The sequence below is a fragment of the Arachis stenosperma genome, chromosome 8 (assembly GCF_014773155.1).
Source record: "Arachis stenosperma cultivar V10309 chromosome 8, arast.V10309.gnm1.PFL2, whole genome shotgun sequence".
NCBI lineage: Eukaryota > Viridiplantae > Streptophyta > Magnoliopsida > Fabales > Fabaceae > Arachis > Arachis stenosperma.
Window position 1 is genome coordinate 21420520 of NC_080384.1, and position 72089 is coordinate 21492608.

General features: G+C 35.0%; 6 protein-coding genes across 18 annotated transcripts in view; 3 read left to right on the forward strand and 3 right to left on the reverse strand.

Annotated features, from left to right (window-relative positions):
• Window positions 1-504, reverse strand: part of LOC130943770 (protein NPGR1-like) — a 4050-nt gene extending 3546 nt beyond the window's left edge. The window contains exons 1-2 of one of the 3 annotated variants that reach the window (XM_057871785.1): window positions 462-504; window positions 1-28 (exon numbers count right to left, since the gene is read on the reverse strand). The exon at window positions 1-28 is cut by the window's left edge and continues 306 nt beyond it. The gene's annotated coding sequence lies outside the window, so the exon portion shown is untranslated. Of the gene's footprint in view, window positions 344-461 lie in introns of those variants that run through there. The other 2 variants (XM_057871786.1, XM_057871784.1) reach the window with 2 other exon arrangements.
• A 12694-nt stretch (window positions 505-13198) lies between these two features.
• Window positions 13199-15833, forward strand: LOC130943348 (WD repeat-containing protein ATCSA-1-like). Of its 2 annotated transcripts, none has more exons than XM_057871190.1 (8): window positions 13199-13555; window positions 13625-14045; window positions 14166-14344; window positions 14429-14651; window positions 14813-14967; window positions 15057-15146; window positions 15406-15477; window positions 15583-15833. In XM_057871190.1, exons 1-8 carry the CDS (start codon window positions 13400-13402, stop codon window positions 15622-15624), a joined length of 1338 nt encoding a protein of 445 aa, XP_057727173.1. In that variant the 5' UTR covers window positions 13199-13399; the 3' UTR covers window positions 15625-15833. The 2 variants fall into 2 exon arrangements, with proteins under 2 accessions (XP_057727173.1, XP_057727172.1); XM_057871189.1 differs by having other exon boundaries at window positions 13202-13555; window positions 14429-14672.
• Window positions 15834-18090: 2257 nt separating this feature from the next.
• Window positions 18091-19935, forward strand: LOC130945581 (increased DNA methylation 1-like). Its single transcript, XM_057874291.1, has one exon. The coding sequence runs from the start codon at window positions 18091-18093 to the stop codon at window positions 19933-19935; it is 1845 nt and encodes a 614-aa protein (XP_057730274.1).
• A 4297-nt stretch (window positions 19936-24232) lies between these two features.
• LOC130943284 (pentatricopeptide repeat-containing protein At5g57250, mitochondrial-like) lies at window positions 24233-31493 on the reverse strand. Of its 9 annotated transcripts, none has more exons than XM_057871085.1 (5): window positions 28088-31493; window positions 27700-27840; window positions 27214-27302; window positions 26640-26712; window positions 24233-26077 (listed from the first exon to the last, which is right to left on the reverse strand). In XM_057871085.1, exon 1 carries the CDS (start codon window positions 31406-31408, stop codon window positions 28184-28186), a length of 3225 nt encoding a protein of 1074 aa, XP_057727068.1. In that variant the 5' UTR covers window positions 31409-31493; the 3' UTR covers window positions 24233-26077; window positions 26640-26712; window positions 27214-27302; window positions 27700-27840; window positions 28088-28183. The 9 variants fall into 9 exon arrangements, with proteins under 9 accessions (XP_057727068.1, XP_057727064.1, XP_057727065.1 ...); XM_057871081.1 differs by having other exon boundaries at window positions 24233-26181; XM_057871082.1 differs by lacking the exon at window positions 26640-26712.
• LOC130945583 (aspartic proteinase nepenthesin-2-like) lies at window positions 24990-26038 on the forward strand. The gene is made up of 2 exons (XM_057874292.1): window positions 24990-25696; window positions 25783-26038. Exons 1-2 carry the CDS (start codon window positions 24990-24992, stop codon window positions 26036-26038), a joined length of 963 nt encoding a protein of 320 aa, XP_057730275.1.
• An 18238-nt stretch (window positions 31494-49731) lies between the features above and the next one.
• LOC130946958 (uncharacterized) lies at window positions 49732-53403 on the reverse strand. 2 transcript variants are annotated; one of them, XM_057875866.1, is made up of 13 exons: window positions 52981-53403; window positions 52689-52857; window positions 52512-52592; window positions 52183-52277; window positions 52000-52115; window positions 51795-51905; window positions 51474-51583; window positions 51020-51314; window positions 50834-50911; window positions 50687-50737; window positions 50473-50559; window positions 50268-50345; window positions 49732-50134 (listed from the first exon to the last, which is right to left on the reverse strand). In XM_057875866.1, the coding sequence occupies exons 1-13, from the start codon at window positions 52988-52990 to the stop codon at window positions 50084-50086; spliced, it is 1332 nt and encodes a 443-aa protein (XP_057731849.1). In that variant the 5' UTR covers window positions 52991-53403; the 3' UTR covers window positions 49732-50083. The 2 variants fall into 2 exon arrangements, with proteins under 2 accessions (XP_057731849.1, XP_057731850.1); XM_057875867.1 differs by having other exon boundaries at window positions 52009-52115; window positions 52981-53402.
• Between the last annotated feature and the right edge of the window lie 18686 nt (window positions 53404-72089).

Below are 72089 nucleotides of genomic sequence, written 5' to 3' on the forward strand. Positions count from 1 at the left end.
CACGCACACCTTTAATTGAGAAACACGTCTGTGCAAGCCAAAAACCAATCATCTAAATTCTGAAACTCACAAAAACAACTCAACAGTGAACACTCATTATTACATAAACAATGCCACAACCTTGTCTCGTGAAACAGTCAATAATAATATACACAAACAACAATGAGGGTTCGAGAGTAGGTTGGACTAGTAAGCATAGCACATCACAGCATTTTAATCAATACAACGGAAACGATCAAAAGCAAGGTTAGTTGTGGGTAGATAGATGAAAAGGGGAGAGAGAGAGAGACAGAAATGAGAACATGACAGGTGCCTGAAAAACAACGAGAGAGGTCAGAGTACGAAGAAAAAAAAAACAAAAAAAAAGGTGAAGAAGAGAAAAAGGGTTATGATGTGCAGAAGAACACGGACGAGGTGTGAAAAGGGCGAGACAAACAATGAGAACAAAACTTTGGACTTACCAGAGAGAAAGAGAGAGAGAGAGCCCATATCCCAAAGAGCTGAACTTTAGCGGTATTCGACGCCATGAAAGCTACCTTTCTCTTAAAAAAATTAAGAGAAATACAGTGAGTAATAAATCTCAGAGTAGTCTTGTAAGATTTTTGAGATCAAATAATTTTTTGCAAACAAAAATTAAAATATAAGAACAAGAGAAAATAGAATAAATGAATTATAAAAAGAGAAAATCATTAATGTATAGTGTAATATGCAAAATAAAAAAATATGAACAAAAATAAAGAACAAAACATGAAAAAGAAGAAAATATTACCTTTATATTGTAAAATAACGATAATGATATAATTCTATATCAAATTCTTAAATAGTCTCTAAATTTTTAACTTTAGAACACGCACCATAAATCATAAATATAAAAAATTAATAATTTATGTATAACGAAAAATTAGAATGATACTTTTTATGTACAACAGAATGAAATAATATATTACAAATTAAACAACTCAAAAAATGATAATAGAAAAAATAGAGCTCTAAAATTAAGAGATATTTCAGCTTTTTATATATGATATTTTAGAATGTATGGTGCAAATTAACATTGTATAAAATCCATTCAAATATATTATTATTTAATTTAATGATTAAGTATATTAATTAGTAATAAATAATTAGTCGTGTCACTTTTTTTCTTTTAATGAGAGAGGGGGTTCAAAAATTTCAAACAGAACAAAATAACAATTAGACAAATCTTCTAAAAAAAGGAACATTAATTACATCAGTTATAAAAATGTGTGTAATCTGAGATGAAATTAATGTTAGTAATCTTCTAAAAAAAGGAACATTATATTACTAATCTCAGCAGAGGCCGAATCAAATCCAGTAATTTTGATATTATTGAAACATAATAAAGTATATGAATGTACATTTTAATTAGGGTCACAAATATTTATGTGGATTATTTGGTTATCAGCGACAATATTAGTAAATAAGCATATATAACTATATTATCGCATATAATAGGAAATTATGGTAATCAATAGTTTCACGTAGTTATTTTAATAACAAAGTGTTATGTTCTCATCAAATATTAGTTAATATATATTTGTGTATAATACATATATACTTTAATTTATTTTAAATGTATATTTTATATTTTAATGTTTGTATTTTATATAAATAATTAATTTTTTATATACATGTAATATTTACATTAAATTATTTTTCATATGGTACAATTGGCAATAATTTGAATTATTAGTATGATAGTTTTTAAAATTAAATAATTGTCAGAATTTATTGTTGTAATTAATTATTCCTAATTAGTTAAGTTACATCAAATAGGAAGCATAATATAATGATCAGTAAATAAATGATAAATAAGGCAAATAAATAATTAATGCAGTTGCCTTAAGTAAACTAATTTTTATATTATGTACAATTAATAATTAATTAAAAGTACATATATAATTGTTGTTGACAATGGAAAGCATATATAAATGTTTCATTGAATATAGAATAGAATATTATTAAATTAAAAGGAATAATAAATTTTTAGTTACTTTTTGTTAAAAAGATAATTCAAATCTCATCACTGCATATAATTAAATAATTCAATTCTTAAAAACAATATTATTAAATTCTCATTATTTTTCATTATTCTTCATTGATTTAATTTTTTTTTAATTCTTATGATTTAAATTATTTTTTTATCATTTAATAATCTAATTATTTTCTCGCCTTGTATTATCATTTCTTTTACTAAGAGGTAAACACTAAATCAGTATCTGATTTTTGTTATTGACAAAATAGTTTCTAAAAAATTTTAAAATTTGAAAAAAATTACCCAATCATAAAAAGATGATGTTCCAGTAAATGGAAAATCCTAATGTGGCCGTTGAAAAAGAAATCCGATGATAGCAGAGAACTCTGATGACATTTCCGACGACTTTCGTTCGCTGCTTCTTCTTCTTCTTCTTCAAAACGCCATTGCATTCCGTTTGGCCATGACAGTTGAAAAAGAAGACCGCCATGGCACGCCGCGTTCTTCGTGTTCGCCGCTTCTTTTTCTTCTTCAACATGCCGCTGCGTCCCCTTCCACCATCGTAGTACCGCGCCGCGTTCTCATATTTACCGCTTCTTCTTCAACACAGCGTTGTGTCCCTTCTGTGTTCCCTCCACCACGGCAGCACCTCGCCGCTGCGTTTCCTTCCGCCATGGCAAAGAAGAAGAAGCGTCTCCTCCGCTATGGCGGTATCTCGCCGCTGCGTTTTCTTCCACCATGGCAAAGAAGAACACTAGAAACGTTACTGGAGTTCTCTGCCATCATCGGAGCTCTCTTCTGACGGCCACATCAACATTATCCGTTTACTGTGACGTCATTCTTTTTACAGTTGGGTGATTTTACAAATTTTAAAATCTTTTAGGAGCTATATTATCAATAACAAAAGTCAAATACTATTTTATCAACGCCAAAATTTTTCCGATTTTATATTTACCTTTTTTTATTAATCATTGTAATATTGTATTAAGTCTAAAAAAAATTGACTATAATTGATTAGAATTAACGTTAGGGATGATGGGATATGTTATTAGTAAAGAAAACAAATAAAAAATTTATTTAGCAAAATGTTATTATTAGCAAAGAATAATGTAAAATACAAAATTACATATAAAATAAAGTGAAACACTGATTTAACCTTATTTGCCATTTTATTATCATTTAAATCTTAGCTAATTTTTTCTACATTTATCGGAAACATCTCTCTTTTCTGTTTTAATAATTTGATGGAAATATGATATAAGATACAAACCAATAAAAAATATATAAAATATACATAACTTATTCCTTAAAGTAAAAAGTGAATAACAGCAAAAAAAAATTAACATAAAGTAATTATCTATTAATCTATTAAAATATAGAAGTTGGATAGTCCAAATAACAGTATTTCCTCCAAAAAATTATTATAACAATCTCAAATAAAACAACATCTAGCATCCAAATTATAATAATCTAAAATATAAAAAACTATTAGTTTAAAATAAAAGTTAAAGTATAATATTAATACTAAGCATTGAGTGGAAAATTTTCACTTATCGTCATTTGTTTGATCAAATTTAAGGGTTTGACTTTTTAATTTTCTCACTTCTCTCTCTAATATTATTTTCATTTTCAAGCATCCCAAACAATTTCAAATCTTACCACACACAAAGAAAACTAGAAAGGGAAGCTGAAGCTAAGAGGAATGAGTGAGTCCAGAAGTAACAGCAAGAATTTGTGTAAGGCACTAAAATATCATAAAAGTATCTTTCAATAGAATAACATAACATAATTAAGAGAGAGACTCATTGAAAGTTTGGAAGAAAGAAGAGATAGATATTTTAATTTAAAGCACATATTAGGATTACTATTAAATTTATGTATATATGAATTAGAATAAATTAATAATTTTATATTTATTGATATTTAATAATTTTTATGAGGCAGATACTTATATTTTTATTTTTGTCTCTATTTACTTACAAGGATGGGTCTCTATTTTTGTAAAAATTTCACAGGTCTTCATTTAACCCAAAATCGCAAATAATTTTGTGAATATCTATTTCAGTGGATTTTTTCATCATTTTTATTGCTAGTATTTGTTGGTTTATAACGTAGAACTAACTCAATTATTTACAAAATTTTAAGATAATGATATTTTATGTTATATTATTTTTATAAAGTGATATGTATCTTTGTTATAATAATATTAATTGAACAATAAAAACTTATATGGTTGAAAATAGTCATATTTATAAATATCCAAAATGAGATAGCATATTTATAAATATCAATAATAAAAATAGTTTCACTAATATAAATGAATAATACAATAATTATATGAAAAAATAAATAATTACATAATTGCATAAGTTTTTAGATCCTATATGGTTGAATTTAATAGACAAATTTAAAAATATCTATACGATAATATCTTAATATTTTATCATACTATAAATTATACTATATCTTTAAGTCAACTCCTTAAATACATTATAATATCCTTAAAGATACACCAAATAAATAAATGCCATATGAGTCACAATATACGCTTCAAATTCTCATGGCATTTCAAATAAAAAAAAATATCAATACGGAGAAATAAATGAATACAACTAAAATAAAGAATATAAAAGAGACACACAAAAATAATAAAAAATATTATTCGTACATTAAAATTAGGTACTAAAATTAGTCACCAATGTATTTGTGTATAAATACATATGTGGTTGAATTTATTTTTAATGTATATATATATTTTAACATATATTTTATACTGATAACTGATTTTAGTGTACATGTAACATAGTTGAAAAATAATAATAAAGAACATCAATAAAAACATTAACACATAAATCACATGCACGCGCAATATATATATCAATCGTAAATCACAAAGTAAAAGACAAAATATATAAGTTAAAGTACACATGATAAAAAAAATATTATAAAATAAAATTAATAGTAAAATTATTTAAAAATATAGTAGAAATGACACATTTTTTATTAATCAAAAGTTAAAAGAAATATGTGCATAATAATAAACAATTAAAATAGATAAAAATCTTTAATATATATATATATATATATATATATATATATATATATATATAATAAAGTGTATAAAAAGTAGAGATAACAAAATAAATTACAAAAACTGTGTTCTAATCTCTAAAACACAAGAATGAGAGAAAAAATAAATATAAAAAAATATTTTGATCTTATATAAATAGATAATATTTTAAAAATTAAATTAATTCATGTATTTTGTTGTCATATTTATTATTTGATAGATAGATTTGTTTAAAATTTTAATTTTAATGTACGGTCAGTATAAAGTAATTTTACACGTACATCCAATTATATAACAGTACATCTGTAAAAATAATTATTTTTTATCTTGATCATATATAAATAGTTAAGGAAATTATATGGTACAGATTTAAATCTGTACAGATTTAAAGATTTGACTATGTGGCAAAATCTAAACCACACATCCTAAAGCTACACTTTTCGTTCAAAACCGTAACTCTTCACAAAAAAAAAGCGTCATCTAATGGAAAAAAGTAAATTAGAAGATTTAAGAGAAGAAATAATTAAGTTATCAAAATTAATAGATCAAAAATTAATGATTTTAACTAATGTTAACTGTAATGACACCGAATTCTTAAAATCAATACAAAATGATTTTTCTCAAAATCTTTATTTTACTATAAGTTTTATTGAAGGACTTCAAAAACCTGAAAAAACTTATTTTTCACACGGAATTTCTAAAAAATGTTACCATGGAAATGATTCTCCTCATCTTTATCATACCTTCAACCCACAATTAAATTCCATAGTAGATATGCTCGAAGAAATATTAGTATGTATAAAATTTCAAAGAGATAAGGAAAAAGAGAATCCCAAAGAAGAAAAACTTCAAAATATAATCAACATAACAGATCTAAAAGTAAAACCACCATTGAAATTATGAATATTGAAGAAAAATTAGAAGAAGTTACAATGTTTTTTAAACAATTAAAAATGGCTCAAGAAAATAATATTATGGAACATGGTTTTCAAATAGAAGAAGAGTTAGTTAATTCTGAAAATATAGAAAATGAAGAACACATTCTAGATTATTCAAGTGACGAAGAACCAGCAATTTCAATACAAGTAAAAAATGAAGCTGGAACATCTAAGGATAATCAATCTCAATTTAAATGGGAAACAGGTTTTGATAATTATGCTTTTAAAAAGGGGTTTATAAATAAAGATTCAAGATATACAAAAATACCATCAAAATACGTTCCTAAAATTCAGGAAATGGAAGGAGAAAGAATGCTCGATTTAGACTGCAAAAAGAACGAAAAAGAAATTTTCGAAAACTGGTTAAATTCCTTCTTATTAGAAGCCTTTACTAATCCAAAACTTAGTGAATTGTCTGGAAGAGACATTTGGAATTACATAGGGTTTCATACTAAAGGAACTATAAGAGATTATATGACATCAATAGAAAACCAAATAATAGAAGAATTAGAAACAAAAACAACAGCTTATGATAAGATATATATAATGATAATTCTATATAAAGAATTTTTTGGAAAAATATTATAGATCATAGACAAGAAGTCTATAATAAAGAATATCAAGAAGCAAAAAACCATTTAGCTAATATTCAGATATATGATTTATGTAATGTGGAATCTTATATATGTGAATATAGAATACATTATTACAAATTAAAAGAAGAAGATAAAAATCATTATCTTAGTATGTACATAACAAAACTTCCATATCCTGCTAATGAATTTATAATGGGAAGATTTATAAGAGAAATAAATAGAGGAATAATTGAAAATAATTTTGGTGGAGCAACCTCTACAATAAGAGAGGAAATAAAAGAACGTTGTATGCAAGAAGCAACTCAAAAAAGATTTGCAAATATAATTAGAATTTGCTGTCAGGATAATGAAGAGATACCTCAAAAATATGGTCTTAATAAAAATTTTCAAAGAAAAAGAAAATATCAATTTAGAAAAAGAAAATACTATCCAAACTGGAGAAAAAAGAGATATTTTAGAAAAGAAAATAACAATAAAAACAAAAGACAAAGAAATAGCTATTGCCCGAATAAAAAAGAAAATTGTAAATGTTGGTATTGCCAAGAAGAAGGACACTACGCAAATGAATGCCCGAAAAAGAAGGATAAAAAGGATCTTACTAAACAAATAGAAATTGCTAAGTCTTGTTTCATGGAACCATTAGAAGAATCTGATGATAACTTAGACTATATTTTTGAATATGTCTCAGAAACAGACTCAGAGACTGAGTAATAATGCTACATTTATTACTATAAAAATAACAGAAAAGTTTATAAATGCTTTCATAGATTCTGGGGCAACACAATGCTTTGCTAGTTCAAATATAAAACTTGATTGGAAAAAATTAAAGAAACCATTAAGAGTTAGAATAGCTGACAAATCAATACATAAAATTGACCAAAAAGCAGAGATGGTTGAAATTTTTATTCAAAATTATAGGTTCATTGTTCCATCTATATATATGTTAGATTCTGGAATGGATTTTATCATAGGAAATAACTTTTTAAAGCTATATCATCCATTCATTCAAGAATTAACATATATAGTTTTAAAAGCCCCACACGATTCTTCAATAAATCAAAAATCAAAACGTATAAAAATACCAACTACTACTATAGACAAGATTCTAAAATTTAAAATATTTTCTATCTTAGAGACATGTTATTTAAATTTATACTTTCAGATAAATATTCCGAAAAATAATCTTGAAATAAAGATAGAAGAACTTTTGGATAAAATTTGTGCTGAAAATCCTTTAGATGTTAAAAATACAAATAACGAATTAATAAGCATTAAATTAAAAGATCCTACAAAAGAGATAAATGTCCCAAATAGAATTCCTTATTCCGCAAGAGATAGAGAAGAGTTCTCATTAGAATGTAGAGATCTTTTGGAAAAAAGAATTATAAGATTAAGTAAAAGTCCTCATGCGGCTCCAGCCTTTTATGTCGAAAACAATAATGAAATTAAAAGGGGAAAACGAAGAATGGTTATTAACTATAAGAAGATGAACGAAGCAACCATTGGTGATGCTCATAAACTTCCAAGAAAAGATTCTATTTTAGAAAAAATCAAAGGAGCAACTTGGTTTTCATCTCTTGATGCAAAATCAGGATATTGGCAACTTCGTTTAGACGAAGAAACAAAGAAATTAACTGCTTTTACTTGCCCAACAAAAGAATCAACAAGTGTGTTGCTCTATGAATGGAATGTATTACCATTCGGATTAAAACAAGCCCCAGGTATTTATCAAAGATTTATGGAAGAAAATCTAAAAGAATTAAATGAATTTGTTTTAGTGTACATTGATGATATACTAATTTTTACAAAACAGGATAAAGAAGATCATCTTCAAAAATTATTAATAGTTTTAGAAAGATGTAAAGAAAAAGGATTAGTTCTTAGCAAAAAGAAAGCAAGAATAGCAAAACAAGAAATAGAGTTTCTTGGATTAATTCTATCTACTCAAGGTAAGCTAAAACTTCAACCAAATGTTCTAGAAAAGGTAAATTTATTTCCTAATAAAATAGAAGATAGAAAACAATTACAAAGATTTTTAGGATGTATAAATTATATTTCCGATCAAGGATTTTTAAAGAATATAACAGAATACACTAAAAGTTTATTTCCAAAAATAAGTACTAAAAAAGAATGAAAATGGGTTGAAAACGATAGTATGCAAATTCAAAGAATTAAAGAACTTTGTGGAAAACTTCCAGAACTTTATATTCCAGAAGAAAATGACTACTTAATAATAGAAACAGATGCTTCAGACATAACCTGGTCAGGATGTCTAAAAGCTAAGAAAGCTATAAAAAGTTTGGAACAAGAAAAAGAATCACTAGATTCTAAATATTCCCCAAAGGAATTACTTTGCAGGTATATTTCAGGGACTTTTACTCCAACAGAACAGAGATATACCACTCATGAAAAGGGAACTCTAGCAGCAATTAAATCTCTTAAGAAATGGAAAATTGATTTACTACCCAAAGAATTTACATTAAGGACAGATTCAAGTTACCTAACAGGTTTCATACGATATAATTTAAAAGTTGATTATAATCATGGACGATTGGTAAGATGGCAATTATTTTTGTTACAATATCCAATAAAAATTGAATATATCAAGGGTGACAAAAATATTATTGCAGATACATTAACAAGAGAATGGAGTTCGTCTACAACGCATTAGATCAAGAAATTCAGAAATACGAAAAAGAACTTGAAAAATGCAAGCATTGTCAGCAAATAAGGACACAGATCCAATCCCTAAAGAAGGCCATCGAAGCAATAAAATCAACACAACAACCAAAACCATCAGAGTTCAGCCAGCTAAGCGTGGTGGACAAATCAGGTGAAGAAAAAATTCCAGAAAATAAAACAATTGCCGAAATTATCAAAAAATCCACCCAAGATAAAAAATATTATGTAATTTATAATGACCCCATGAAAGAAGTATATGATGCCTGGGAAAAAGCAGCACCATTTACACATCAATCAAGGATAATTCATAAAGGAGGGTTTTTAACACTGGAAGAAGCAAAGGAATCTTTCAGGGAATATGAAGCTCTTCATCCAGAGCAAACCCTAAAAAGAGCAGATAAAGCTCCAATTCAAACCCAGAGAACAGGAATAATAAGAAACATTTCTACAAGGGCTGAAATCAAGGAAAAGAAAAGGGTCTGTAGATCAAATCTCAGAGAAACCCTTAACATAGTCCTGAATTGGACTGAAGAAAAAAGGGCAATCTTGGGATATTATCCTATTGCCAAAGAACAGCTAACAAAGCTGGTTATATTTCCAGATGCTTCCCCATCTGACACCTATCAATTTTTCCAGTATGGATTAATTGATACAATTTTAATTTTTAATGATCTGAAAATTATTAGTGAGTTTCCTGCAGGATTCATTGATGCAGTAAAGAGATTTAAAAATATGATTGACAACGTAAATCCAAGGGATATATCCCTAAAATTTACGAATAGTCAACCTATTTTTAATGAAGAAGAAGAATGCTTGGTTCCAGCACATCAAGTAATCTTCATGTCCGTCTTCCCAGGAAATTTTCAACCAATTGATCAAGTTCAAGATTTAACAATCTACAGTCATGAAGGAAGACTAGCCAGCACACTAGCAAGGGTCTTCGAAAGAACTCAAAAGATAACAAGGAAATCTCACACAAGAATCAATTATAAAAGCAGAAATACTTTGCTTGTGTCCAGTAAAAGAAATGAAATTGAAGAAAGAGAGATGAGACTCTTAGTGGAATTTGAATCAGCATTCTACAACTTATCTGGACTCTTAGAAAAGCTCCCCGAAGGGATAAAGAGGAATCTCTGCTATCTGATAAAAGACAGAGAAGACCACAAGTGCCAGCTATGTGTCTCAGAAGAAAGCAATAATAAAACGGAATCAACCCACATGATAAAGGAAGAAGACAATGCATCTGAAGGTCACATGATGAAAGAGGAGGACAGCACATCTGAAGCATCTCTCAACATTATTGCATAGTGACGTAAGCGCTTAGGTCATAGAGCACCAACAATGTAGCTGGTGCAAGATAATAAACAATGACGTAAGCAATAACGTCATAAGAAGGGTAAGGATGGGAATTGTCCATCAGACCCAACCATTATAAATAGGTTGCTTAGGCAATTGTAAAAGGCATCAAACCATAGAAAGCAGGAGGCTAAGAGTACTCGTATGCTAGGAGAGCAAGGAGGAAGCTGCCGATGCGATTCTATAGTTTGAAGAAGAATTCCCTTAGGAAAAACCAATTCTAAACTCCCCTCTGGAGTTAGTATCTACAATCTCCCCTCTGGAGATAAAAACATCTTATGTAAATATTCTAAATAAAGGAAGTTTTTCTCCATAAAGGTACGCCTTTATCCTAATCTCATAGTTATGAATTATTTAGAAAGTTTAGAATTAACGGAAGAATCTGATTATTATAGATTATCTGCCTTATTAGATAATGAAAAATAGGCTGTTCTAAAAATAGAATTAAATCTCAAATCAAATGAAAATTTTAATAAACAAAATATTTTAAAAGAAGTTTTTAATAGAAAAAATATAATATACTATGGAAAAATTCAACTTGAAGTCCCTATAAAGATAAAATCTGCCAATGGAGAACTTGAAATAGCTTTGATAAATAATGAAGAATTGAGTAAACAGATTGAGAAAATTAAGGATTAACAAAAAAGATCTAAAATTGGATGGATTCATATTAGTACTATACAAGTCTTAATCAAATCTACATATATGAAAGGAATTAATTCACCAATAAGCTTAGCAATCTGTGACAAAAGAATTACTGATGACCCAATAGATCAAATAATTGGAATTGTTCATGGAAACTTGGCAAACGTAAATGTTAAATTCAATGCCCATCTTGGATATGCTATACCTTTATCAACTGAAAATCTTGGAAGATCTATAAGTTTGGCTTATAAATTTCACAGAAAAAATCTAATGGAACAAGACGATGAACCATTTTCAATTACATATGCAATAAATTATGCTTTAACAAATAGCCATCATAGTATAATATTTAAAAATAGAGAAAGAATTTATGTGGATGAATTATTTCAGAAAATTGTAAAGACAGAAATACCAAAATATAAAGCTATTGAAAACCCAGTTCTTTTACTAAAAGAACCATCAGGAAAATTAGTCTCATCAAATTTTCAAATAAGAGAATCCAAAATTAATAGCCCGTTAAGTTTATCTAAGTTAAAGATCAAAGAAGAAAATTCTGAAATAAAAGAATTAACAAAAAAGGTCGAAAAATTAAATGAAACCCTAAACACTAAGTTATGACAATAAATAAAGAAAAAATATATGTAACCTATCAAGATAAGAAACAAGAGCTCTTTGAAAGAAAAAATCGGTTGAATTATTTACAGTTTTCTGAAATAAATCAAAGAGCATTTAAAGCTCTAAAAATAATCTATGACAAATTAAAAGGAGAAGTTGAAGAGTTAGAAAAATTGATAGAATCTCTAGAAAATAGTGATGAATCGATGATAGAATTTGCAGAAATTCTAAGATAAATAATGAAGTATACAAAGATTGAAAAACCAGAAAACAAAATAAAAAGAAAAAGGGCGAAAAAATTAAAAAGTAAAATAAAGGAGTATAAAAGGGAATTAAATAATCTTCAGTTCGAAATTAATGACCTTATAATAAAAAGGATAGAAATAAAAACAAATATAAACAAGTTGGAGTTAAACTTAAAAAATCTATAAATGCCTAGAACACCATATTATGACCTAAAAGAATTAAAGCTGTTGAAAGAAAAAATGGAGAATGAAGTTGAAAAATTAAAAAGATATTTAGAAACAACAGAAAGTGTAGAAATAAAAGAAGTTTTTGAGGATTTGAAAAATTATATTAAAGAAAAAGACAAACAGATAAAAGATTTTATATACAATAATCCATGCAAAAAGGAATATTATAAACTAAAACAAGATTGAAAAACTATAAAAATGAAATCAGAATTAGTAATAGTAGAAATGGTCAATACTTTTGATTATAAAATTGCAAATTATAAAGTACCACCAACCAAATCTATACAAATTATAAATTTATTCGAAGCAAAATATGAAAAGTTAATAGAAATTTTGAAAAAGAAATTACATTTTAAAAATTGGTATCAGAGCCAAGTTAACGATTAAGGGTAACACTTTCTCTTTAAGCAACACTTTTAGTGACACGCTTTTAAATCAATAAAAAATAAAAATCTATAAATCTGTACAAAAGTACATCTGTACAGTAGATAGACCCAAATAGTTATCTAAAGAATAAATATAATTGTAGGGCTCTATAATTTATACGTTGAGTGCATCAAAATTAAACCCATCTTTTAATTTCAAAAAGAAAAAGATGTAAAGGGTAAACTATTTAAACTTTACCAGTGTTTTTTTGGTGTTGAAACTTTAGTAGAGTTAAACTATAGGAACAAATGTCACCAAAAAGAACTACAGGAACAAAGCCGCATGCTTTGGTTTTTTCTTCTTAACAAAGAAAGCACGTAATGTTGGGCCATATTTAGGAGCGATGAGCCCAATAATATGGTAGAATGTGGAAATGGGATAAGGAGAGTGATAAGTGATAAGTAAGCTGGACATTTTAACGTTTGAGGACAGAAGAGGATTCCGGAAGACAGAAACGGAGGCACAAAAGTGGGAAAGTGAAGAAGCAGTAGCAGCAACAGAAAGTGGAAGAGAGGGCAAGGGGGAAGAGAGAGAGAGAGAGAGAGAGAGAGAGAGAGAGAGAGAGAGAGGGGGAGGGTTATGCGTTCAAAGATGCTTAGGAAATGCATACGTGGAAGCAGATCAGAGACAGGGAATTTGGTAATTTGCGCCCACATCGTTTCTCCAATCGGATCAAGTCCCGCCGCGTCTCCGACCTCGAATTGTCAAACCACAAAGACTTTCTCTCTCCTCACAAGGGCGCCCTGAACTCCCTTCAGGTTTGTCACTATCATCCTCTGCTTCGCGCCTCTTTTTCTAATCCTGCATCTCTTTGACCGTGAAATCAGGTTGATTTGACAGAGGGAAGATACTTGCTATCCGCTGCCGCAGATGCCTCCGTCGCCGTCTTCGACGTGCAGCGCCCCACCGAGTACGAAGCCGGTGGCCTCATATCCAAGCACCGGTGTCTTTTTCTCGTGGACAAGCAGCACCAGCTGGCGCACAAGTATGCTGTTTCCTCCGCCGTCTGGTACCCTGTGGACACTGGATTGTTCATCACTGGCTCCTTCGATCACCACATCAATGTCTGGGACACGAACACCACTCAGGTTGTGGTGAATTTCAAGATGCCTGGCAAGGTTTATCGGACTGCCATGTCCCCCTTGGCCACCTCTCACATGCTCGTCGCCGCCGCCACCGAGGATGTCCAAGTCCGCCTCTGTGATGTTGCTTCTGGTGCTTTTGCTCACACCTTGTCCGGCCACCGTGGTATGCATCTCAATCCCAATCATACTTTGTAATTCACATGTCATATGATTTTTACCTACAAACCGCACTGGCTTTTTTGTTTTTCTTATGGTAAATATTAACATATAAGTTTCCTTCAAGATGGAGTAATGAGTGTTGAATGGTCTACTTCAAGTGAATGGGTGTTGATGACTGGAGGATGCGATGGTGCGATACGTTTTTGGGATATTAGACGTGCTGGCTGTTTCCTTGTTTTAGATCAATCTCGGACTCAGCTTGGAAGACGCCCATCCGTACTTAAACGCTCTATCACACACAAGGTTGTTCTATTCCATAACTGCTAATAGCAAGTCTCAATGATTTTTTGTTAATACTTAATAATCCCAAAGCCTTATTTCTAACAGGAGTCGAGTTTTAAGTCTTCCTCGGCTGGCCAAACAACAAGTGCAAAAGTTCGCGTTTCACAAAAGAAGGTTCCTAATGGGAATGGGAGCAGACAGGTTGTGATTGGTAGAGTTCCATCCAAGGGATCAATAAAGCAGAGATTACATCCAGGAATGCTGTCCACTCAGGATCGCGCAACAGCTCATTATGGTGCTGTGACAGGGTTAAAAGTAACAGATGATGGCATGTATCTACTAAGCTCAGGTCTTTTCATTAGTTATTGTATTCCATAATTATAAGAAATCCCTATGCATTGCAATAATGGTTTCGTATGGGACTTTATGTTAAACTTGTCTTTTCTTATTCTTCAAAATTTTGTTTATTCCTATGCTGTTGGAACACAGGGTCTGATTCAAGACTAAGGTTGTGGGATATTGAATCTGGCTGTGACACGCTAGTGAACTTTGAAACCGTACGCCTGCAAACAAATAAACCAATTCAATTAGCCACCTCTCAGGATTCAACCCGCGTTTTTGTTCCATGCATGAGAACTGTGAAGGTGCACTATTCCTTCGTTTTATTATATACTATATTTTAACCATTTACAAATAGAATGTGGTTTACTGATCTCTTGTTTGTGCTATTCAGGCATTTGACATGTGGTCTGGGAGCACGTCTGCAACATTTCGTGGCCACTATGAATGCGTGAACTCTTGCTGGTTTAATGAACAAGATCAGGTATGTTGATGAGGTGGTTGTCCATTCTCTGTCGTTGAATATGATCCATATAAAAATTATACTAGTTATTCAGGAAATATCCAACCTTTGAAACCGGAATGACACAAGTTATAGATCTCAAGCTACTTGCACTTATAAGCAACTGCCAAAATGCATTATACTGTCTCAAAATCTATGTCATTGTACTTTATATGAATTATAATACTTTTGTCATAGTACCAAGCTCTATGTACTTTCTAACAGTTTTTGGTTGTGGCAGGAATTATACACTGGTGGGAATGATAGACAAATTCTTGTGTGGTCACCTGCTAGGTTAATTTCAGATGAAATGGTAAGCACTCTGTACCGTTCTTGTTTAAGATTATCATACATGTATGCCAGATCAAAGCATCTTTCGTTATGTCATGGTTTAACAACACCTTGTGTTGAACTGCAGGAAGAAGGAATTGCTGAAGATCAGGACAGCTGGAGTAACTGAGTTTTGACTCGATATATGTTCCATCCTTCCGGAGTTCTTCGTCTATGCATGTGTTTGATACTAGATGTTTGTATGATTCGTAAATAAAGGCTTGTTCTGGTATTGAAGCTCATCTGAATCACTGCATTACAAGATGGCAAAATTGTATATTAGTAACCGCTTCTTGTGTATCGATATTCTATTTCTGTTTATTTTCTTTTAGATTTTAAGTAATTAGTTCGGAACTGATACCTTTCTCTCTTTTTTTTTTTTTTTTACTTAAATAAGTTAAACAAAAAAAGAAAAACAAAAAACTGCTTAAATAAAGGGATAGTTTTGTTTAAAACTACTTTTAAACTTCTTCCAAGAAAAATGAAGCTTCATTTGATGAAGTTGTCGCTATCTTTGCCATGATTTTTTTCACTGTGTTTGCATCTCTCATAATTAAGTGAAGGTTAACACATCAATTTCAAATTTAAGTTTGTATATTTATGTGTGAAAACTTCAATCTGCAATCTCTTAAATGAGTATAAGAAGACTATGCTATTTAAGCAATAATTGATTGGCAACTAATTTTTCATGATTAACAAAAAAAATATTTGAATTCTTCAACGATAAAATATTTGAATTCTTTTCCGAATAACAGATTTTTAAAATCTTTCAAATTGCACAATAAAAATAAATAAATAAATGTGATATAAAAAAATTAAAATATTAGACTTATTTTAATAAATACTTATATATATAGTTTATCTATTTTATAATTTAGTTAAAAATAATTTTGGTTTATAAAATATTAAAATTAATAAAATAGTATGAAACATTTGTTATTTGTATTATTTATTATTTCATAGTTAAATTTTATATAAAGAGGATAATGTGTTTGTAGTAAGTTTTGAACTAGGATTTAAGAGTTTGAAAATTTTGCAACAAAAATAAAATCTAATTGAACAATTTGTACCAAATAAAATAAGTGGTCACACTTTTAATTCTACAAAATATCTGGGGGGCATGCCCCCAATTGTTTCCATGAAGTTTTGGATATTTAAATTTGTAAGTCATTATCATCGTCTTCAAAGAATACATAGATCTCTAAACAATATATAAAAAGTAAAAACACACAAAACACAAATAACAACCATGGCTTCTTTAATATTGTCGGCGCCAATGGCAACTATTATCTCAAAAAATACATACGTACGAATAAGCCATATTTAACAAAGATTTTTTAATTATAAATTAAAAAAAAATTACTATTTCCCAGAAAAAATAAGACTTATTTCAGTGTAAATACAAACAAATATATATTTAAAAAATTAAATTTAAAAAATTAGATTTGAAAAAATAATAATTTTTTTAAATTTTATTTCAGTAAAAAAATTCCCTCTCTTTCTTTCTTTTTCTCTAAGAAAAATAAAATAAAATCATCAGTTGAATCTTTTAAAAATCCATACCATTAAGAACCAATAAACAATTTAAATTTAGAAATAATGTATATATTTTGGGTGAATATATACTCTAAAACATTGACAATAAATGTATATTTTAGTTATTGGTATATTAAAAATCACAATCAATGAGGATTTTATTAACAAGTATTTAAGAGTATTATTTAAAAGTGTAGAAAGTATAAGTTAAAAAAAATGTAGTTTCTCAAATTCTAAATTCTAAATGTGTTTATCTAGTATTTCTAAAAAAAAATTGAAGAGTGTAATACATTCAATAAATTTTTTTTGGTGGATATTCTCATGATAATATCTTTACATAAAAATAATATGATAGATCATTAGATGAATTGATATATTTAACTAAATTATATTTAATTAACTATCAAAGAGTTCACAATGTCATCGTTATATAAAGATATCATCATGTGAATATTCCCCTTTCTTTTATACCTACACATTTTCATTCATAAAAATTTTAAATACTAACTTTAGGACCTTCGTAATAAAAAATTTTAAAAAATCATTAGAATTACCCTATTCATGCTTGATTAGTTTCTTTATATATATAAAAAAATTAATTGGAATAATATGTAACTATAGATGCATCAAATAAAATTATTGAATTAGAAAGATTTGGTAGAATGGAAAAAAATATATCAAGCTTTAATTTCTAGTAGTCTTCATAAATAAAATCTAAATCTTGAAGATTGGCTGATATTTTCAACTCATTTAAATGATTGATTTCTTTAGAGAATATATATGAAAGTAATTTTCCATGATTAACCAAAAAAAAAATATTTGAATTCCTCAACCGATAAAATTTGAAATCTTTTCGGAATAACAGATTTTTAAAATCTTTCAAATTGCACAATAAAAACAAATAAAGAAATAAATGTGAAAATAAAGAAAAGAGTCAAAACAAAACACTATTCAAAATTAGGATTTAGAAAATTTGTTTAAAAAAGTCACCCCCAATTAAGAAGATTCTTGCTCTCTGTCAGTTACTCCGCCATGCTGATGAATTGAGAAGCTTGGAAGAATGTCACTGACTGGTAAACCCCCTCCTGAGATCAGAATTGAAGGAGAGAATTGCCCTCGTGCGGTGGTGGAATGGTACCAATGTTCAGCGTCAAAGGATCAAAGACACGATTTTGACCTGAGCTTGAAGGCGAAGAAACACCTCGTTTCGTTGGGTTGGATCTTTTCTTATTGCGACAAGAAAACTCGCTGGGAACTTCGTTACAAATCCCCTTCTGGTAAGACCTACATTTCTCTCAGAACTGCATGCAAAGCCTGCATTGAAGAGAATAACAAAGATTCTTCATCTTCTTCCAATGGATCACACCAATCTCAATCCCAATCTCTACCTATTGCATCACCGTCTTCTGCTCAACAACCTACGAGTTCCAAGGTAACCGGTGGTAGGCCTCGGAGACGCAAGAAACCGAGTGACGATGAAGATTGGACTCTTACGTCTCATCAATTATCCAATTTAGTAAGTTCTCGTTCTAGTTCTCGTGGCGGTGGTCGTCGTGATTCTGGTGAAAGTCCTAATGCTGCAAGAAAAGTAACGAGGGAACGGAGTTCTTCTGATAATCCTAATTTGCCGGCGTTTCGGAATCCAAGAACGATTCTTTCTTGGCTGATTGACAACAATGTGGTGGCGCAGGAGGCGTGGGTTTTCTGCTGTGGAGGGAAAGATAATGAATTGGTGAAGAGAGGGAAGCTGTTTCGTTCTGGTATTGGCTGCCATTGTTGTGATTCTTTGCTTACACTCTCTCAATTCGAGGTTCATGCCGGTTGCAAAGGTCAACCTCCCTCTGCTAGTATCTTCTTGGAACATGATACAAGGTCTTTGTTGGATTGCCAGAACCAAGCATTGATGATGATCAAGGCTAACAACAATGGGGATAATGATCATCATCATGAAAATGATTCCATTTGTTCAATTTGTCTCAAGGGGGGTTTCATTCTTCTCTGTGATCGCTGTCCGGCGTCATTCCACGCTGAATGTATTGGCCTTGATCATGTTCCCCCTGGTGATTGGTTCTGCCCTTCATGTTCTTGCAGAATTTGCAACCGTCCCAAATGCAGAGAAGATTCTTCTAGACAGGAAACTCATTTGGCTAACAATTTTATAGCTTGTTATCAGTGTCGACGCAGATTCCACATTGGATGTTTAGCAGCTTCTAGAGACTTTGCTTTTCTGGAAATGGAAACCGATTGTAATGAGCTTTGGTTTTGCAATAAAGCTTGTGAGAAGATATTTTTGACACTGAATAGCATGTTGGGAAAACCAATTCTTGTGGGTGATGGTAATCTAACTTGGACACTGTTGACGAGCCTCAAGAATAGCAATAATGACAATGATGACGATGGATACATTACTGAAATGGAGAGCAAGCTAAATGTCGCACTTGGAGTAATTCATGAGTGTTTTGAGCCCATCATAGATCCTGTGTTTGGAAGAGATATTGCTGCAGATATTATGTTCAGCAGATATTCATGGCTGCCACGTATGAACTTTACAGGGTTCTACACTGTCATTCTAGAGAGGAATGATGAGGTGATCTCTGTTGCAAACACAAGGATTTATGGCCAAAAGGTTGCAGAAGTGCCGCTTGTCGCCACGAGGAACCAGTATCGAAATCAGGGAATGTGTCGAATTCTGATGGATCAGCTTGAGAAGCTGTTGGTTAAGTTGGGTGTTGAGAGGTTGCTATTGCCTGCTGCTCCTAATTTAATAAAATTTTGGACAAACTCATTTGGATTTGCAAAAATGACACACTCAGATCAGTATTACTATGTAGGTTATCCTCTTGCAAATTTTCCGGACACAACATTGTGCCACAAATCATTGAAGCAACCTTTGATGCTGTGTTGAGGCCTAAAACGATTGCATGGAGTTGGAAGTAGTGAACATGGTATATGTTTAGTTCTGCTTGCTGCATTACTGAGATGTGTCTGTTATGCAATGTAAGTTAAAACAGTTTGTCACATACTTGCTGAAGGGTGTAGCAATGTTATGTTAATTGCCAACTTTTTATATCTGATTTGCAGTGTGTTTTGTCAAATCCATTTGCTATTATATATGATGTTTTTGCTTATTAGTAACAAGTTACAACCTTAGGTTGATCGCATATTTGGGGTCTCGTTTTATCTTCTTTTTTCCTTTACTATATCTAACACCGTTAAGGGTTCATATAACGTTGTTGTATAAAATTCTTTGGATTGACAATTACCGAACGTTTTTTTTAATATTGGGCTTTAGTATGTGAATTCCAAAAAAATGGCCCAACACACGTGTATTCCGTACTGTCAGTTTGGCAGTGCCGAATGTCTAGGGGCTCAACACGTGGCATGCTCATATTCCCCCACCCGTGTGACTCCCTTCCCTTTCCCTTTCACTTCTCATTTTTTTCCTTCTTGAGATCAGCATTACTTTATAGTTTTGGAAACATTTCAAGTGAGTCGCACAAATTATTTTAAGAGTTGATTTTAATTAATATATATTATATATATTTTTTATAATTTAGATCAACAATTAAAATAACTAGAGCATCGATATTTTCGGTGCACTTAAAATATTTCCTATAGTTTTTAACTTTTTATCTCCCATTTTCACACTTCTTCAAAGCACCAAACCGGCAAACCCCACACCCCCCTCAGCATTACCTTCCAGGCTTCCACAGTCACGAGCTCATCACAAAGTTCACTCTGAAAAAGAATACAACTAGTATTTTACAATACAAGTAAGTAATTTAGTTAATATTATTATTAGTTAATTATTCAAATAATTTTGTATGCTGAAAGTATATAATTTATTGATATTGTTTTCTAGTTGATCAGTCTTAAATTCTTAATTAGAGCAGTTGCTAGTTGTTAGTAACAATTGTTTATTAGTCTTGTTAGTTAGTGTTAGTGTTAATGTTAGTTGATTAGTATTAATTAATGAATTAACATGTAATTAATTATTTTAAATCCTATTTCAAAATAGAATTATTATTATTAGCTGTTGGTATAGTGGGTTCTATATATTTTTTAGTAGTTTAACTATTTTTAAATATTTATTAAAAAATCAGAAATAAAATTGTTAGCATATTTTGTTAGTAATTTTAGTTTTACTTTAATTATTTAAAAAAAAAACAGATTTATTATTTTCAGTAATTCTAGTTTTATTTAATTAATTTAATTATTTATTTAAAAAACAGGTTTAATTATTAATTGTTCGAATATAGTTTTAGTAATTTTAGTTTTATTTAAAAAATGTATTGAGAAAACAAAATTAGTATTGATTATGGTTAGTATACGATTTTAGTAACTGTTAGTATATTTTTTTAGTTATTAATCTTTGCGATAAATATTTATCAAAAAAATTATTATTAATTGTTAGAATTTTTTTGCAGTAAAAAAAAAAAAACAAAAAAAGGAAGTCGTAACATCACACGTCCCGAAAACTACATCATACAGTATCTTGACAATCTTTTGTATGTAAATAATTTAGTAATTACCAATTAAGTAATTATGTTAGTTATTCAAAGGAGGGATTAATTTTTTAATTGTTAATTTTGTTTATTTAAATTTAGTATTAATTTTGTAATTATTGTTAATCATATAATCATATTTATGATTATTATTGTTGATGTTGTTGTTGTTAGTCTTAATTATTGGCTGTTATCATTATTTATTTTTCTTTTTTTAGGCTTCTAAAAATTAAAAACTTACACACGAGATGCTTAAATTAAATTCAATTCTATGATGTTAGGGGGAAGAACAGTTAAAAAAAAAAAAGTGATTTTACTATATATCTAGACAATAAATGCAATAGTTGAAAGGTGGCGTTCTGAGAAGCACACTTTCAATCTTTCACACGTTAAGTGTAGATTACATTAAAGGATGCCGTGATGATCCTAGGACTCCAGTTTCATAGCCAACCGGTGATTGGATCACCTGGTAGTAATACAAGTGGGCTAAAACACAAGTGTCTAATGCAATTTAGCACTGCGCCTGGACCGAATGACCATAAAGGGAGTGACATCAACTTGACATGGTTCCGCAGTCTAAAGTGGTGCTTACTTTAGACTGATTGGATTAGTAAGAAAATGTACATAAAATGTCACCTAATGTTATTATTTGAAACGGTATTATTATGTAAAATATCTAGACTCATCGTACACTGAAAATTTTTGTCATTGTTTCGATAGTTTTCTGATATTAAAAAATTTAATTGAAATTCCGTATATCTTGCATGTATATACAGATCATTGTGTCGAACATCATAATATGATTATAAAGACATAAATGGTCTTTTAGTGCTGCTCTGTGTAAGCATGGGTATAAATATCATCAATAGAACCTCTACTGTTAGATATTAGTTTTATGCTTGCATACAGAAAAATTTTTAATATGATGTAGTTTTTAATTATTTTTTTAATTACCTTTTGAAATTATAATTAAGGATTAGGTGAAATGATTATAAATCGAACGAAGTTCAATTCAGACATTGGACAACCCCTCATGTGAGGGGAAGGTTGGATGATCTTCTCCCGAATGGAGTATGTGTTTTGTCATTTGTGTTTTTTATGATACTGAATTCAGTTAATTACTATTTATAACATTGTACTTTGATATATTTTTGCAGTTTTTATGGGATGCATATAACTCACACTCCTTCCACAGTATATGATTCTTTACTAATTCTTTTAATTTGTGTATATTCTATTTTATTGTATAAATATTCTTGAATAATTATTTCATATATGTTTTTAAATAATTTTTGAACATGGATTATAGTTTTTGTATAAACATTTTTCAATAATTATTAAAAATATAAATATATATAATTAATAAAAAAGACCATGTTATTATAATATAATAGTATAATTATAAATAGACTAACTAAAATAAGAGTGTTATGCATTGAATAAAACAAATACTTATATTGTTATTATGTCATAATTAGAATACATTAATGGAATAATAGTAAGATAAATATTTTTTTGGTGACTATAGTAAGATAAATATTGAAGAAGCCATGTATATGCTCGTTTATCAACAAATATGTATGGCTATATTAATAAAAAAAATATAAAGAAAATTTAACAAATTTATAATATAAAAGAAACAAAGTAAGATAATAAGAGAACATAGTTAAATACGTACGAATTAAAAAAATGGAGCTCCTGATTACATAGTATCATTTAAAAGAGCAAAATAATAGTAGAATGATAAAAACAAATTAAAATATATAAAGGAAAAATAAGTACCAAAAAAATAATATTGAGAATTTAAAAAAATATATATATAAAATATAATAATAATGCAATAATTTATAAAAAATAAAATAACGCAATAGTTAGCTTCCTATTAGCGGTAATAAATAAAGTAGTAGATTATAGATTTTAATTTTTTGTTTTTACTTTTGTAAATATATATATAATCCATTTGGAAATAAAAAAAATGATTAACTTGACAGGTTAAAATAGAATTATGGTTTGTCAAATTTTTTTTAAAAAAAGTATAGTACTCCTTAATGAAAAGTATTTAAAAGATGAGTTGTACTTTACAATCTTGATCTTAAATAATTGTCCATTTATGATTAAAATTGTTTTATTTTAAATAAATTTAAGTGAGCTTAAAATTTTGTTATTATTAATTTTGAAAAAAAAAGAATTTATTTTATTAACGTTGAAAATCAACCCCAATATATTTGTATATATTTATATGTATATTACATATATTTTCAATAAAGTAATCAATCATGCACCAAAATAACCGAATTTTCATAACACAAAAACATCAATCATTAATCAACTAATTTATTTTTGTGCCTTCATTTATATTTGATTATAAATGTGAGGATAATAAAAAATCAGATTATCGGACAATAAATATTTTGTATCCATATAAGATAATTAAATGTTCTATATTTTATAGGTTATCAGTTAAAAAGGGAAAAATAGTTAATATTGTCTAATTCTTTTAAATAGTCAATTATTTAAGACTAATTAAATTTTATAAATGCAAAATATTTATAGCCTGTAGAAAGTGTAATTATTTACAATCTTCGTTTTAAATCCCATACCCCCCCCCCCCAAAAAAACAAAAAAAAAATGCCACCTTTTAATTTATTTGTCATATATCAACTGCTCTAAACAAATGTGTACATTTTGTTTCAGATACAATCCACTCCATGCATATTCAAGTTAAATCCACATTTATTTAGACTGCAATAATCAAATGTCAATTGAAGTCACTATATACAAATATTTCCCTTCTTAAAAATATCATCAAACCATAACACATGCTCCTTGTTCTCCAGAATTGTTTAGCAGAGGATGTATTAAACAAAATGTCACAACAATCATGCATTTGCACAGCACTTTTGAAACCTCTCTTAGTTTACAAACCTGCCATCAATTTTCTTTTGTTCAAATCATACCTGCAATGCAACCATTTCAATTGATAATAGAGAAATGACTTCAAGCTTATTTTATGTCTATACATATACATATTAGACAAAATCCTTGTTTACTATATATATTAACATGTCTTAGAAAGTTGTATCTACAACTTGCCAAAAGCCATTTCAATTAACTGAAGGTGGAATGACACTTGTACATGAAACTTCGATTCTTTTGTTACTAACCTTCTCAACCTGGTGTTTCTCAATATCTATCAGCACCAATTCTTCAACAACCACATCCTTGGCTAAATTACCAAATGCTAAAGCCTAAAAGATTGGTCACCAAACTCATTCATCAAAGATCTGTTCACCATCCACACTACAACCAAAGTGAAACAGCCAAAGAAAGGATCGAACTCGACATCCAAAATTCCATTGCACGTGTCATGTATTTGCATGCGAGGATTGAAGGAACTATGGCCGCCAGCGACCATAGGACTCAACTTTCTCCCTCCTCGTCTGGTAGAACGATAATGGCAAATATCTCAGTAGGCCAACCTTCCACCCCACAGCTAGTTGTGATGGACACTGCCAGCGAAATCTTCTGGATTATGTGCAACCCTTGCACGAATTGTGATCAACATTTAGGTCAACTTTTTGGCCCTTCAAAGTCTTCCACCTACATCCAATTATGCAGGACACCTTGCGGCTTTCGAGGCTGCAATTGCCACCCCTTGGATAGGTCACCGTTCATTATCACTTACGCAGACAATTCGTCTGCATCAGGAACCCTTGGCTATGAAACGCTAGTCTTTGAGACATCTGACGAAGGTTCCATTCAAATACCAAACATAGAATTCGGGTGTGGCCGCGACATTGTGTACAATAATGATCCAGGGTATAATGGAATACTAGGACTAAACAATGCACCTATGTCTTTGGCATCACAAATAGGCCATAAATTCTCTTACTGCATAGGAAGCCTAGCTGACAAAAGTAGTAATTACAACCAACTGATCCTAGGCGAAGGAGCAGATCTTGAAGGCTATCCAACCCATTTTCAAGCTCTTCGTGGCATGTATTACATCACCATGGAAGGCATAAGTGTAGGAGAAAGGAGGCTTGACATTCCTCCTGCAACTTTTGAGATGAAAGAGAATGACGCGGGTGGTGTCATCATTGACACAGGGTCTACGCTCACCTACCTACCTGATGATGTGCAAATTTACTATACAAGGAAGTTAGGAATATCCTCGGCGGGTCCTTTAGGAAAGTTATAATCGAAACTTATCCCTGGCTATATTGCTATTTGGGGGTTGTGAGTAGAGATTTAGTTGGATTTCCAGTGGTTACCTTCCATTTTGCTCAAGGTGCAGATTTGGCTTTGGACACTGGAAGCTTCTTTGAACAGCTCACAGACAGCGTATTCTGCATGGCTATAGGTCCAGTCAGTGCGACTGGCGTCGACAACCGATCTTCTGTTATCGGCTTATTGGCTCAGCAGGGTTACAATGTTGGATATGACCTTGTTAACCAGATTGTTTACTTTCAAAGAATTCATTGTCAACTGCTTAGTGGCTGATGGAAGTCTATGCATTCCAAAACGAAGCAACCAAATTTCCTGTTAAGCATTGAATGAGAGCTCAGAACCAAATACTTCTACACTGATGTCAACAGCAACTGAGTAAGGCCATGCTATTTCTCAAAAGTGCATCGTAAAATTAACTGTTGAAAAATACAATGGGAATTAGAACAATTGATTACTAAGCAACTATTGGCATCACAAAGAACAAAGGGTTACATGCTGTGCGTGTGCATGTGGCCATGTGAAAAGTAACAAGGACTTATACTTACAGGCTTACAGCAACAAAAACACGGTTAAAGAAAAACTGCCATGTCCCTAAAAGTATATTGCATACATTCTTTCTGAAATCAATTGAATAAAAGATAATATGGTAGTGAAGACTCAGAAAACTAAAGAACCAAATCACATACTTCTGATATCAACATGTTAACACAAAATAAAAAGTGCAAACCATAATCTGTTTCACCAAAAGCTCAAACTCACAATGTGACAACATATTATAACAACCCGAGTATAAACTAGTAACTGTGGCAACATAATGTGGAATGCTGTGCACTGGGCTCCCTTTCCCTTAGATTTATGATCTGAGGCAACATACCTGTTTGACAAAGTAATAAAAGAAATTCTCTATGGCCTCACGTGCTTCACACTGACCCAATCGGAAGCTAAATCTTGCATATAAAATAGAGGGTTTCAACTTCGGAACAAGGGGAATTCCCTCCAATCAAAGAATGGGCTAAAAATGGAACCAAAATTAAGAAGGGTATAAAAGTCTTTTCAAACATTTAGATACCAAATTATTTCCAATCAAATACATAGGAAAATGACAAGATCTGGGGGAAAAAATAAAGTAATACCCAATATGATCTGATCTATATATGAAATCACTTCATTCTTTTCTCTAAATACCCAAAAAAGAAAAAGAGATCTGATTTAACTCATTTAAGAATGAAATCATTTCTGGTTCTTTGTCATTCAAAACTCCTCCATGAAGGGCAAAAGGCATTAGGAGTAAGGTAGATTTCATTTGTTTGAAGTCAACCATTCTCTGGTTAAAAAGGAAGTTCAGGCAGGGAGGGAAGAAGTGTAAGGAAATGAAAGAACAAACTGAAAATACAACTCAATCCACTTTAAAATACTAAAAAAACATTGTCTCCAGAAAAAGTACTTACATTTGATCTCCACAAATGCAGAGCATGACTTTTTTAATCTCAAGCTTAAAGCAGCAATTAGCATGTAATCAAGTGCCTGCTCCTATTATCTGTTGTCATAAGAAAACATTAAGCATTCTTAAGTGCAAATCCTTTACTACATAAACATATGGTGCCTGAGAAACAAGTTATCGAAAGACATGAATGCATCCATGTCATACTGATAATGACAACACTTCCTAATCCACAAAAATGCTACAAAAGTTCATTAAGAACCCAAAAGAATTTGCCTCTTGTTTTTGTATAGAAGTACTATCTTAGCCCACCAATATGTATATGCATTGCCTAATATTAATTAAAAACCAATAGAATAAAAATTAAATTTCATCATCCTCCTGGCCTACGTATCTAAAACTAAAAAAGAAAAGTTCAATTGTAATAGTGAAGCTCTTAATTACGTGCAAAGGTTTATAACTCAAGTTAAATCAAAGTTGAGCATGTATTTACCATTTATATATCTTACAGGTCAGATACGGATCCCTTGCACTCCAATTGGCACCCTATTGTCCTTTTCAGACTGCTTGTGCGGTCAAAGAAACTGGAATGACAGAGGGCTAGGACATCATTTTCTTGTTTATCTGGTTGATGCTGCAATGAAAATTTGATAACTTTATACTGTAGCGAGGACTATAAAGCTAATCCGAGATAATCAAATAAAAAAGGGGAATTGTGAACATAACAGTTGAGCAATGCAAGCTTAAGTTGTCTAAGAAGTTATGAACTTATAAAAAGGTCAAATCAATCTATCATATGCTAATGTTCTGTAATACTTTGACCTGAAACGAATGTGATTATAAATATATACTGAAAACTTAATTATGAGGAAAATATATACCTGCAGATGTCAACTGTGTGATCTCTCCTGGCATTAAAAATAGAGAATTTCCCACATTGAAAGAATTCATTTTCTCTCTTCTTTCTTATGTTCAGCTCATCGCCTTAGGTGGGAAAGCATTCCCTTAGCTACTTGATTAGCTTTCTGTAGCTCCCCTTTGGCACAATGTGTGGCAATCATGGAATAATAGAAGTCAAAGTTGAGTGGCCGGGACCTTGTCACATGACTATCATTATTTATTGTAAGATCACTTTCAACGCTAGCATCACAAGATCCGAAATCCAAACCAATTCTACAAGAGGAGGATAGAGACCTTGAAGATTGTAAACCAGCGTTTAGCTCAGAAATGTTCCTCTGTGCGTGAGCTCCTTGATTATATGTAGATAACCTTAGAACAGGATAAAGTGTGCTTGCAATTTCATTAAGAACTGTAAGGGCTTCTTGAATACTTCCTTGCTCACACAAAATGGCAAGAAAGCCACCTATTGACTCATTATCAACCTCATTGTTAACTATGTTAATTATCTCTTCAATATTCTTCGATTTGAGCATTTCTCTCAAGACGCTCCTAGCTTCTTCCATCCGTCCCTTTGAACATAAGCCTCTTATCAAGTACAAGAACCCAAAAAAATCAGGTGATACATCCTTCCTCTTGAACTCATAATAGAATTGAAGTGCTCCTTCCATGTTGCCCTTTTGGCAATGGCAATTTATGACAGCACTAACCGTCAAGCTGTCAGGCTCAATATATTTTGTCTCCATATCGTTTAGAAGCTCCAGCGCATTCTCTAATTGACCAAACTTTGAAATACCCTCAAGTAGTGAATTGTAAACTTGTGTTTTTGGTTGAAAGCCCTTCAGGACCATTTTACTGAAAACATGCTCAGCATCTACCAGATATCCCTCCCTACTCAGTGCATAAATTAATGTGGCATAAGTTATTTCAGAGGGTATCAAATTAAGTTTCTCCAATGAATCAAATAGCCGAAATGCTTCAATAAGACGTCCCTCATGGCACAATCCATTTATTATAGAATTATATACAACTATGTCTAAAGTGATCCCTTTCTTTTCAACGAAGGCACAAAGATCCAATGCTTTATTGAGATATCCTCCCTTGCATAAGGCATCAATCAGATTGGCATAATCAGCATACATGACTTGTAAACTATCTTGAGTCTTTACCACAAGCTTATATGCATCTAAAGCTCTACCTTCCTTTATCAGAATCCTGAGGATGGAGACCGGAAGGGTGATTGTTTTTTCCATAAATTGAAGGGCACTATGAATATCTTTTAAACATAGGTAGCATGCTAGTATCCTTCGCATCATTGGATCAACTAGGCCATATTCTTTTAGAAAGATATTCAATAGGGGCAGCATGTGCTCCCTATCTCTGTTACTAAGATAGCTTCTCAAAATAGAATAATAAGAGTTTCTTGTAACATATAAACCTGTCTTTCTCATCATCAAGCACAAGCGATATGCATCCTCAAGAAATCCTCTTCTGCACAATAAAAAGATCGCATCATTACATACTGACTCATATAAGTCTTGGCCCAATCCTTCCATTGTGTAAACTAAATCTAAAACCTCTTTTGCACCCTTTTCAGTGAGAATTGTCCTCATTAACATCCTAAATGTATATCTACTTAACTCCAGTCCTTTATCATTGAGTTCAACTAATGCCTCAATGGCCATTTCTACCATACCCTTCTTGCAGAGGCCATGAATAATACTAGTGTAGCATACAGGTGAAGAGAATGATGTTTTTCTGAAGTCGTCAAACACCACAAGTGCCTCGTCAATTCTACCTACCTTGCAATACTGATCAATCATTGTGCAATAAGTAACAGAATTCGGAACCAGGCCCATTTCTGGCATTCCTTTGTAAAGAGCATAAACATCTTCAAAAGCCCCCATCATAAACAATGCTTTGATCAGCACATTGCACATTATGATATCCATGGCGATTCCAGCTTCTTCTAGTCGCCGCTTTGTCTGCAAAATCCCCGGAGTGTTCTCTTCTTCGGTATAACCGTGCAACAACGTGCTGTACGTAATCACATCGGCAGCCACATCTTTCGATAACTCATCTGCCTCAGATGTCCTCCCGAACTTGCACAAACCATTTATTATGGTATTATACGTAACAACACTAGGACTAACCCCTCTTTTCTCCATTTCAACAAATAGCTTAAAGACACTACCAAAATCTCCAATCCGACAATACCCATCAATCAAAACTGCATACACAAACTCATCCAACTCAATTCCCAACTCACCTATCCTCTCGAAAACACCACGTGCTTCCTCAACTTTACCCTTCTTACAATAAGCAGATATTATTGCAGTGTAAGTGACCTTATTGGGCCCCTTCCCTTCCTTTATCATCTTAGCCAAGATCCCAAATGACTTCTCCACATCGCCTAACTTCGAAAACCCATCAATGAGTATAGTATAACTCACATAATCATGATCGATACCCTTCACCACCACCATTTCCCTCATCTTTCGAAAAACCTCCACCAAGTCATTTCCTTTAACATAACCACAAACCCAAACACTATACAAAACAACATCCAAACCGATCCCATCCTCCTCCATCCTCCTAACCAAACCACAAACCTCATCAAGCCTCCCCAACCTAACAAGTGCACCAACAATTGCAGTTAAAGTAACCAAGCCGGGCCTCAACAGTGCCCCAGAACCCACAGCATTGTCATAAAACCCTAATGCAAGTTCAGGCTTCCCAATCCTACAAAACCCAGAAATCACAGAGCTACAAACAAAATCATCAAAAGGGTACCTTACCCTATGATCTGTCATGATCTCCAGCGCCTCCATTGTCATGCCTAGGTCCCCCTGAGAAGAGAGTCTGTGAATAAGAGAAGAGAAAGTGAGAGGAGAGGGTAAAACGGCACCGTTTTGGAGGCAATAGCGTAGAAGAAAGAGTGCCCTATGAGGGTCATGGTGGGTACGGATGAGTGTGTCCCAGATGCGAGGATGGGAATGGGTGAAGTGAGTTAAGATGAGATTCTCGGCATCTTGGAAGCTTCTAGAATGGAGGAGTGCCCATGTGAGGATGGAGAGGGTGGTAGGGTTAGTGGGGATGAGTGTGGCAGTGGTGAAGAGGTGGATGATGAGGTTGAACTTGCGGTGGCGGAGGAGGGAGAGGAGGAATATGTTGATGGATTTCAGGATAGGGGTGAATCCACGCTTCAATAATGTTTGGAGTGAATGGTTCTTTGAGGAGCACGAAGAAGAAGAGGAGGAGGAGGAGGAGGAGGAGAATGGTCTTGTTGCGTAGAACAATTTCATGGAAGGGAATAACGGTATTCAGTCAGAATCGAAGATGGTGAAGTGGCAACTGAACTCAACATGAAACTCTCTCAGCCTAGCCCAGTTTTGGTCGGACTCTCCAAATAGGCAATGCCAAGTTGGACACAAATGATAGTTGCTTCCTGACCAAACAAGGAAAAAAAATAAATGATAGTTGCTTGAATTGTTATGTGTCATGTAGACGGTGTAACTTTGACAAACCAAAAAAACACATAAATTCTTTGATAGAGAGTATTTAGGGTAGAAACTCAGGGCAGTTAATTTCATGTGAAATTGATAGCCGAGAGTCGTTAAATAATTTGATAGGTTTGACTAAATTATCATCTAACAGATCTCATTTATCAACTTAACATGAAGTTAACTATCAACTTAACATGAAGTTAACTACACCCTTAGTTATCAGAACTGAACCGGTAATCAATTTGATCATATGACCGGGTCACTGGGTTACTGGTTCAACCGGTGGGTTACTGATTTACCCGATTAACCCGGTCATAATTTAAAAAAATATAAAATTATATAAATAAAATCAAAATTATGTGTTAAAATCAAGGTTCTAAAAACCAGACCGCTTATCGAACCGCTCTTGTCACTGATTCATTAGTTTACTGGTTCAACCGTAATCCAACCAGAAAAATCGTTTTATAATAAAATAATAAATAAATATAAATAAACACCTAAATACATACTTGTAGTCTAATACAAATTTACTCATTCCATAAGAAAACCATCCCAATCTAAAGCAAAATGCAATTCCAAACACGGAATACTATTCAATAAGTCAACACTGTTCAAACAAAATGCAATTTTAATCATTTAATAAGTTGATACTATACAATCCTTACAACGTTATCTAGTTATATATTTAACTATATATAGGGGGCAAATTTTCTAATAAATGTCTAATTCTATATAAAAATCAAAACAAGATATACTAATTTCTAATTGATCAATCAATCCTATGAAATATTAAAATAAAAAAACCTCGTGATTCAATTATTCATTAAACATATGTATATACGGCATAATAAGATCCAAACATTTATCTATCCAACCATGAGGTAGATAAATGTTTGGATCTCCCAACTTTAGTGCTACTTACATTCCAAAAAATCGTTGAATTTAAATTAAGTCAAAATCAAAACGATTTAACAATGAGTAAGAAAAATCCAACGATTTACAAATCAAATACTAGAATAAACTCTATTAATTAGACAAATTCTTCATTGAAAAAAAAAGATATAAATGCTAAACGAAAGACAATCATTAAAAAAAATGAAAAAAATGGCCAAAGAAAAGAAAAGGGGGAGTTTAACAGCAGAGAGAAATATTATTTCAAAAAAAGCAATGAACCTATATAAACCGATACCTAGAATTCCCATTAATAAAAAAATAGAGCTTCCCGCAGTGTATAAAATAAACTTTGTAACTGAATACAAACGTTTCTTTCCCCCCCACATGGATAAAAGTATATAAACTGGAATTAATTCCAATTCCCACATGATGAAAAAAAGTAAAATGTCTTGACAAGAAAAAGGTCCTATTTGACTGTTGTACATTGCTAGCATCAGGAAATGGAATAATCGGGATTCTCGAGTAACCGGTTGAGCCGCTAAAGTAGCTATAGTGGTAATAAATCCCGTCAATAAAACGGGTCCTATAGAGAGTCCATCTATTCCGAATATCCAGTAAAAATTAAAAAAATTAATCCATTTATAATTTTCTGTCAGTTGGATTAATGAATCATCCAATTGGAAATGATAACAAAATGCATATGCTGTTATCAGCAGATCGATTAAACATATGCAAATTGTATACCAGTTAATTACTTTATTTCCTCGTCCTAGTTAGAAATTCTTTATTTTATCAGCCTAATCGCTCTTTTGATTTTGGAAAAAAGAATATCTTTATCAATATACTCTTTCTTCTACACATTGATCGCCACCCCGTAATGGAGAATAGCTAATAATTAGGACTCATAACAAAAATAAATAATCCATTCATGGGGCATCAAGCACTAATATATTTTTAACGTCCAATTAGATGGGGTAATCATTCGATTAAAAAGAATGAAAGCTCGTTGCTTTTTGTTTCTCTATAATTGGAGTTGCCAAGTTCTATCCCTTTATTACTTAAACCCAACTGATTTTGTTCACGAATTCAAACAAAAAAATGGTCCGATCCAATAAGAATGAGATCCTTTTAGAATTCGCTATTGATACGACATGCGGCTTTTTCCATTCATTCCTTTCTGGATCAGTCGTGGTCTTACAAACCCTACCGAGGTTATGGACGAAACAATTGCTTCATAAAAATGTGTAAAAAATGGAGTCGCACTTAAAAGCCGAGTACTCTACCATTGAGTTAGCAACCCCCTCCCCCCTTCAAAAAAAAAAATAGGAAAAATAGGATGCGTAAATAAAAAAAAAGATGGACCAACCTTTTCTTTGTCAAGAGTGGTATCCTTTATTCAAATTAAATTAATTCTTTTTTTATTTATTTACCCTTGAAAAAAAAAGAAACTTCATGTTTGTATCACAGAAAGTTTAACGAACTCACTATTTGCTAAAAATTGCCTCTGTAACGTGAAGAAATCGATCGATTTCTTCACGATTGAATTATATTTGTTTTCAATACTGTTGTCAATATTAGTGTTGAAAACATAGAATCGCGAAAAACAAATGAATTCAAATTCGAAAAAAATGAAATATTAATATAAATCGAATTTGATTATATTTTTAGTAATTTTTTTTATTATATAAATAAATATATTCTAGTTGATATTTGTCAATATTCTTTCTAATTTTTTAGAAAAATTATTAAATTATTAAATCAATTTTTTTTATTTCTCTTTATTGAAATACTCCAATTTAACTATTCCATATCCATTTATTTATATACTCTACATTTATAGAGTCTAATATATATCTAATAGATAAGATATATCTAATCGATTAGAATATAGAACTTTATGGATATAATAAAAAAGAAAAATAAGATATATTAAGTTTATGCAATAAATTAAGTATCTTTGTCTTCGGCTCAATCCTTTTTTGAAGATTGAGCCGAGTTTAATTGCAATTATCTAGAACGAACAGTAACCACCGGATTACAAAGTATCCATTGCTGGGAATTCAAATTTGAACGCCTTCCATACTTCACAAGCAGCAGCTAATTCAGGACTCCATTTGCTCGCCTCACGAATGATTTCATTACCCTCACGAGCAAAATCACGACCCTCATTTCGAGCCTGTACACATGCTTCGAGAGCTACTCGATTAGCTACGACACCTGGTGCATTTCCCCAAGGATGCCCTAAGGTTCCACCACCGAATTTAAGAAGGGGTGGTGTGTAAACTCTCCCACCTTTGTAAATTAGAATTCTCCCTATTAATATAATAGAAATCTATATATATATAATTTTGATAATTTTGAATTTGGAAAAAAAATTGAAAAGGGAGGGATTAAGTATTCTAAAATGAATTCTATGATTTCTATTATATTGTTCTATATTATATTGTTTAGGATTATTAGATTAGGTTTTTATCGAGCCGAACAAATCCCGAGTCGATTTTTTTCCTGGTATCCAAATCGAATTGAAATATGTAATATCATAACATAATAATGTTATTATGTTATAAATGGAATCCATTTTTTGGATATTCTAAAAAAATCAAGAAGTCGAGTTGGATCGTTTCAATTCCTTTCCATTTGGATTCTATCCGTTTGTTTTGTTGCAAATTCAAATTTGAGTATTAAATTCGATTCCCACCTTTTTTGTTTCTTCCTAACAGGTATTTTCCATACGGGGTTGGTAAAAAAATTTCATGTGATTCGGTAAAAGCAACAACAATTCCATTATTGCTAATTTTATTCATGTTATTCAATGAATAATGAGACAGCAAATGATGGGACATTTTCTAAAAAATACAAGGGGAAAATAAAAAATGATTGGGGGTGAAAATGCAGGAATGTCTACAATACCGGGATTGAATCAGATACAATTTGAAGGGTTTTGTAGGTTCATTGATCGGGGCTTAAGAGAAGAACTTTATAAGTTTCCAAAAATGGAAGATCTGGATCAAGAAATCGAATTTCAATTATTTGCGGAAACATACTGTACAAGATGTCTCTGGTACGGGTTGAGAGGAGGATCGGGAACCTGCGGGTCGAGGCGAATGTCGGACTATTCGAGTAGAGCGGAGGGGGGGTACCTGCAAAGACACTCCGACGCTCAAGTCAGAATGGATCCAACAGGTAGAAAGTGTGAGGAATGAATGAATACCTGGAGGGACCTGGGTCCTCTTATTTATAGGCGATGATAGTTATCTTATCTTATCTTGTTTGGCCAAGATAAGAGAGGTGTTTGAATTCGAAAGTTGGTTAGGAGCTCTGAAGGGCCGGTTTTGGGCCTTCAGGTCGGGTTGTTCCCGAGAAACCGGGTGCGTAGGATCCGTGGGTCGGATCCGTAGCAGTTGCCCCCGCAGCGGGAGAGCGAGCGAGATCGGGCTGCCGCTGGGAGACGTTTGTTTTCGTTGTGGGCTTCGACTTTTTTCTCGGGTGCCCGTCTGGTCCCTTCGAGATGAGGTCGGCGTCTTGGTTTCGTGTCGTGGAAGATTCGTCTGACCGTTTAGGTCTGACGTGACTCTTCCGTATCAGTCGCGCCCGTTGCGTTCTTCGAGGCGTTACTTTTTTCGATGGGGGGGTATTTATTGCGAGGGGATGTTTCCCTCCTTTACCCCCACGAGTCTTTATTGTGCCTAGGGTTAATTGTGTCCTTTTGCCCCCTTTTGAAACCGTTTTTTTGCTTTTGTTTCAGTTCCCTCGTTCGTTTTTATTTTCTTCTCCATTTTCTCTTCTGAAAGAAAAACTCTTCATCTGAAAAGAAGCTCCTCTTCTCTCTGTGGTTTTTTGCTTTTTTGGTGCTGCTTTGCTTCTTCTGTTTTTCTAGCTTTCCTCAGGCTTCCTTCTGCATTACCAGGTTGGCATGCTTTGCTTTTCTTCTTTTTACTTTGTAAATACTTGTTCTGTCTCTGCCATGCATTGTTCTGCCTGTTTACTCTTTTACTGTTTGTTACTGTGTTTGGTGTCTTTGGAGGGTAGTATTTTGAGTTTTGGAGGGGCTGAGCACCGCCGTGTTTGCTTAATAGTGGTGGTGAGCCACCGCGTTGGTTTGGTAGTGGTATTAGGTTTCTGTCTTGCTTCTGCGTAGAGTTAGTAGGCTGATGGTGGTGCTCCTCCCTGTTTTAGGTATGCAACGGCGGAGAAATGAGGGTGTGGGAGCCCCAGTAGCCCCCTCCAGCGGCGTTCCCAATCGCTACGGTTGGGTGACCAGCGATGTGTGGGGTGTTCCGTCGCGGATGACGGAGGACGATCTTCAGCGGCTCCATGATCAGGGGGCAATCTGTGGTGGTGGTGATGAGGAGGGGCGATATGAGCTCGTCCTCCCTGATGCCGACGAGCGCGTCTGTTACCTGAACCTTCATTCGCCCACCGTGCCGGACTGGATGTGGGTTTACGAATCTATGTTTACTCGGCTCGGCGTGCGGTTCCCTTTTTCGCCGTTTGTTCAAGATCTGCTGAGTCGGTGTTCCGTGGCGCCGTCTCAGCTTCATCCGAACAGTTGGGCTGCCATGCGGTCATTTGAACTGGTGTGCCGGTATCTCGATCTTCCGGCTTCTGTTCCTGTTTTTCTTTTTCTTTTCTTATGCACTCTTCCGACTAAGGAGGGGAAGCATAAGAAAGGATATATGTCTTTCCGTGCTCAACCTCATCGTCGGATTTTTGGGTTGTTTGAGGATTCTTTTCATGGTTTTGAGTGGGAGTATTTTAAGGTACGTCCCGTTCAGCGGTATCGTCCGTTTTGGCTGACACTGGAGGGCGAGCGCCGGTTTCCGATGTATTGGAACTTTGGTGCTGGCCCGTAGGTTCTAACTAAGGTTACTTATGATGATTTATCTCGGGAGGATAAGGACATTGCCAGCGTTTTGTGGCATTTGTTCGGCGAGCATCCGTTGAATCCTCGAGATGTTATGGGGGATCCCGAGGCTTGTCGGACGTATATTGGTGTGTGCTTTGTCCCCCTTTTTTTTTAACTTGATTTTTTCTCTGGCTTCTTTTCAGTTGAGATGGCCGGTGGGTTGACTTCTTTGGCGAGGCTGAAGGCGGCGTTGGTCCGGGAGGAGGGGTCGTCGTCTCCGGCTACTCCTGTTTCGAATTCGGCCGTGGATTCTCAGGCTGTTTCTCAGGAGGTAGTTTCCTCGGGAGCGCGTACCGGTGCTCAGGCTCTTCCTGGTCCTGCGAACTCGCCTGAAGTCGTCGTGGTGACGGCTGCCGAGGCTTCTCGGAAGAGGAGGAAACCTGAGGAGCCGAGCAGCGAGACTTTTGAAGAGGAGAGTTTGGTACCCAGTGTGATGGACCAACGTTTTGATGCCTCAGGGTTTATTGATCAGCACTTGATGCCTGGAACGGAGCCGTTTTTTTATGGCTGTGACGTCTCGTTCCAGGCTAAGTCGGTGTATCGTGCCCTACTCCGATCTGCCGTTGTTGTTCGGAAAGCCGAGCCCGTGATGGCTCAGGTTGGTTTGTTGGATAAGAAGCTCTGTCAGTCCCAGGCTGAGGTGGGTAAGCTGAAGGAGGAGCTTGAGGCTGCCAAAGCTGCGAAGGAGAGGGCGGTGAAGTCTTCTGAGGAAGCCGGGGCGGAGATTCTCCGACTTGCCGGTGTTGAGACTTCGCTTCATTCTCAATTGGCAGAGGAGCGGCAGCGGGCTTCAGATGCGGGTTCTCAAACCGCCGTGCTTCTCGCTGAGTCGGAGGCTCTGAAGGCCGAGGTTGCTGCCTTGAAGAGGGAGAAGTCGGGGCTGTTGGCTGACGCTAAAGATGCGACTGCTGCTACCGAGGAGACGATGAAGGCACAGGCCCTGGTGCTGGCTCCGGGCGTGGACGTGTCCGTGATGGGAGCGTTCAGGGTCGTTCGTGATGGCCAGATTGTTGACCTCGAGTAGCTTTTTTATCTCTGTAATTTTTATTTTGAACTTTGTTTGTTTCTGAATATTTTGGATGGCCAAGGGCCGTGACTTTGGGAACCGTTTAATGGTATTTTCGGCCGTCCGGGCCTTTTGTATGATCCGTATTATGGTGTTTTCGGCCATTCGGGCCTTTTTATATGTTTTGAGCTATTCCGTTTGTTTTTCGTTTCCTCGAACCGTCGTTTGGTCAGGTTTTTATGGATATCCGTGTGTTGGGCCTGGGGGGTGATCAGTCCTCCAGTCGTGGCCGTGTCTTTTGTTCCGTATTTGGGACGTGTAGGAAAGTGGAAATAGCTTTTAATGGAATTTTTATTGAATGGTTGGGCCTCGTTAAAACCCTCCGTTAACGGCGGGAAAGAGTACCCGAAATTAAAAAATATAAATAAAGGATAAAAATAGAAAGGAAAATAAAGGGGCGACCTATTTAGGTCGGTCTAGGCGTAGTATCGTCGCAAGTTGGCTGCGTTCCAGGTTCTTGGGACTTCGTCACCGTTGAGCCGTTCGAGTTTATACGCTCCTTTTCCGATTACGGCTTTGATTCTGTATGGTCCTTCCCAGTTGGGGGTGAGCTTTCCTTCTCCTGGGATCGGGGGACCGATATCGTTTCGTCGTAGGACGAGGTCATCGGCCGCAAATTCTCGTCGGATGACGCCGTGATTGTATCTTAGGCTGATTCTTTGTTTGAGTGCTAACTCTTTGATGTGAGCTATGCTTCTTTCTTCGTCAATGAGGTCTCATTCTGCTTCTTCGTCGTTACCTTCGACCGTTTTCCTGGGGTTGGGGTCCCCGATTTCTACTGGGATGACTGCTTCTACGCCGTATGTTAATCGAAAAGGCGTTTCCCCCATAGTCATTTGGGGTGTTGTTCGGTACGACCATAGAACCGACCCTAATTCGTCTGCCCACAGTCCTTTGGCTTCGTCGAGCCGTTTCTTGAGTCCTTTAACGATTATTTTGTTTGCGGATTCCACCTGTCCGTTTGTTTGGGGGTGTTCTACTGAGCTGAAGCGATGGGATATGTGTAATCCTTCTAAGAACTCTCTGAATTTTTTGTCAGTAAACTGGGTTCCGTTGTCCGAGATGACGACCTCGGGGATTCCGAATCGGGTGATGATCTGTCGCCAAACGAATTTCCGACACTGGGTCGCCGTTATGGAGGCCAGAGGTTCGGCCTCGATCCATTTGGTGTAGTAATCTATGGCGACAATGAGATATCTGAGTTGGCCGGGTGCCGTAGGGAAGGGTCCGACGAGGTCGATCCCCCAAGTGCCGAACGGCCGTTCTGCCGATATGGTGCTGAGTTGGTGTGGGGCGGCTTGGTGGATATTGGCGTGTCTTTGGCATTTGTCACAGCTTTTTACTAATTGTATGGAGTCTTGAATGATTGTAGGCCAGAAGTAGCCAGCCCTGATGATTTTTTGGGCTAATGTTTTTCCTCCGACGTGGTGACCGCAGCAGCCTTCGTGGATTTCGCGGAGTATGTACTCCGTGTCCCTGGGTTCGACACATTTGAGTAGGGGTTGCGAGAATCCATGTTTGTATAGTTGTCCTGCTACGATGGTATAGTTGGCGGCTTCCCTTTTTATTCGCTTTCCCTCTTTTGGGTCTGGCGGCAAGGTTCCGTCGAGGAGGTACTGTAGGATAGGGTGCGTCCAGGACTCCCGGTTTGAGGATGTTAGATGAGCGTTGATTGTTGTTGACACAGAAGGCGACCTAACGACCTCCTGAATTAGCGATTTATTACCGTGTCCCGGTATGGTACTGGCTAGCTTGGAAAGTAGGTCTGCCCTAGCGTTTCGTTCCCTGGGGACATGTTGTATGGTAATGCTTTCGAACCCTTCTTTTAGTTTGTTTACCTTGGTGAGGTATTGTTGGAGCAGGGGATCTCGTGCTTGGTAGCTTCCGTTGATTTGGGAACTGACTACCTGGGAATCGGTATTTACCTCTAGGGCCTTTGCACCGACTTTCCGGGCTAGGGTCAGGCCTGCAAAGAGGGCCTCGTATTCTGCTTGGTTATTTGATACTGGAAATTCGTATCGTACTGACTGTTCAATTGTGATCCCATTTTGGCTTTCGAGTATGATTCCGTTGCCTCCGTGAGTGGAGTTTGACGAGCCGTCGACGTGCAGTTTCGATGGTTCGGGGGTGAGCTTTCCCGGAGTCATTTCGGCGATGAAATCGGTCAAGACTTGTGCTTTGATAGCGTTCCGGGGTTCGAACTTGATCTGGAATTGGGATAACTCGATGGACCATGCTAGCATTCTTCCTGCTAGGTCGGGTTTCTGTAATACTTGTTTGACCGCCTGGTCGGTTCGGACCGTCACGGGGTGAGCTTGGAAGTATTGCCGCAGGCGCCGGGAGGCTGTAAGGAGTTCGAAAGCTAGTTTTTCTAAGCGTGAATAGTGAGCTTCTGCATCCTGTAAGACTTTGCTTATGAAGTATACGGGTTTTTGCTCCTTTTTCTCGTTTTCTCGGATGAGAGCTGATGCGAGTGCCTCTTCCGTTATGGAGAGGTACAGGTAAAGCGTTTCCCCTGTTTGGGGTTTGGCGAGGATTGGTGGTTCCGCTAGAACCCTCTTGAAGTGTTGGAATGCTTCTTCGCACTCTGTCTCCCATTTAAAAGGGGCTCCTTTTTTCATTAGTTTGAAGAAAGGGATTGCTTTTTGAGCCGATGCCCCGAGAAAGCGTGATAACGCGGTCAGTCGGCCGGTAAGCTTTTGGATGTCTTTAAGGTTTTTGGGGCTTGTCATCTCGAGGACGGCACGACATTTCTCCGGGTTTGCTTCAGCTCCGCGTTGAGTAATCATGAAGCCGAGGAACTTCCCTGCTTCCATTCCGAAGGTGCATTTTGCCGGGTTGAGCCGCATTTGGTGCTTTCGTAGGGTGTTCATTATGACCTTGAGGTCGTCGGTTAGTTGCTCACCGGATTCAGTCTTGGCGAGCATATCGTCTATGTAGACTTCTAAATTGTTTCCGGATAGGTCTCGAAATATCTTGTTACAAGTCTTTGATAGGTGGATCCATCGTTTTTAAGCCGAAGGGCATCACTGTATAGCAGTAAGTTCCGTCCGGGGTGATGAACGCTGTTTTTTCTTCGTCTGGTCGGTGCGGGATCTGGTTGTAGCCGGAATATGCGTCCATGAAGCTGAGGTATCGGTGGCCGGATGCTGCGTCTACTAACCCGTCGATGTATGGTAGGGGGAAGGCGTCCTTCGAGCAAGCTTTGTTGAGGTCTGTGTAGTCGACGCACATTCGCCATTTTCCGTTAGATTTCCTTACTAGTACGACGTTGGCTAGCCAGGTCGTGTAGGGGAGTTCCCGGATGAAGTTGGCTTCGAGTAGGGCTTTGACTTGATTTTTGACTTCGGCGGCTCGGTCTGGTGACATTTTTCATCTCCTTTGTGCCACTGGCTTAGCTTGGGGGTCCACGGCTAGATGGTGGGACATTAGGTCGGGGTTTATTCCCGGCATATCGGCTGGTGTAAATGCGAACAGGTCTCTGTTCTGTTTCAGGAGTTGGGAGAGTTCTTCTTTAAGATCGTACGGGAGGTTTCTGTTAACGAAGGTGTATTCATCTTTGGTTGGCCCTATTTGTAGCTTTTCCATGTCTCCTTCTGGTTCTGGCCTAGGTTGGCCGTCTTGTCGCGCATCTAGGTCGGCTAGGAATATTCCGGCCGCATCCCAAGGTTTTTTTCTTAGGGCTAGGCTGGTGTTGTCGCATTCGGCTGCGACCTCTCGGTCTCCGTTAATGGTACCGACGGAGCCGTCGTTGGTCCTGAACTTCATGAGGAGGTATTTGGTAAAGATGACTGCAGAGAAGTCATTGATTGTTTTTCTTTCGAGAATCACGTTATAGGCTGTGGAGTCTTTTAGGACTACGAATTCAGATAGGATTGTCTTTTTTTGATTGCTTGTTCCTATGGTGATGGGGAGGGTAACTGAGCCATCTGGTTTGAGAAAGTTGTCTCCGAGTCCCGTGACGCCGTGGCGGTGTGTTTGGAGGTTGTCGTTGCGGAGCCCGAGCTTGTCGAAGGCTCCTCGGAAAAGGATGTTGGAGTCTGCGCCGGTATCTACCAGTATCCTTCGTACTAGTCCTGTTCCGATTCTGGCTGAGATGACAAAGGGGGCATCTTCGGCCGAGGTGCCGTGTTGGCAGTCCTCTGGTAAGAATGTTATCGTATTGTCGGCTGCGGCGATTGGGGCTTGGTTTCTGACGGCCATTACCTTGAGATCTTTTTTCATTGTTAGTTTTGACTTGCTTGCTACGTCCTTGCCTGTGATGACGTTCACTATGATGGTCGGGTCTTCCTCCGGGCTCTCCCTCGGGGGTAGCTTTTGAGTTCTTGGGTTACGCCCTTCTCTTTCCGGCGACTTGTCTCTCTTCGCGCGTCTCGGTTCTCTGATGATTTTGGCAAATTCCGGGAGTTTGCCGTCTCGTATGGCCTGTTCAAAAGCGTCTTTAAGGTCGAAACAATCTTGTGTTTTGTGGCCGTAACCTCGGTGGTAGTCACAGTAAAGGGTTTTGTTGCCTCCTGTCCTTTCTTTGAGTTGTCGGGCTCTGGGGATGATGCCTCGATCTGGTATTTGATGGTATATCTTCGTAATTGGTGCTGTTAGGGGCGTGTAATTAGAGAATTTGCCTATTCTCGGTGGCCGGTTGGTCGGCCTGGGGTGGTCCTGTTGATTCTCTTTCGGTGTTGGGTTATGACGGGGAGCCGAATTTCCGTGTTGGGTGGTGGCGTGCTGCCACTTGTTGGCAGCGACGACCTGGCTGACCTCTTCGTCGTTGATGTAGTCTTTGGCGACGTTCTGGATTTCGTGCATGGTCCATACTGGTTTAGTAGTGAGGTGCTTGCGAAAATCTTCATTCATGAGCCCGTTAGTCAGGCAAAGGCTTGCAACGGAATCCGTGAGTCCGTCGACCGTTAGGCATTCATCTTGAAACGGTCGAGGTATTTCCTTGTGGATTCTTCTTACTTTTGTGTGACCCCTAACAAGCTGATGGGGTGTTTGGCTTTGGTGATTCTGGTTGTGAACTGGGCCATGAATTTTCGTGCTATGTCGTGGAAGCTGGCTATGGATCCGTTCGGGAGGGCGTTGAACCATTTGATCGCCGGTCCGGCAAGGGTTACCGGGAAGGCTCTGCATCGGACTGCGTCGGCTGCTCCTTCTAAATTCATTCTGGCCTCGAAGGCCGTTAGATGTTCCTGAGGGTCCTTGGTTCCATCATACTTCATGTCGGTGGGTTTGTCGAAACCTTTGGGGAGTTTCGCTCTCAAGATTCTTTATGTGAAGGGTGTAGCTCCCATTATGGTGTGGTCGTTTCTCGTGCGTTTGGTATTTCGGTATCTTCGATCCTCATCTGAATCGTGCTGACGACTTAGATCACGGGAAGCGCTGCGGTGGTGTTTCTTGTTGTATCGCCGTTCCGGCGATTTCTCGTGTTGGTGGTTGCGCGAGACGCTGCGACCATCTCTCCTATCGTGTTGTCGGGTTGGCGACCTGCCGCGGTGGGATCTTGACCTGGAAGTCGCCTGGCTTCCGTGTTCGTTGTTGTGTTTTTCTCTGTTGGTCAGTTTGCCTTCAAGTTCCTGGACCCGGAGGCAGAGATCCTGGATGATCTGTGCCGCTTTGTCCCTGGCTTTCTCAGGATGTCACGGGTCCGTGATGACGTGTTCGTTCGTGTGGTAGATAGTACTTGCTATTCTTGCTTGGTTTGTGACTTCCTGGTGTTCTGAGGCCGGACGACGCGGTTGGGAGTCATCCTGGCTTGAAGGGTTTTCCTCCAGGATGCCCTCCATCCGGTTTGACTGTCGCAGATCCCCACAGACGGCGCCAATGTACAAGATGTCTCTGGTACGGGTTGAGAGGAGGATCGGGAACCTGCGGGTCGAGGCGGATGTCGGACTATTCGAGTAGAGCGGAGGGGGGGTACCTGCAAAGACACTCCGACGCTCAAGTCAGAATGGATCCAACAGGTAGAAAGTGTGAGGAATGAATGAATACCTGGAGGGACCTGGGTCCTCTTATTTATAGGCGATGATAGTTATCTTATCTTATCTTGTTTGGCCAAGATAAGATAGGAGTTTGAATTCGAAAGTTGGTTAGGAGCTCTGAAGGGCCGGTTTTGGGCCTTCAGGTCGAAACGGGTTGTTCCCGAGAAACCGGGTGCGTAGGATCCGTGGGTCGGATCCGTAACACATACCAATTGGTAGAACCCTTGATAAAAGAAAAAGATGCTGTATATGAATCACTTACATATTCCTTTGAATTACATGTATCTGTGGAATTAATTTGGAAAAACAATAAGGATATCCAAGAACAAACAATTTTTATTGGAAATATTCCTCTAATGAACTCCTTGGGAACTTCTATAGTAAATGGAATTTATAGAATTGTAATCAATCAAATATTGGAAAGCCCTGGTATCTATTATCGGTCAGAATTGGACCATAACGGGATTTTGGTCTATACTGGCACTATAATATCGGATTGGGGAGGGAGATTAGAACTAGAGATTGATAGAAAAGCAAAGATATGGGCTCGTGTCAGTAGGAAACAGAAAATATCTATTCTAGTTCTACTATCAGCTATGGGTTTGAATTTAAACGAAATTCTAGAGAATGTTTGCTATCCCGAACTCTTCTTGTCTTTCTTGAATGATAAGGAAAAAAAATTGGGTCAAAAGAAAACGCCATTTTGGAGTCTTATCAACAATTTGTTTGTGTAGGCGGAGATCCTGTATTTTCTGAATCTTTGTGCAAGGAAATTTCACTGCTTTCTTTACTTTTTGAACGTTTCTTTTTAAAAACAAAGGGCAAGGGTGTTCGGTCTAAATAGTATAAACACGTAACAAATAAAAAAACACTAAAGAGTTGAGCCATAGAAGTTCGAAATTCTGATAAAATGGACTTCTTAGAGCGAATGCGTTCATTAGATTTAATAACATTATTTTGTTGTATCCAGACAAATTCAATCCATTTTATGAAAAAAATGTGACCAATTAACCAACCTCCAAAACCACTTGTTAAAAACAACAATTTATTGTTGCATCTAAACATATAGATGTTTACTAATCTGACTAATATGGAACTTGGTAAGACAAGGGGGTTAAATAACTGAAAAATAAGATTAGTAAAGAATATTCTTTGAATGCTAAAAAACTTATATCTAACAAATATATTATAAAAGTTTAGATAATATATTTGTTAGATATAAGTTTAAGTTGTGATAAATTTTGATAATTGTTATGTTTTGAGAAGTTTGGTACAGTCATTAGTTTGAGCTTAATTGCAGAAGAGGTCTTGCTACTCAGTTGTACGGATCATAGTTGTAAAAATCGGACCGAACCGACCGATTCGACCAGAAAATCGACGAACCGGACCTTATACCGGTCCGATTTAGTATTCTGACTGTTTAAGGAAATGAACCGGTCAAAATCGGTACGAACCGATCAAAACAAACACGGTTCATAATCGAAACGGTCCGGTCAACAACGCGGTCAATGGTCAACCTGCGTGCCAATGACATACGTCAGCATGCGGGTTGTGAAATTAGAAAAAATGTATTGCCAATGACATACGTCAGCATGCGGGTTGTGAAATTAGAAAAAATGTATTGCAAGCAGTGGGTGTCGAACTTGGCTCTCCTGGATAGAGTACCAAGTTGACAACCAATGCACTAACATGTTTTTTTATCGTTTTGAATGCTTTTTAAAATATATATATCAATTCTTTCTAACTAATATATATATATATATATATATATATATATATATATATACATGGAAATACTTAACTAATTTTTTAATTGAAGTACAAATTAATTAATTTTAAAATAAAAAATAATAATGAATAAAAAAATAAAATAAAAATTACTTATTCTGAAAAAAATAAATTTATATAATTATTTAATTATATAAAAATATTTAGACCTTGAAATTATTTTTTGGATATAATTCATAGATTGTTATTCTTATTGTATCTAATTAAGATACTATATAGTAGTATGAACTAATTATATGTTTATCTTTGTATTAGTTATTTATAGAATTTGACTTAACTGTTCTTAAAATGTTAGTAAAAATATGTATTTCAAATTTTAATTTTAAGTTTTTGACTATTTTTTATTTTTTATTTATGTGAGAGCGATTTTACCGGTTGAACCAGCAACTTATCGGTTGAACCAGTAAACCAGTAACCTGACCGATTCGATTACCGGTTTGATTTTGACAACTATGGTATGGATTGTACAGTATTAACAAGGTTCTGAGAACCGGACTGGTCATCAAACCGCTCTAGTTACTGATTCACTGGTCCAACCGGTTTAACAGTGGTTCAACTAAAAAAACCGTTTTAGAATAAAATAATAAATAAATTATAAATATCCTAAAATATAGAAACAGCTTGTGAGTGACTATTGAAAGAAATGCCAATTCAAATAGTACAAAGTGTGAAGATATCAGATAATACCATGATATATTGAAAGAAACCCAATAAACAACAATATAATCTCTGTTGCAAGAAGTCCTGAGAGAATGCAAACCTAAATTAAAACAGTAAATACATAAAGTAACATTTCAAAGAGAGATAACAAGTAGATCAATTCTCAATACTCTTAATTGTTATTATCCTATTCCGTGCAAGCTATAATGTACAAATACTTCGTTTCTACTCAAATATCTATACCATAGGCTTATCTACATCATATACTATTAAATTAAACTTCCTAATTGTGACTATAGTTTTGATAAAATGGCCATATTTACATAATCCTATTTGTGCAAAACGGAAGGCAAGACTAGCTAGCTTTAATTCTCTTAAAAGAAACTAGTATAACTTAGAAAACAACAATGATAAAGCCATGAAGAGATTCTATTAGTTACTACTAAACAAAACAATTCGATCAAAACTTAGGGTGAATTTTCAGTATTAAGAAATCAACTGTGTCTCTTGAATCTTCAATTCAATTATGCCAATAATCCAAAGAGTTGACTTACTATACAATGAACGAGTGCAGAAATAGAAGGAATGATGAAGAGGTACCAGAGGGCAGGGAAAGAGTTAGTTTTCTTGCTCCTGCGAGCACGCGCTGACACTGCGGAAATCCTTTTGCTGGTTCATATTGCCATTTTCCTTCTCAGTTCTGATAAAGAACATTGACAATTGAGAAAGATGATCAACACAACGCAAGTGAAGAGTGAAGAGCTAACATTGACAATTGAGAAAGATAATCAACACAGCAGAGCCACAAAACACACAACAGCACACTAGAACCCAGAACCCACAGCCAGAGAATTAATAGCAGCACCAAATTAATACTACCAACAGCATTCAGCAACAAAATTATCATTCAGCAACAAACAGTATTTGATTTGATTTCCGTTTTTTGCACATTCAACAACAAACATTATAAAACGGCAACAAGTAATCCCTAATCACACTAAACCTGAAATCAATAAAGCTAAACAAAAATTTCAATAATGATTTTATTTCCATTTTTAGCAGCAGCAAGAAGATTTCAACAAAAATTTCAGGAATTAAAAAAAGAGCAGCAGTACAAAATCAATTATTTGATTTCCATTAATCCATTCACAATTTCACATTCAAAAATCAGCAAACAGAGCATAAAAGGAAGAGAAGAACCGAAGAAGTGAAAGCAGTGCCACTAACCTTCGACGGAGACACGGACGGAGATCGGCGAGACGACGGCGACCGGCGATACGGCGGCGAGCTGCTCCAACCTCGAACAGAGAAGCCAGGGAGGTCGGGGACAGGGGAAAGGTGGACGCCAAGCTACAAGAGAGGACGTGGAGGCGCAGACAGCACGGACAGCGGCACTGCGGCAGAACCGTTTCAGGAAGAACCTAGGGTTTTGGTTGGGTGATTTTGAACTTTGCTTAAGAGTTCAGAGGATAGGGATTCACGAATGGGGGGGGGGGTTGTGTCGGGGGAAGGGGGTGAGTGATTGAACGTTGGGTTTTTTTTTTTTAAATCAAAACCACGTTGTTTATCAGAAACCGGTCCGGTCCAACCGGCATTCAGTAGTTTTCGAATGGACGGTTATTAACAACGGATTAGATCATTTTCATCTTGGTTCTCAATTGAACCTGTTTGACAATCGGTCCAATCCGATTTTCAGAACCATGAGTATTAACTTATTAAATGATTAGAATTGCATTTTGTTGAACCATGAGTATTAACTTATTAAATGATTAGAATTGCATTTTATTCTAACAGTGTTGACTTATTGAATAACACTCTGTATTTGGAATTGCATTTTGTTTTAAATGGTGATGATTTTCTTATGGAATAACTAAGTTCATATTAGACTACAAGTATGTATTTGAGTGTTTATTTATATTTATTTATTATTTTTTTATAACATTTTTTCTAGTTAAACCCTAATTAAATCGATTGAATCAATAACTTAATGAATTAATGATCAAAACAGTTTAATGATTGGTCTAATTTTTAGAATCTTGGTATATATATTATAAACATATAATGCACATTAATATTTTTGTTTTCCATATTAAAAAAAATTAGCAAATCAACCATAACTTATGTTCGTATTTTCAATCATATTCAACTTCAAAGTATTATGTTTATTACGAGTCTTTTAAATAGCGTTTGAAATAACGAGACAGAAACTAAAAGACTCGGATAACTCAGAGACTAGTATTAAAATTTCAATTTCTATCTCCAAAATTTCAGCATTTTGGTACCTCTAAAAAGTGAAGACACAGGAAATTAAAATTCTTAAAGATAGAGGCTAAAACTTTAGTTATATTTTATACCTAAAATACCTCTATTTTAATTAATTAATTCCAATTTATCCCTTGTACAATTAAATTAAAACTTCATTCTCATTTCTAACTCTCACTTTACATCAAATACAATATTAAAATTTATTTCAATCTCTATCTCTTAATCTCTGTCTCTCTTCCCATCACAACCTTAGCATTTGAAGTTTTTCGAAATACTCAAACCAAACTCAAAGTCAACTAGCGAAATTTGCTATTATTTTTTCGTAAACAAAGTCTAATTTATTATTATATCTATACATAATTAATGTATAAAAAATTTACATAAAATATTCAAACAAATTATTTTTACTTTTAAAAAAAATTAAAAATCACTTCGAAAAAAAAAACTTTTTTTTGGGAACTAATTCAAACAAACACAAAATACATAGTCAATATAAAATATACATTAAAAATATATAATGCACATTAATATTTTGTTTTCTATACTAAACAAAACAAATTAAACATAAGCGAATCAACCTTGTGTTTTGTATTTTCAATCATGTTCAAATCAATATGTTTATTTGAAGCCTTTCCAAATCCTCAACCAAACTAAAGTCAACTAGCTAAATTCGCTATTAATTTTTCTTAAACAAATTGACCTACCTATATTATTGCTTGAAAAAGAGACCATTACACATAAAGCCGTATTGTCAGCTGCAGATATGCCCTGGTGACTTAATATAAGTATACATTTTTCTTTATCATCAATGTCAAAGCAATATCAATCTAAAGTCACAAAGCTGAAGAATAAAATTAAATGAAATGAATTGTCGAATACCCTCCATATGACGCAATTATTGTTGTTCCCACTGCAGCTCAAGCCTCCTCCTCAGGGACACCGACAGCGTAGTGGCCGAAGTTCCTTCCCTGTTAATATCACCAAATAAATGAAGAATATAAGAATTGTTTCTTGCATCAAAAGTTATGTTTGTTGTCCAATTTTCAGATGGTATAATGTATTTCAACAGGATTATAGAAGTGAATGAATAAGTATACCAACCTCAGCTTGCAAACGCTGCTTATTAAGATGTTGGGTTCTAGCCTTGTTCAGTACTGAATTTGGAGACTTAAACAATCTCTGCAAGTACAATGATGCAGTCAATAATTCTCTAGTCAAGGCACCTACTAGATGCAGTCAATAACTCAATAGAAAAATGGTAACAGTAATGCAAAATAAATGAGCATTATCACTCGCACAAACTTACCTTCTCACCACCAGACATTCTCTGTTCGTTATTATTGAACTTTCTCTTCGGCGTGAAATCAAAGACATCATGAAGGAACTCATTTTCCTATTTTGACAAGCGAGAACAGTACCAAGAGAAAAGGGGAAAACAACCATCAATAATTCAATATCAGCATTTTAGAAAATCAGCAAATCAGAAATTCATTCAGCAATTAAATCAAAGAGCAACCAACCTGCATATGCTTAATAAACCCACCCCCAAGAAAGTGTTTGAGAAAATTTAACTGCACAAGATCTGGATGTTAGAATGCTTAAGTGCAGAATATCACCGTAAATTTTTTAATTTAGAAAAAAACAAAGATGAAAGAATGCAAGAAAACCTGAATCATTTGGGACCACGATGATGTCTGCAAGGAATCACCACCAATCTTTGTTGAAGTTTCGGGGGAGTAACCATACTAACATAACAAAGTAAGATCAGAACATATATACTAGATTCACAAGACGATTAATGACTTCTGTTATCATAGTAATATTAACTACTGAATAAAATGAAATTAAAATACCTCAAAAAATTCTAAAATATCTCGGAACAAGCTCCTCTGGTTATTAAGATCCTTTTTGGCAGAACCCTTGCCACCGGCCTCCACAGAAAGGTTTCTGCATTGATTTATGACCTTCCCTTTCAATCCTTGTAAACATATGTAACTTTCTTGTGTTTTACTCTCTTCTGCACTCCTAGAATCAGTATAAAATTTCTCTGTAGTTCCAATCTCAAAAATAAGAGCCAAAGCTTCACCAGCAGCAATTCGTACAGTCCGATCTTCCTTGTCCAGAAGACCCGATAAATAAGATATTTGACTACATCAAGAATAAAAATAATAAGATTGATCCAAGGAAGTGATGCATAAAATAAGATTGGAAGCAAAGTCTTTTCCTCTATGAGAGGAGTACATTGGCACATTACTGGTTCAGCAATGCAATAAAAATAAATGTGGTAGTCAAGGTTATTGAGCTTACTTTTGCCAATTTTTTGAATTTAGGTTCAAATCGTCCATGGTAGACAGGAGAAAAGACCACGAAGACACCACAGAAGTTATTAATTGGGCAGATGGTTTGACTGCAACCACCTAAACCATGAAACAAATGAGGCAGTAAATAGAATGAACAATTCCATACACCCAAGGTGGAAGGGGAAAAAATGCTGTCATCATACTTAGCATACAAGCACTGAACATGGGAGAATTACTATTGGGAACATATTAGACCGGCAAGACAATCCTACTAGCAGATGTTGATAAGTGGATAAAACAAATTAGTATGGTAGAAAAAGTTGCTTACATTGGAACCTAATTTGGGATGGATCACTCGCCACATGATGTCCATTGACTGTTCTGTTTCTTCTTGATCGATCCCTCCAACAAAGGTTATTATAGCCAAACATTCAAGCAACTACAAAAACAATTGGCATCAACCAAATAAGATCCAACTAAATACTAGAGACTCTCCATGAAAAAATTTCCCACAGGATTTTGCAATTACTCACTGAGGGTACCTTTGAAACATCTGACTTGGACGCAAGAGATTCATCTAGAGGACGAACTGATTCTTCAAATATTTCACGTGCATTATTGCCGCATCCAACAGTCAAGGCCAAACAACCTGAAAAATGATTTATTTAATGAAATGAAGGCAACATGAAACATAAGCAAGTTACTTAAAATCTTACCAATGGCGTGTGATGCCAAAGATATCTCCTTAGCAGATGCTTTTTTAGATCCCTTTTTTAATGAAGCAAGACAATGGTGTAGTAAGGTAGCAAATCTGATCAAGAAAAGAACGGCATGTTATGATAACTAAACTTTTTTGGGAAAGACATCAATACGTATAGCATCAAAGCCTAAATACGGAATAGGAAACCAAAAACTAAAGGGAAACATTTACTCACCCCCAACCCCCGCACCCTTATTGCTATGGGAAAACTCATAACCATAAAAGACCACAAAAACAATTGCTAAATAAATAAAAGATTTTATAAGCCAGATGATAAATTCTTACTTCTTCTCCACAAAATCATGCTGAATATTGCTATTGAATGCATCAATGATCGATGACAAAGCATTCTCCCTTGTGGAACCCCTTTCATTCAAACAACACATATCAATCATCAATTCAGAATATCAAAGTCTAGCTCCATGTGCATTCAATTTTCTTTTGACGGGCAAGTAAAGTTACCTTTTCTCATCTAAGGCATCCAGAGCTTGGTCGAGAACAGAATCTTGATAAAATTGCACATCTTCACCCCCATACACCGACATCATATCAGAACGCGAAGTCGATGACGAAGTCACGCTACTATCATCATCGGTATCGAACATTGCAGCACATTTCCGTTGAGAATTACCTGAACCATCAAGAAACCAATAATAATTAGACATTTAAATAGGCATATTCAATTGAATTAAATCAAATCATTTTGGTTGATGATCTATGGAAGAAAAAAAAAACCCTAGGAATTGCGGCTTACGTTTTCCCATGGTTTTAGGGCTCTGTATGTTTGCTTTGATTTGTTGAAGGGTTTTATGTATTATTTGTAAGGTGTTACAAGAAAGAATCGGAATTTGAAATGGCGAAGGGTGAACAAGTACGAGGATTGGAAGAAGCAGAACTAAAAGGAATCGGAATCGGGATGAAGAAGCGTATAAACAACAACAACACTGGGTTTGACTCTGATGGTGAATAAGCCATTAAAATACTGCGGTGAAATAGGAATCTGAAAACTTCTCTCTGAGAGAGGGATTAGAAGAATCAGGATTAGGATTATTATATAGATGTGGATTTAGATATAATTGGACGGAACCCTAAAAAAGACAGGTTTCGATCAACCCAGGAGGCTCGACTGCGATAGAGAGAAAAATGGTGAAATACAACTTAAGTTTCTTCAAATTTCAACCCCCGTTTTTTTGGATTTTCATTTTGAATAACATTTTTGTTTTAAGATTAATAAATATATCTAAAAAAATTATATTTTTAAAAATATGACGCTTGAAAATTTATATTTAGATATCCCAAAAAATTATTTATTTAGTGTTATAAATCATAAATGGTTTGGAAGTCTCAAGATTAAATTAAGATAAGTTTATTTTAGCTTATATATTTTTGAAAATAAATTCTTAATTTTTAGAATAGCGCTGATATTAAAAAAGAGTATCTTGTTAATAAAAGTAAAGATTTTACTAGCATGTGCTTTAAAAATAATTTTTTAAATTACTATAAAAAAGTTTTTCTAAAATTTATTAAAATGATTTTCTTTTATATTCTTAATGTATTAAATATATCAAGAATTTAAAAAATTATGTTACTAGACTATTAAGATATGTCTTTAAAACACAAAATAATTAAACAAAAAAAATACTAACTGATAAAATATAACAATATTTTTATAGTAAATGCTATGGTGCCTTTGACATTGTGCCTAACTTACCAAAAAAGACAAATACATAATATTTAATAAATTTTAAATATTTTACTTTTTTACTTTAAACATTTTATTTTTTACCTTTAAAAGCAAGTTAGCCAATTTAGGCACCATAATAAAAAGCACCATAGAAGTCACCTATTTTTATATTTTCGTTTTTATCCTTTTGCTATGAAAATATCAAATACTTATTTTAGAAATTATTCTTTAAAATAAGTTATTTCTAAGAATTATATTTTAAAATTTCAAATATACATAAGACTAATGTATTTTCATAGATAACCATCGAAGAAAATAACATCATGTAAGAAAATAACAATATTTTATCAAGATTAAATTAAAAAAATTTGAGAAACACTTTTGATATTCGTTAATATAATTCATTAACAAAATAAACTAAAAAACTCAAATAAATATTGCAACTTTAACTAATAATATAGAGAGTAAAGTACCGTTGTTTTAGTCTTTAATGTTTAGATCAAATTTTAATTTAGTTTCTAATATTTTAAATATTTTATTTTAGTCCCAACAAAATTTAAATAGATTTAATGTAAGTAAAATACCCACACTTAATTGGCCCTAGGATCACTCACTCATATAAACGACGCTATCATATTTTTCATCTCTCAAATTCACTAACACTCATAATAATAAGGAGAGAATTTTTGAAACAAACACTAAGTATTTTGATTCATGGAGAGATAATTAACAACATACATATGAAGCCTTTATATAGGCAAACCTTCATAATAAAATAGTAATTTTTATAACAACTAAGCACTAATTGTAATGATTCAAGAAACAAGTAGAAATTTTACTAGTCAAATTCCTTATTCAATTTTGTTTCAAATTCTTAGTCATCAATCTTGAAGCTTTCAATTCATGATTCATCATTCTTCTAGTATGGTGATGAGTATAACTTGTTCATGATTCTTCCAACTTGATTTGTAGCCTTCAATTTTGACTAGGAGATAAAGTTTGACTTGTGATTCTTCTAGCTTCTAGTTTCATCACTTATAATTCTTGTAACTTCTAATTTCATGATAGTTCTAGTATGGTATAGTTGTACTACTCTCTTGGATATTCTTGATTTAATTATCTAACATTGCCTCCCTTAAATCAAGCTTGTAGAGTTTATCATTCCAAGCATCTTCTTCAACTTGTTAAATAATTCTGTCTTCAACGATTTTGTAAAGATATCTGCAACTTGGTCTTCAGTGGGACAGTACTCAATCAAAACTTCTTTCTCATTCACCAATTCTCTAATTTTGTGAAATCGAATATCAATATGCTTCGATCTTCCATGGAATACTGGATTTTTGCAAAGTGCAATAGCTGACTTGTTATCACAAAATATTGTTGTTGGAGTACTTTGTTTCTCGTTTAACTCCTCAAGAATTCTTCTTAGCTAAACTGCTTGTGTTGTACAACTTGCTGCTGCTATATATTCTGCTTCTGCTGTAGATAGTGCTACTACTGGTTGTTTCTTTGACGACCATGAAATTGTACCAGAACCAAGATGAAATACAAACCCTGAAGTACTTTTTCTTGTTTCTATATCTCCGGCCCAATCACTATCAGTGTAGCCAACAAGATTTACTTCATTAGTATTCTCATAATAAATTTCATCATTTAAAGTACATTTAATATATCGAAGAATTCTCTTTGCCGCTTGCAAATGGTTGATACAAGGCTCCTCCATAAATCTGCTAAGCAAACCAACTCCAAACACAATATCTGGTCTAGTCGCAGTCAAGTATCTCAGACTTCCAATCAAGCTTTTGTAGTATGTGGGATTTACTGCTCTTCCTTTATCTTCTCTCAACAATTTGAACTTCTCTTTGACTGGAGTAGAAACTGGTTTTGAGTGCTCCATCTAAAATTTCTTCAAAATATCATTTGCATATTTCTTTTGAGAAATGAAAATTTCACCATCTTTTTGAACTACTTCAATGCCAAGAAAGTAAGACATCAAGCCCATATCTGTCATTTCAAAGTGCTCTATCATAGCCTCCCTGAATTCTGCAATTATCTTCAAATTGTTCCCAGTAAAGATCAAATCATCAACATAAAGACACACGATCAAGATATCTCCATTTTCAACGAACTTGATATAAAGAGTATGCTCAAACGGACATCTTCTGAAACCATTTTCAATGAAATAAGAATCAATCTTCTTGTACCATGCTCTTGGTGCTTGCTTTAATCCGTACAAAGCTTTCTTCAATTTATAAATTTTATCTTCTTTTCCAAGAACTTCATATCCTACAGGTTGCTCAACATACACTTCTTCTTCTAAAGTGCCATTTAGAAATGCAGACTTAACATCCATTTGATGTATCTTCCACTTATTTTGAGCCGAGAGTGAAATAATCATACGAATAGTATCTAATCTAGCAACAGGAGCAAATACTTCAAAGTAGTCAATACCTGGTTTTTGTTTGTATCCTTTTACAACTAATCTTGCTTTGAAACGATCAACTTCACCACTAGGTTTGTACTTAGTCTTGTACACCCACTTTACTCCAATCGGCTTCTTATCTGCTGGTAAATCTGTTAGCTCCTATGTGTCATTCTTCTCAATGGCATGAATCTCCTCATCCATTGCTTTCTTCTAATTGTTGTCTTTAAAGGCTTCTTCAAAGTTCAACGGCTCACAATCTGAAAATAGAGCAAAATTTATGATTTCTTCATCGGACGGATCGTTGTCATTGCCAACTTCATAATCTGCTAATCTAGCAGGTAGTCTCCTCTCTCTTTGAGGTCTTCTAGATGATTCTGGTTGTTTGGTTGTGTCTGGTTGTCTTTCTTCATTATCATCACATGTATTTGAAATTACAATCGACTGCTTTTCTGTCTTTGTGTTCCAGTCCCACATGGCTTTCTCGTCAAACGTCACGTCTCTGCTGATGATCACTTTCTTTGTTTCTGGATTGTACAACTTGTATGCTTTTGAGTCTGTGCTATAGCCAATAAAGATACACTTCTCGCCTTTGTCATCTAACTTCTTCCTTAATTGATCTAGTACGTGGGCATAAGCAATACACCCAAAGACTCTGAAATGATGAATGGAAGGCCGCTTTCCACTCTAAGCTTCCTCTGGTGTTTTATCACGAACACTCTTTGTTGGACATCTGTTTAAAATATGAACTGTTGTTGCAACTGTTTCTGCTCAAAACTCTTTAGGCATTTGTTTTGACTTGAGCATGCATCTGACCATATCCATGATGGTTCTGTTCTTTCTTTTAGCAACTCCATTTTATTGAGAAGTGTATCTAGTTGTTAGTTGGTGTTAAATTTCGTGTTGCTTAAAGTATTCTGAACACGCAAGATATTCTGTTCCTCTGTCTGTTATGAGAATTTTGATTTTATAGCCACTTTGTTTTTCGACAAACGCCTTGAATGTCTTAAAGACATCACATGCTTCTGATTTCTGCTTCACAAAGTATACCCATGCATATCTACTAAAATCATCAATAAAAGTGATAAAGTACCTGCTACCACCATTACTTGGAACTTCTACAGAACAGAGATCTGAATGCACAATTTCAAGTAATCTTCTAGCTCTCCATGACTTTCCTGTAGGGAATGGATCTCTGTGCTTCTTTTCCAGTTGACAAATCTCACAAACACAATTGGGAATATGAATCCGTGGTAGGCCAGAAACAATTCCTTTTCTTGACAGGTAGTTTAGGCCAGAAAAATGAAAATGTCCAAACCGCATATGCCACAACCAATTATCATCAAGTATCACAGAACTCATGCAAGAGAGATTACCATGTTGAATTTTTAATAGAAACATTCTGTTTGAAGTCATCTTTGCTTTATCTATGAACCTTCCGCTGTTGTCAAACACAGTGCAATATCCATGATAAGTTATCATCTTATATCCCTTCTCAGATAATTGCCCCATACTCAGTAAATTGTAATCAAGTTCAGGAGCATAAAAAACATCAGAAATATAACTCAGAGAATCATCTTTCAATCTAACTGGTATGTTCCCTTTTCCTTCAATAGAGATCTTTGTACTATTACCAAACTTCAATAATAGTTTAACTGAATCATCTAATGAAGAAAATAACTCCTTTCTACCAGACATATGATTACTGCAAGCATTATCCAAGTACCATATATTTTCATCTTCAGCACAGGAATTACTTGTAAAAAATAAAGTCTGAGTATCCGAATTGTCATCAGTATTTTGATGCTGATTTTCTACAACGTGTGCTTGATTGTTATTCACCATTTTGAATTTGCAATCTGCTGCTTTGTGTCCATACTTTCCACAATGAAAGCAATTGAAATTGGTTCTTTCTTGATAAAAATTACCTCGACCTCTTCCTCGGTTGACAGACCTGAAATTCGTTCCACCTCTTCCTTGATTAGGTGGTGTAAAATTATTGTAACTTCCTTGGTTGTAATTGCCACGACCTCTACCTATGAAACTTCTTCTGCCTCTACTTTGAAAATTAAAACCACGACCTCGTCCTTCTTGTGTATGGCTTGATTCTGCAACGTTGTTGAAAGTCACTCGACTTTTCAGGGCTTCTTCGATTGATTTTTCCGATTTCTCCAGTATTCTACTGATGTGGCTTTTCATGGTTCCTTGCAACTCTGCAATCGTCATGGTATCCATATCATGGGACTCCAGTATCGTAGTCACCACATGGTCATACTTCATCGGCATGGTGCAAAGAATTTTCTCCACTACTTTGCTATCGGGCATATCTTCTCCATAGACTCTCATCTTATTGACAAGGTCTATAACACGAGTAAAATATTGCTCAACAGTTTCTGAGCTAGACATCTCGTACCTTTCATATTCTCTTCTCAAAGACTGTAGCTTTGCTTTCTGAGCTTTATCTATGCCTTTGTATGACAGCTTCAACGTGTTCCATGCTTCTTTTGCACTTTTGGCATTTACTATTTTGCCAAACACCGTATAATCTACTCCTTGATGAATTTGAGATAGCGCCAATTGATCTCTCCTTTGTTGGGCAGCATCTGCTCCTTCTTGCAAACCTGGTTCAATGAAATTCCATAGGTTCTGGGCCTTCAAATGGGTGGACATCAAAGTCTCCCAATAACTATAATCAAGTTTCCCATCTAACTTGGGACCGGACCACACAATATTAAAAGTGTTTGCCATACTGACTCTATGAATAAACAACTATGTGAGAACTCTCTCACACCTCACAAACTCTCAAACACCAGGCACTGGATTAACCAGCTCTGATACCAATTGTAAGTAAAATACCCACACTTAATTGGTCCTAGGATCACTCACTCATATAAACGACACTATCATATTTTTCATCTCTCAAACTCACTAACACTCATAATAATAAGGAGAGAATTTTTTGAAACAAACACTAAGTATTTTGATTCATGGAGAGATAATTAACAACATACATATAAAGCCTTTATATAGGCAAACCTTCATAATAAAATAGTAATTTTTATAACAACTAAGCACTAATTGTAATGATTCAAGAAACAAGTAGAAATTTTACTAGTCAAATTCCTTATTCAATTTTGTTTCAAATTCTTAGTCATCAATCTTGAAGCTTCCAATTCATGATTCATCATTCTTCTAGTATGAAGATGATGAGTACAACTTGTTCATGATTCTTCCAACTTGATTTGTAGCCTTCAATTTTGACTAGGAGATAAAGTTTGACTTGTGATTCTTCTAGCTTCTAGTTTCATCACTTATAATTCTTGTAACTTCTAATTTCATTATAGTTCTAGTATGGTATAGTTGTACTACTCTCTTGGATATTATTGATTTAATTATCTAACATTTAATATTATTCTATGTTAAATTTGATATGAATAGTTAATGGAATAACATATAGAGGGCAATTTATCTATATAAAATAAATCCTGTAAACCTTTACCTGATTACAACAATTGGAAACTTATTTCGTGAATGTCTCGTTTCACTTTCTATATAATTCATGGGAGCCAACCACAGTTTCAAGATTACACATAACCGTGACTGACAGCAGAGGATTACATGCAATTCGTGCTCAACATAAACCATGGGAGGCAGCCACAATTTATCCTCGGTGAATGCAACACATAAACCGTGGTGGTTTATGAGAAAGATTTTGTGTGCATAAAACCTTGGAGGCAGCCACGGTTTATGCATGAGCGGCTATGTGAAGTTGGGCAGCTGAGAGAGAATCCGACTCAGCAAACTTGTTTACGTTTTAATATGATTTGAATTGTATTAGTATATTTTTATTTTTTAATTAATTTAATTTTATATAAATAATTAAAATTTTAAATTATAAAATTCGTATTAGTTTGTAATTTAAAATTTAAATAGACATAATTTCAATTAATAATTTATAAAATTTTATGTATTCGTATTATTGTATTCACATGAATATTTGTAACTAACTATAACTAACTATAAGTTTACAAATATGATACTATATAAATCAATGATATGTGTAAACTTATAGTTAGTTATTGTAATTATGTAAAATAAAGTACTTTACAAGGATATTTATTGAAACTAATATGTTAATTGTTTATATACTTAATCTGGACACTATAATTTCGCATTAAGATAAAAAAAATATTAAAATTATCATGGCTTATTATAATCAACCACTATTAATATTATTGCACATCATTCAGCCACTATATTTATAATTCAATGATTATAATGTAATTTGAAGAAGTTCAAAGTCAAAATACATGATAAAAGACATCCAACACAATTACATTGTGAACTTTACACATATATGTACTAATATCTCAAAAACTCAGTCAAAGATCAATAAGCATATTTAACGATTGTCACTGAAGTTATTACATATAATTCAAAAATTAAATTATACCACTCAATGGTATTATCAGATGATAATTTAAAATGTTGAGGATAAATAAAAATAAAAAATAAAATTAGATGATAATTAAACACATTCATATTATTTTTAAATTAAAAGAATATACTTATTTAAAATAATATGATTACGTTTATTAAAATTTAAAAAATTTTAATAAGAATATGTTTATTTAGAATATTAAAATTTTAAATTTTAAATAAACCTACTTATATTAATTTTAAATTTTATTTAAAATAATACGAATATGTTTATTTAAATAAAAAAATTAAAATAATAAGAGTACATTTACTTAAAAAATTTTAATTTAAAAATAATATAAGTGTATTTATTTGTTAGTTAAAAATTAACAACCGTTATTTTTTTAAAATAGTAAAAAAAATCATATGAGTACTGATACGTTACCTCAAACTTCGGCCGCCCGAGAAACTCGGCATGCTAGCAACTAAGATCAGCCTCACGCCAGTTGTCCGATAAGCTCGGCACGGAGGCAGATAGACTCGGACTCACCCATTTGAAAATAAGGAACGTGCTCAACAAACCCAAAACAGAAATATCATAACCAACCTACAAATCAGGACTTATCCACAATAAACGGTAAAACAACTCCTATAAAGCCGGGCTAATATGCTCGGCCAAAGTCAGGTTCCACTATCAGTTTTCATATTTACCTATTCACTCTCATTTACTTATTCTCTCTCTCTTCTGAGATTATTACTAACTTGAGCGTCGGAGTATCTTTTGCAGGTATTCCCGCCGCGGTGTTTGACCTTGGCCGACGTAAAGCTCTTCCTCTCGGTTGACGACTTGCTCGGAAGCACTTAAGCTCGGCCTACTTAGTGTTCAGACGAATCACTTGGCCGAGCATTAGCCGCAAAGATATTACGAACAGGATACTATTGGCCGACGATAAAAAGGGTCTGTATTTCAAAAGTAAAAGCCTGCGATAATTGTCAAAAGCACGCCACACTCTCCGAAATCCCGGCCAAAGAACTCCACACCATAGAGGTAAGCTGGCCTTTCGATAGGTGGGGATTAGATATCCTCGGACCTTTCCCGAAAGCGCCAGGCCAGGTAAAGTTCCTTTTGGTATCAATAGATTATTTCTCTAAGTGGATAGAAGCACAACCACTGGCACACATAACGGCAGAAAAAGTACGGTCTTTTTTATGGAAGAATATCATATGCAGATACGGTATCCCAAGAAAGATAATCTCGGATAATAGGAGACAGTTTACAGATCATAAGCTCGCTACCTTTCTAACAAACTTTAACATCAAACATCATTTCAGCTCAGTAGAGCACCCACAAACTAACGGACAAGTTGAATCGGCTAACAAAATTATCTTGCACGGATTAAAGAAAAAGCTCGGTGAGGCTATGGGAGAATGGGCTGATCTTATCCCAGAAATCCTATGGAGTTATAATACCAGCATTCAGTCTGCCACAGGAGAAACTCCTTTCAAACTGGTATATGGCGCAGAAGCACTCATTCCAGTAGAAGTCAGCGTCCCAACATTAAGGACCGACCACTATGATCAATTCAATAACTCGCAAGCTCGGGCAACCGAGTTGGATCTTGTAGAAGAAGAAAGAGATATTTCAGCCATAAAGCAGCGAGCCAGAAAGCAATACATAGAGCGAAGACACAACAAAAGAATAGTTCACAGGTCCTTCAACAACGGAGACCTCGTACTCAGACGAACAGAAGAAGCTCGGAAACCTCCAGGACATGGCAAATTAGCCGCAAATTGGGAAGGACCTTTCCGAGTCCTTCGAAATCTCGGAAAGGGGGCTTACAAGCTAGAAACCCTCAAAGGAGATCAACTTCCAGGAACATGGAACGTCTCCTCCCTAAGGGGATATCAATCATAATATAATCTGTAAATCCGCGAATGATGGTACTCTTTTTCCCCCTCCGAAGGTTTTCCCCCAAAAGACATGGATTTTACTCTGAGAAGGGTTTTAACGAGGCCGGACGCAACAAATCATCATACCCATCTAACTTACTGTGCAATCAAACCAGTTCTCATCCTGACAGTTAGCATACATTTCAGTTAATAAACACTTCAAATTATCCGAGCATTATCCTCGGAACCCTAACATCACGAGCTGAGCATATTCCTCGGAAAACCTCCACTTTAAAAACAAATCAAGGTTTTTCCAATGAACAAACTAATCCGAGCTTCATACTCGGAATCCAAAATGCGTATACCGAGTATAATACTCGGAAAAAATACAACAAACGTCAAGTTATCTAAGCAAATCCTAAGGGATCACTCTACCATAACCCTTATATTAGAGCTACTGCTCTCTTCATGAACAATCAAGAAAAAGTTGCGACTGTCACCAACACACATACACACAATTGTTATCACAAACACAGCATATCAGTATTCATAACCTTGCAAAAGCATCATATTTTATAACCAAGTCACTGTCGAACTAAGCTGTGTACTCGAAGAGCAAAATATCAAAAGCTGAAGAACAATACTCGGAATCGTTCAAAAAATAGATACAAGTTTAATTCAGAACACAAACAATCGTGAAATAACAGCATAATCTTCCTTATCCCCAATACTAGAACTATCACTCTCCTTCCCAGCAGCTTCATCATCCACGAGCTCTCCGTCAGCCACCACCTTCATTATGTCCAACTTTGAAGCATCAATCTCTGGAAATAGGACCTTAACCTGAGAAGCAGCACGTTCAAAGCCCTGAGCGAAAGCTTTATACACTTCACCTTCTAACTCCTTTACACGAGCAGACAGCTGGCCATTCTTTGACTCCAAAATCTTCACACGCGAAGAAGATGACATATGAACGCGCTTTTCCTCCTCAAGCTCCAATTGCACCTGCTCCATGGAGGAGGACAACATCTTTTTCTCTTTCTCTTTAATAACACAAGACAGCTCTTCAAGATTTAAAACCTCTTTTTCCTCTCGGCCCAAAGCAAGCTCTTGCGTCCTACCAATGGCAACGATTCGGGCACCAATTACCTACAGGAACACACATCACATCAACATCAATTAAACTTAATAGCACCACCACAGAATTTACATAAAATCAACATCAATCCAATTAACATACCTGAAGAAATCTACTAATGCCCACCCGACCAACCTCATTAATCATTTTCATATCATCCAAAAAACAATAGAGCTCATCAGCCATTGTACCAAATGGATAAAGCCTTGCCCACAATGACCTCCCATGATCATTCTCATCGTACCCATGGAGTCTCTTCTGCGACTCGTAAGCAGATTCAACCATTTGAAGGATCACAGAGGAGTCACCCTTACCTTCCAACAACTCGACAACATTATCCTTCGCCTGACCTCTCTTACGTGTGGACTTTTGAACAGGGCCATACTGGACAGCGGCAGGACCTTTCCCGACAGTAGAAGAGACTTCTTTTTCATTTTTCTTGCGTTGGTTGAAGTAAGACTTCAAACCGGCAGTGGTGATAGTAGGAGCCTTCTCAGCTGCAAAACAAAAACAATCAAGGTCAGAAAAAATATCTCACAACAAGAAGAAAGAAAGCACAATAAAAGCAAGTTATCTATATGATCATACACAGCCTGTCTATCAGTATCCCACTTCAACATCTCAGCAACGGACAATAAACCACTCGGACCCAAGGACTTAAACAAGAAGTCCATCACAACATCATCCTCAGGAAGCCTATCATCTACGTCTAACGCTTGGTAAGGCTCAGAACACCAGGACAACGGAAACCTTGCAACTAAATGCTCATTCAAATAAAAAGGGAATTCCTCGGGTACACTTCTAACTTTAACAAACATAGACTTAAAGTCTTTAAACGAGGATTTATAAAGACCAAAAATAGCTCGACGCAGGTAGCTGCTAAGGTTCACCCACAAACCACGACCCACCCCTTTAGCTTGGAACAACGAGAAGAAAAGCCTAAGAGAGGGCGGCTGACCTAATAACTCCATCAGTATCTCAAAGGCTCGAATAAAACTCCAAGAATTAGGGTGAAGTTGGGTTGGGACACAGTTCAACCAGTACAAAACACCACATTCAAAATCGGTAAAAGGCAGTTTGACTCCTAACTCCGTAAACAAGCAGCTATACATATAAAAAAAGGACAAATCTTTCAACTGATCACAAACCCGGTCATCTTTACCACAGGGCAACAACTCTATCTTAATATTACTACCTTCCCTGAACCACAGATTCGACCCTAGTAGCCCGACTGACTCACCATCATCAAACTGCGACGCATGTTGCTTCACCCTGGAATCTACCCAACTACATGCATCACCCCCATTACAGTTCTCCATCATAAGCAAAGAAGGAATAAAACACGAAGAAGAAAATAAAAATCAACACTAACCTTTGTTAGCCATTCTCAGACAAGAACCTTCCTTTTTTCCTCCAGGAAACACCAACAAATTCTAAAGCAAAAATAAAAAGAGGGGTGATAAAAAGTAAACCTTAGCAAACGGTTACAAATCCTTTCATATTCAATCCTGGTCATTGAAAAAAGAGAACATTAAATGACTCCAGAATCCAACGAGAGAGGCTACCTAGGAAAGCGGGCACGTTTCACATCAGTCGTGTCAACTGGCGCGAAAGACAAAGCAAAAAACGTTTCAAAACTCATTCAGGACCAAATCGAGCTTGGGGGCTGTAAGGAATGTACATGACAACAGCTCAGCGACCGAGGTCTGCGACATCATTTTCGAAAGCTCGCCTTAGTCCTGTCCAAACCAAGGCAAGCTTGGGGGCTATGATACGTTACCTCAAACCTCGGCCGCCCGAGAAACTCGGCATGCCAGCAACTAAGATTAGCCTCACGCCAGTTGTCCGATAAGCTCGGCACGGAGGCAGATAGACTCGGACTCACCCATTTGAAAATAAGGAACGTGCTCAACAAATCCAAAACAGAAATATCATAACCAACCTACAAATCAGGACTTATCCACAATAAACGGTAAAACAACTCCTATAAAGCCGGGCTAATATGCTCGGCCAAAGTCAGGTTCCACTATCAGTTTTCATATTTACCTATTCACTCTCATTTACTTATTCTCTCTCTCTTCTGAGATTATTACTAACTTGAGCGTCGGAGTATCTTTTGCAGGTATTCCTGCCGCGGTGTTTGACCTTGGCCGACGTAAAGCTCTTCCTCTCGTTTGACGACTTGCTCGGAAGCGCTTAAGCTCGGCCTACTTAGTGTTCAGACGAATCAAGTACAATAATACGAATACATACAATTTTATAAATTATTAATTTAAATTATGTCTATTTAAATTTTAAATTACAAACTAATACAAATTTTATAATTTAAAATTCTAATTATTTATATAAAATTAAATTGATTAAAAAATAAAAATATACTAATACAGTTCAAATCGTATTAAAACGTAAACAAGTTTGCTGAGTCCATAAACCACAAAACTCCTCGGATTCTCTCTCAGCCACCCAACTTTATATAGCTGCTTATACATAAACCGTGGCTGCCTCCAAGATTTTATGCACACAAAATCTTCCTCATAAATTGTGGCTGCCTCCCACGGTTTACGTTGAACATGAATTGCATGTAATCCTTTACTGCTAGCCACGGTTTATGTGTAATCTTGAAACCGTGGTTGGCTCCCACGGATTATATAGAAAGTGAAACAAGACATTCACGAAACAAGTTTTTAATTGTTGTAATCAGGTAAAGGTTTCCAGGATTTATTTTATATAGGTAAATTGCCCAGATATAGATGTTAACTTATTGTTAAGTCATATCTTTTTTTCATGTGTTAGAAAAACATAACTAAATTTTCTTGTAACATTTTTTTTAGATATCCTTCTTATAAAAAAAAATCCAAAATGTAGCAATCATTCATCAACGCTCCAAAATTAAAGGAAAAGCTTTTAATGCTAGTGATCGTTGGTAGGTCGATTTTACTTACATATTGAAATTGAATATTATTGGCTCTTTAATATGTTAATTGTTTATGTCAAATTTAATAGTGAGACAACATTGAATCTATTTAAAACTTTTTGAGACTGAAATAAAATATTTGAAACTTTTAGAACTAAAATAGGACGTTTAAAACATTAACGACTAAATTAAGCTTTGATCAAAACATTGATGCCTAAAATAATACTTTACCCTAGTATAAACGTTTCAAAGTTTTTTTTTGCTATAACACATTAGGATTAGTATTGGGTCTACAACCCAATTAAAGAATTATGTTATAAATAGGAATATGATGTAATAATATGAGTATATATGATGTAATTTAAAACTCTAATTTTCCTCTTAGCCCTAATTCTAGGGATCTTTATTATATTTTCTCTAATATCTATCTAATTCTCTATCTTTCTTGATACATTAAGAATATTAAAAAAGAGTATCTTGTTAATAAAAATAAAGATTTTACTAGCATGTGCTTTAAAAATAATTTTTCAAATTACTATAAAAAAGTTTTTCTAAAATTTATTAAAATGATTTTCTTTTATATTCTTAATGTATTAAATACATCAAGAATTTAAAAATTTATGTTACTAGACTATTAAAATATGTATTTAAAATACAAAATAGTTAGAAAAAAAATTAAAAAATCAAATAAATAAATATTTTTCCAAACAAAATATTCCAGTTTTATCTTCCAAAATGCTATTTTTTTTTTGTAATAAGAGGAAGTTTGTCGTACCCCCGAACTCCATATAAATTATAGAGTTCGTCGGACCCTCCAAAATCTATAATTTATATAGTGTTCGGGACACCCCCGAATTGTATATAAATTATATAGAGTTTACCACTCCCCCCTTTCCCCGAAAACTATGGCTGCGTTTGTTTACAGAGATATGACACTGAGACAGGGATACTGAAACACAAAATCGTGTTTGGTAGAGAAGACATGGATAGAGACAATGTGTCCAGAGACACTGAATTAGTGTATTTTGTGTCCATTCTGACAGGAAGGACATTGAGACACTAATAAGAGACACAACTTATTTTTTATTTTTTCTTTCATTATTCTTGTTAATTTTTCATAATTATATTTTTTATTGTTATATTTTTTATCACAAATTTTTTGAATGAAAAAAATGAGAATAAATTCAATTTTCATAATTTGTTCTAGTTTATCACCAAACAGAATACAAGAACACAAAATTTTGTGTCTCTGTCCATCAGTGTCTTGTCCTATCCTGTTCTCAGTGTCTTGTCCTGCCCTGTTCTTAGAAACAAACGTAGCCTATATGATAGGTTTTCAAGATAAAAGCATGCCTGTTGGAGAGTAGATCAAAGAAGCATAATATCCTTGTTTATTTTCTTTTTCTTACTGTTGACATTTTCTCTACGATGTCAAGGAATCCATTTTATCCATTCATCACGATGGTGAAATAGTACAATGAAGAAGGTTCTATCATTTTTAGATCAGGGCAACTGATAATTACCTATATGACACCAGAAGTCGATAGTTTAACAGCTTTAAAGAATTTGATATTGTACTCCATCGGGCAGTAAGAGACAAAAAGAGTGAAAAAATTACTACAGATATCCGACAGAAATAGATGGCAGTTTGTTTTATAAAAGGCATATTACAGCTGTATTGTCTCTGTTATTATTATATTTATCAGATCACAGTTGTGAGAAATATTATTGTCTTGAATTAGGTACCGTTTGCCCGACGATGAGGACGTACGACTTATAAGGTCGTGGCACAACCAATGGACAAATGTTCATCTGTTGGAATTATTTGTATATCTCGTTAAGGTGGGTGGTCGAGGATCATCTGCAGATACTGTCGACGATAGTCCGTTGAGTGGAGCTGTTAGACGAACTATCAAAAGGACTTTAGTGGATCTAAATATGCCACCTGAGGGTAGTCAAGAGGGGTCTAATGTTGAAGTTCATAATGTTAACTTAATGGACGACGGTGTTGAAAGTCATGATGGTTCTACTATTAAAGATTCGATGATAGAAGCGTATGAAGTTAACCCCAATGACGGAGACGATGCTGATGAAGAACTACTTGAAATTCCTTATGATAATGACGAGGAAGAAGAGATGAACTACTATGGTGACACACAAATTGCTTTGACACAGCCTACTATTTCTTGACCATATGACCGGCCAGATCATTTCACGAGGTTGAATCTCGATGCAATGACTTCGGATTGGTCGTTTACCTAGGGAGACCCTGAAGAGGATCCAAGCAACGAATTTGAGGTTGGACAATAATTTAAGAATAAGGAAGAAGTCATGTTGGTTATTAAGCAATACAACATCAAGAGGGCTACGGATTATAAAATAGTAGAGAGTGACCAGTTGACGTACAATGTACAATGTATCCCATTCGGACCCAGTTGTAATTGGATCATACTCATATCATATCGCCGAAAGCAAAAAAAAAAATGGGAGGTTAGGAGATACACTAGGCCTCATGCTTGCATGCAAACTTCGATGGGACAAGACTATGGTAGGTTGGATTCGAAGGTGATTGCGTAACACATTTTTCCGATGGTCAAAGCCGATCCAACAATCAGCATCAGGATTCTCCAAGGAGCTGTGGAGAATCACTTTGGTTACAATGCATCTTACAGAAAGGTTTAGCTTGCAAAACAGAGAGTCATTGCTATTTGCTAGAATATATGGCGATTGGGAGGAGTCGTACAACGAGCTTCCTCGTTGGTTATTCGCTATGCATATGTACTTGCCTGGTAAGATTTATTTCAAGTTCGGTAAATCACTAATATACAAAATTTAGAGTATACAATAAGCCAACTAAATATGTATCTTTAAGTACTTAGGTGCAACTGGTGACTCAACCTTGGCCTGGTTGGAATGTGTTGTAGGCCAATGAACTGACGTACTATCTTGTCCACCTGATGTCACTCGATGATAGCAAAGCAAATCAGTGGACATACAACCGCCGTGGAGGCTTCCGCCTCAGCTATCACCGATGGAACTAAATCGACCAGCTGTGAGTCAGCATACGGCGTCCAGTTAACCTGTTCACAAAAAGAATATAAATGACAACATTCAAACTTCAAATCAAACAGGTATTAAAGTAAATTAAACTTAAATCTGTAAAACTTAAATATTTATCACTTACATTCAGCATCCCGATCCCATTCAGCAGATGCCTGTAATGCCTAAGTCTGCTCTCACCTCAGGCATTGTCCGGCCGATACTGAACCTACCTGCAATACCAACCACTATTATTTTATCGCTCAATTTAATTAACTAAGTAATAACAATATGAAGGGTTGTTATAAGTATTTATAATACCTCCCTATTAGGGGAAATCGATGAGTATCAAAGCCGTCGGGCCATAGTAGCGGAATATGATGATAAGCCCAGGACAACAGCAAACTGATACACCCACCCAAATTGCGCTGACCATGCTCTGTGGCCCGGCACATCTGGCGGTACAGTCATGCCAATACAGCCGAGTCCCACGATAACTGGCCACACGCCTCGAGGTCCTCCAGTAGGGAGAGCCACCTGATGTGTACCCGAGAGTCAAATGCATTTGGGAATAAGAGACCCCTATCAACTGCATGATGTACCCTCTCGTGTACCTCATCAGGCGCTCCTCTGTGGCGTCCTGCTCCAGCTCTCCACAAACCGTGTTGTGGAACCAAGTGAGCTCTACAATCCACTTTGTCTGAGACTGTTTGTCATCTGGGCCAGGAACAACTTCCAGAATATGCTCTCCACAAACCGTTGCCGAAAAATGACATCAACGGGAACGCTTTAAAACCGTTGTCCTAAATGACTATCAACTGGCAATGGTTTTAAAACCGTTGCCGAAACCTGGCACCAACGGTAACGGTTTAAAACCGTTGGCTATGTGAATAATAAAAGCACAATAGTTTAAAACTATTGCCTATCCAGTTACGGTACTAAACCGTTGGATCATTAATAGGAACGGTTCTAAACCGTTACTTATCGAGTAATGGATCAAAACCGTTGTTTAAAATTTTCCGTCAAAATCGTTCTCTATGCCACTAACTGTGGCAACGGTTTTTCTGTTACCGTTGCCTTAGGTAAAAAACCGTTGCCTTTGAGCATTAGTAACAGCCACATATACCACAGGTCAAAAACCATTGCCAAAGCGTTGCCTAAAGTTTTGGGAATGGTTTTTCAATCTACGGCAACGGTTTTTGACCGTTGCGAAAAGCCTTGTTTGTTACAGTGACATAACTTCTCAATGGTGTGTCCCTGATGGTGCTGCTCCCACCCACCAATGCATCCACTCACAGGATTACCGTCGATGCTGAGTCCTAGCTGATAGGCCACATCCTACAGGGTGATAGTCATATTCCCGCACGGTAGATGAAACATGTGGGACTCAAGCCTCCACCTCTTTATCAAAGCGGAGGTAAGCAGCCAATCGTACTCGAACTCGACCATAAAGGCCACACGCTCAAATCCGGCTCGTTTGAGATATGGCCTAATCTGCCCCGGTGGCCGTGTCATCAAATTCTGCCTGGTGTGCAAGATCCGAGGCGCCTACCAAACGGAAACAAAAAATAAGAAAAACCAGAACGGTGAACACATAAAATAACAAGTTCACTCCTTATAAATTACAATAAGATAAAAATAAGTTAAAAAAGTGTACCACTCGATCAAGCCTGTCAGCAATGTGCTCAGCGTGATACAACCTGTACATCTCACCCTCATAACCCAATAACTGTTGCTCCATCTAAACACAATATAGTAAACGAAATCACACACACTAAACTCAGTTTCTTTTACGTTAACTAAATTAATAAAAAAATATATTTAAATCAAACCAGTTTAAAAACTTAGTAAATAACTAACTGAACTCTGAATTTTACTAATCAAGTTTCTTTCTAGTCCAACTTAACCTAATTAATCATTCAACTAATTACCTTCTTATTCACAACTTAAACTAATTATTCTCACTAAACTAACTAATAATTTACTTTTTTATACTAATTAATATGTTATAGACAATAAACAACAACTATACTTAAAAACAATAACATAAAAAATTTAACTAAAATAAAAACAGTTAACAATAACTCTAACTAACATGTTAACAGTAAATCTGTAACTCTAACTAACATGCAACCTATAACTAATTAGTTTATCTAACATGTAAACAGTACCTTTAACTAAGCTAAAAAAATTAACTCTAACTAACTTATTATTTACTGACCTGGAATTGAGAATGTCGTTCGTAATGAACTTCACCGACGTCAAATCGACAGAAAGAAAAGACGACCAAAATAAATTTGGAAGAGAAATTAGAAAAAAAAAAGGACAAAGAAAAATGGTCCTACTAAATTTATATA

Bases quoted from the DNA above. Each gene is read 5' to 3' on its own strand.
- LOC130943348 (XM_057871189.1), top strand. From the start codon at position 13,400: ATGCATACGTGGAAGCAGATCAGAGACAGGGAATTTGGTAATTTGCGC. The intron at 14,345-14,428 runs GTTGTTCTATTC...TATTTCTAACAG, and splicing joins AACGCTCTATCACACACAAG to GAGTCGAGTTTTAAGTCTTC. The intron at 14,968-15,056 runs GTGCACTATTCC...TGTGCTATTCAG, and splicing joins CATGCATGAGAACTGTGAAG to GCATTTGACATGTGGTCTGG.
- LOC130945581 (XM_057874291.1), top strand. From the start codon at position 18,091: ATGTCACTGACTGGTAAACCCCCTCCTGAGATCAGAATTGAAGGAGAG.
- LOC130945583 (XM_057874292.1), top strand. From the start codon at position 24,990: ATGGCAAATATCTCAGTAGGCCAACCTTCCACCCCACAGCTAGTTGTG. The intron at 25,697-25,782 runs GTTAGGAATATC...GGTTGTGAGTAG, and splicing joins CAAATTTACTATACAAGGAA to AGATTTAGTTGGATTTCCAG.
- LOC130943284 (XM_057871083.1), bottom strand. From the start codon at position 31,408: ATGAAATTGTTCTACGCAACAAGACCATTCTCCTCCTCCTCCTCCTCC.
- LOC130946958 (XM_057875866.1), bottom strand. The intron at 51,906-51,999 runs GTGAGTAATTGC...TTGTTTTTGTAG, and splicing joins ATGTTTCAAAGGTACCCTCA to TTGCTTGAATGTTTGGCTAT. The intron at 51,315-51,473 runs GTAAGCTCAATA...TTCTTGATGTAG, and splicing joins AATTCAAAAAATTGGCAAAA to TCAAATATCTTATTTATCGG.